General features: G+C 35.4%; 1 protein-coding gene across 1 annotated transcript; it reads left to right on the forward strand.

Moving 5' to 3' along the window:
- Nucleotides 1-6,193: 6,193 nt before the first annotated feature.
- Nucleotides 6,194-19,319, forward strand: LOC18446816 (protein CLT1, chloroplastic). The gene is made up of 10 exons (XM_006856921.4): nt 6,194-7,189; nt 9,692-9,837; nt 11,892-11,929; nt 12,085-12,200; nt 13,027-13,126; nt 13,222-13,257; nt 13,491-13,541; nt 13,673-13,796; nt 18,206-18,331; nt 18,565-19,319. Exons 1-10 carry the CDS (start codon nt 6,771-6,773, stop codon nt 18,720-18,722), a joined length of 1,314 nt encoding a protein of 437 aa, XP_006856983.2. The 5' UTR covers nt 6,194-6,770; the 3' UTR covers nt 18,723-19,319.
- Nucleotides 19,320-72,089: the final 52,770 nt, after the last annotated feature.

Consider the following 72,089-nt stretch of genomic DNA (forward strand, 5'->3'; position numbering starts at 1 on the left):
TGTCAGTCTATACTATTTTTTAAGCTTTAAACTTTATAAATAAAGATGAAAATATATTTTAAGGCTATCACAAATATTTCCAATATTGAAACCATGTTTCTCGACACAATTTGAAGGTAGGTTCTAATTTGATTGTATAGAGCCTAGGCTCCATTCAAACAGCACCCATAATAACAATAGGGACATTTAGTCGTGTTTTACTAGAAAACAATCTCCGCCTACTATGGTGCTCGGTATTTAGACAAGCATGTTTTGACCTACGGAGAAGATGTAAGTATCGTCTCTAGGGAGCATAGTATTTAGACAAGATTCCATCTTTCATTGAAGGAAAAGGTTGGTAAAAACATCATTGAAAAAGGGTGTTTTGATGTTGGAAAATTATCTTCATCTCACATCGAGATGTATAAATATAGAAGAAAGAAAAGATTTAGTCCCAAAAATAGTACATCTTTCAACATATTATCTGGCCCATGCATTTTCAAGATTGTCACATGTTTATAAATCTGCTTGATTTGAACTATTTTTGAAATTTAAAATTTTATAATTAGAGATGAAAATAGATTGTTACGCCATTTTAAGAATTTTTTCAGGTCCAAAATTACATCTTATGACAAAATTTGGATGCGTACCTTTGATTATCTAAGGTTGCAACATTATACAACTTGCTCCTCAATTGAAATACGATTAAAATGAAATTATGGGATTTTGAATATTTTTTAGTATGTTTTCACCTTAATCTGTTTATCTGGCATACGATTTTCTATGTTCATGACTTCATAAATATGTTCATGAGATTTTTCAGGATGTATAAATATAGAAGAAAGAAAAGATTTAATCCCAAAAATAGTACATCTTACAACATATTATCTGGCCCACGCATTTTCAAGATTGTCACATGTTTATAAATCTGCTTGATTTGAACTATTTTTGGAGTTTAAAATTTTATAATTAGAGATGATAATAGATTGTTACGCCATTTTAAAAATTTTATCAGGGCCAAAATTACATCTTATGACAAAATTTGGATGCGTACCTTTGATTATCTAAGGTTGCAACATTATACAACTTGCATCCTCAATTGAAATACGATTAAAATGAAATTATGATATTTTTAATATTTTTTAATATGTTTTCACCTTTATCTGTTTATTTGGCATACGATTTTCTATGTTCATGACTGTATAAAAATGTTCATGAGATTTTCCAGGATTGACAATGAGGAATTTCATCTAGAACATTTGATTTTGGACAGAGATTAGATATTGTAAAATGACATTTGATAGTTTTATCTGCAAGGCCTTTTTGGGTAAGCAAGGTTTGAAGATTATGGTCTTATATGTGGAAATAAAACCTCTTAATATTAGCATGTTATGGATAAGAGAACCTCAAGATTATCGAGATTTTCTTTAACTAAAAATGGATATCATCTGAAAAAAAAATCAGCTTCTCAATATACACGAGGTATCATCATCCATTTCTTCATCCAAGAACCTTACTTCGCTATGTAAGAAGATTGTTTCTCTCTCTAAAAGAAACCCATCTTTCCCATAAATAATCGAACTAGTGCACACATAGAGAGAGAAAATAGGGAAAAAAAGATAAAATAGGAAAAGTGTAGAGAGAGTTTTCTTGTTAATATTTATCTTATTTTGGTTTCCCTTCACTGTAAAAGGGTGGTAGATGAGTTAATAAAATTTGGTCTCGTGAAAAGATTATTTTGGGGTAGGGTGGATTCCCTTTCAGATCTTGAGAGAGGGTATATTGTCCTGAGGTGAATTTCCTTAGAGACTTTGATAGAGGGTATATTCTCTCAACTTTTTATTATTATTATTTTTCTTGTTTTATTTTCTCATTTTACATTAATTGGTATCAGAGCAAGTCATATCCTGAGAGCAAGTTAGATCTAAGCAATCAAGCTAGCAAGTTAGATCTAAGCACTCAAGTTAATCCTACTACTGCTATGGATTATCGTATGGTATAAAATTTTACTAAAGCCCTAAAGGATTTTTGAACTGAAGTACGTGAGATGAATCAGAGGTTGCTGCGGTTGGAGAATAATCTTCCTCGTAAAGAATGTACTCACAACCACATTCATCTTGCACCAGTAATTCCACGACAAATTCAATGTGTTGATTTCAAGCATATTGAAAAAGTTTACAAGTCAGATCCGCCGTGTTCTATAGAGAAGCCAGATCCGCCATGTCTTATAGAACGACCACGAATTTTTGACATTAAAATTGATCTCCCAAAATTTCATGGTCAAGCGCGTTCATCGATTGAACTTGGTGTTTTTTTGGAGTTGTACCCATTCTTGGTTAGGAATAATCAGCCCAAGCTCGTATTCAACAATTACTCACTCTTGGAACACAGTTGCAGGCATCAGTCTTGAAGAAAAGGTATCGAGGCTAAGCATCAGTCTTGAAGAAAAAGTATCGAGGCTCATGGTGGGACTTCATCACCAACTTTTGAGCTTGAGGTCGAGCTTCTCCTAACCCGGGGAGAATGACGCAAATAATATTAGGGTTATTCTAATTTTTATTATTCTTTAGTTTATCTCTTCAGGAATAGGAGAAGAGGTGCGCATAGATATTTGGGGCATTGAGTTTGTGTGTGAGTTGATATTTATGGATTTGGGTTACTTAGTTTGTAATATAAATGGATAAGGTTAAATTAGGCGAGCTAGTTTAGGAATGTAAAAGGATAAGGTTAAATAAAAAGTAGTTTTTAGGCTTTGGATAAAGGGATGGTACATGAGGTTAAGGGAAGAGAGAGAAAATAAGGAAGAAGAGATAAAATAGGAAAAGTGTAGAGAGATTTTTTTTGTTAATATTTATGTTATTTTTTAGTCTATTTAAAGGGATGTTTTCCTTCCTTGTAAAAGGGTGGTATATGAGTTAATAAAATTTGGTCTTGTGAAGCGATTATTTTAGAGTGGGGCGGATTCCCTCGCAGACCTTGAGAGAGGGTATATTCTCTCAACCTTGGGGTGAGTTCTCTTCCAGAACTTGAGAGAGGGCATATTCTCTCAACTTTTTATTTTTCTCCTTATGGTTTAAATTATAACAGAATATTAAAGTTATGATATATTCTCTCAACCTTGGGGTGAATTCCTTGGCAGATCTTGAGAGATGGTATATTCTCTCAACCTTTTATTTTTATTTTTTTCTGGTTTTATTTTTTTACATCAAAATTTAGCAAGAAAATGGAGTTCCAGTATCAGAATATTTACAATGGCTCCCCTTTTTTAATTGTTTTTTTAGTTATATAACACCCCATTTTTTTAATAATACTAAGTAATCTTGTCAAAAAAATTTTACAATGGCTTGAAATTTTATGTTCAATACTAATTATGAAATTTAAAATTGAAAAAATAATGGCAGTTCAAGCAAATCTACAAATATTTAAAAATCTTGAAAGCGGACGGGCCAAATAGCTTGTTACAAGATGTATTTTTTTTATGACTTTTTTTTTTTTTAGTATTTCTATAGAGAAGATCAATTGGAAGGTTTATCAATTTCGGGGCACTTCTGTTTATTGGATTTTTGAAGCGCACTGCACTTCAACCTTGCGTAAACTTTTTCGTATTTTGGAGCTTCTATATATTTACTAGATTGGATAAGAAGTGATAGAATTCAAAATGAATATATTTAAGAGAATTTAGGTGTGGCTCTAATAGGTGATAATATGAGAGAAATTAGATTTAGGTGGGCTCGACATGTATAGCCCAGACCCAATGCAACTCCTATTAAGATGTCCGAGTTGATTTGAGAGGCAATATCAAAAAGGAGAAATGATAGACCCAAAAAAAAAGGTTAGAGGTTGTGAAAAAAGATACGTGGGCATAAGGATATAAATTTTTATTTTAGGTGAGTCAAAGGGAAAAAGGCTTCTACTTGTGGTAGGAATTGAGCATAGGACATAGCATTGCAAATCATAAAGTGCTAACCAATTAAGCCTAGGCTCTTTTCCTTAATAGACCGTTTGGATACCCAGAAATATATTGTCTATGAAATATATTAATGACGTAATACATTATTGTGTAATACATTACCTGTTTGGGTAGTATTTAGATGCAACCTGAGGAATACATTGTTATTGTTTGGCTATCTTTCGAAGAAAAATAGGAAATGCATTAACAATAATTTACCAGCACGTGCCTATAAACTATCATTTCTTTCTTTTTTGTCACAAAATTCCACTAAAATGCAGAATTATCATTTATTTCTTTTTTATCACAAAATTTCACTAAAATGCAGAATTATAATTTCTTTTTTTTTGTCACAAAATTCTATTAAAATATGGAATTAAAATCATCATCACACCATCTAAAAAGATTTATAATAATAACATCATCGCCATTCTAATTTTTTTATCTAATAATAACTTGTATCATTTTACAATCATCATGATGTCATTTCCTACTTATTTTACATGGAATCATATGTCTTCTGACATGACATTGGTTTAAACATGATAAGTCATTGGAACAATATGATTGGAATAATATTATTTTATTATGATAAGCGTTATTTTTATTTATTTTTTATAAAAATCTTTCAAATGTCTCTCTATATAATTTCAAATAAACAATAATTTATGATACTAAATTCAAAATTTCTATGGTACGAATTAAAAAATGAGAAGAAGTTTGATCAGTAAACTAAATGGTTTGATAATTGCAGTATAAAATTTTGAGGTATTAGAAGAGACTAAAGAGGTATGTTATTTCAATTGAGATTTTAGTAATCTCTTATGAGGATTATGCTGTGTGAATTTTTTTATTAGGATTGTGTTGTGTAATTTATCGTTAATTATTAATTTTTATTTTTATTATTTTTGTTTTTATATGATAGCTGATGCCATTAGATAAAAAGGATGAGCTTAAAAAGAGAGGGTTCACCTAGTTATTATGGAGAGAGAGTAGAGAGAGGGCATACGAGAGAAGATTTTTTTAATGAGGGAGAGGTTATGAAGAGAGAGAATTTACGAGATTTTTTTTATCAAGGATAGAGTAAGCAAAAATGCAGGCTGACTGATTTTCCAAAATTACCTTTCTCATAATAGATTTTTCACCTATCACTACGCAAAATGAATTTTCTGATTTTTGGAGAAATCTGGCGTAATCTATTTCTATTTCCTTATATCCAAACAGTGAAAATGCCTTATTTCATTATAATCTATTATAACAGATTTCCATGTACCCAAATCGCACCTAAGGCTACGACCCTTGATAGACCATATTGACACATGAGGATTCGTATAAGGACCTTAATTGAGAAAAAACTCTAATGATGATTTGTGAGCACTATTGGAAAAATCGAGCAAACTCTAATGATGATTCGCTAGCATTGTTGAAAAAATCGAGCGATTAACCGCCTGGTTAGATTGGAACCAACCATTGGCTATTCTGATTTTGGACAGTCTTGGTGATCGGTCGGTATTTTAAAAAAATTCAAAAAAATGTATATAAATTTAAAAAAATAAGGAATTTGGTTTGTAAGGTACTTTTTAATATTATTTACAATATGATAAAAATTTAAAATTATTTTGGCCATTAATACTCACTTTTTTGTTTTTTCATCTTTTTCATAATATTTTAAAAATACCTTTGGACACAAATTAATTATTTAAAATCTAATTTTTTCATTAATTTTCAAATTCATTTGAAAGTGTTTTATTTTAATATTTTTATATATTTTTTATTTTCTTCAACCTTTTTTGGATCTCTCAACACTGGACCGATCAGAATGGTTGAATCAACGGAATTACGGATTATGCCGATTTTGCGAACACGGGTCGTAAGAGTACGATGGGCCACCAAAAATCTGGCCTTTTTACCGGTAAATAACGATGCGGACAAAAAAAAAAAAGAAGCGAAATGGTTGACTTGGCATTAGGGAAAATGACAAGGTTCTTCTAAGACACGTGGGAAAGGCGAACAAAAACCACAGGGGGTTGCCGCGTCTTTCTCGAATGAAATCGTTAAGAGAGAAAATAAAAAGCACAAGACACAACAAAAACAGTGGCATCGTGTATTCTATGCACGGTGGCGCCGTCCCTTACCATCAAATCTGACCTGGCGTCAACACCGGGCCCCACGTGCGTAATAATGCGTGCCCCACTATTCCTCCCTCTCTCTCTCTCTCTCTCTCTCTCACTACCTATAATTCCAATTTTGGATTCCGAATCCATTAGTCGCCGGAGGGAGATTCTGTCTCTCTGGAAGCAAAACCAGTGTTCCTCTCTCTCTAAAAGAAAGCAAAACCAGTGCTTCTCTCACTTAAGAATCTCTCTCTCCTGAGTTCTCTTTTATCTCATTGAATACCATTTCTCTGTCCTTTTACCATTCTTACTCTCCTACTCTCTTTGTACACTTTCTCTCTGTCACATAACAATTGTTGATCAATCTGTGTTCTCTGAATTCTTCCCAATTTGGGCTCTTTCTCTCTCTACACTCAATAATGGTGAATCAATCAGTCTGTGCCAGAATTTCGCTCTCTCTCTCCCTAGAATTAGGATCCTGAACCGACCTGGACCAGACCCTGTCCATCCAAAAATAGGATACTGAATAATTCCCTGCCTTCTCTCTCTACGTCCTCACTCAGAAGCAGTAGCATCCTCAATTCTCAACGCTGAAAAGATCACTGGATTCTCTCTCTGAAAGAGCTCCAAAGAATTTCCTTGTAAAGGCCTTGTATGTCTCTGTAAATCATATTGGAATGTTTCCCTAGAACCTTGTTTTCCTGATCGGCTGTCTATCTCTCTCATCAATGTCTACTTGTTACAGTCGATCGGTGGCCTCGAAGCCCTTTGATCCTGTGATCCCCCAGAGACTCCTTAATCTCCGTCCTTCCTTTTCGTTTCATCTTTCTGACCGTCACAGCCATCGGATCTCCCTGCCATTGGTTTGTTCTCCATTATCGTGGCTCAATTGCTCGGAGAAGAAGGGGATTTTAAATCCATGGTCTACATGTAGGTTTACAAATGGGAGATTTGACAGGGTTTTAGGGTTTAGCGCATTGGAAGGGAGGATTGGGGATTTGCAGAGAGAGAGGAGTAGGAAATTGGAGGTGGTGATAGGCGCTTGTGTGACTATGATGTTTGGTGTCGCGAATAGAGTTCTGTATAAGATGGCTCTTATTCCATTGAAGCAGTATCCCTTCTTTCTTGCTCAGATTGCAACTTTTGGGTAATCTCTCTTTTTTTACAATGCTCTGATTCACTTTTTTTTCTTTTCAGTTTTCCGGTGCCAGTGCTTTTCTAACTGGTTTTACTAGTTTTTATGTTTGGGTTGAAAAGTTGAAATTATAGTTTCCATTTTGTTTGACTTTGGTAATTATAATTGTTGCGGCCTAAATTTGTCATTTACATGGTAATGCTTGAAAATCTCTTTTACACACACACCTGCCTCTAGATGCTTTTGGGCATTTGATGGAAATATTATGAGAATCTTGTTAGTCTATAAGTCTCGACACTTTATACTTGGAGCTATAAAGCAAGCTCTACTTTACTCAAATGCACCCCAAAAAGTAACATTCATGGTCTTAGGCCAATTTGTTGTGCTGTGAAAATTCCATCTTGATGTGATTAAGAGTGAATTACAGATTAAGTTGTTCTACTGGAAATTTATGAAAAAAATGCTCAGAGCACGAAAGAGTATTTGATAAAGATCTGGGAGTGGGATACAACCAGTGAAGCTTTCATTTACTCGTTTCGGGCACGGAACTCCCAAAAAAGGGCTAAGAAATAGAAAAAATAAAATTTCTGTTAAATTTAAATTATAAACAACATTTAAATTCCAAAAACAAGATGGAAAAAAGTATATAGATAAAGAATTTGGAAAAAATGATTTATGGTTGGAAAGAATTTGGGAATCCAAAAAAGAGGAAAATATTAAAATATAACATATGATAAGAAAATCTCACAAAGTCATCGTCAAAACATCAAAATTATATATATAATGTTTATACATTGATTCGGTAAAAAATAATAATTTTGATATTTTTTAAATTCTTTTTATGGAACCAAGTTTGTACCTTTGAACTCGGCTCAGCAAGGTGCTGAGTCCAAATACATTGGCCGAGTCCGAATTGACTCTAGGCCTCTAGGGCATATTGGCCTTATCTTTTGCTCGATCACGAATTTTATTATATAATGAATGCTTTGTTGTGCATAGAAAATGTATGCCATTGTTGTAGCCTTCTAGGGCCCTTCTCCTGACCACAAAAAAATGAATTCAGTACTTGGCTGAATTTGGAGTACTTTTCTGCTACACTTCCTTATTTGCAGTTCCGCTCTTTATTGAGAGTTTAAAGGATAATGCTTTGTTGGCTGCTCATTTCTGAGTATTGTTGATTGTTGATTGTTGGTGGTTCATTTCTTTAGGGTGAGGTATTTTTTATTGTTGTATGAATGGCTGAAGGTTGTCCAACCTTTTATATTAATTCTTAATTAGATGTAACTTTATGGAGGGCATTTCGATGTTTGAATTTTTTAACATGCATATGAGTGAGAGTTAAACTCTCATCAAGGTTTGCATTTTTGGGTTTTATAGCATGCATGTGCTGTAGGCTATTTCCTAACCTGGCATTATTGGCAGAGAGAAACTGCTTCTAGTAAATATCACATGGTGAAGATGCAAGTGTTGGGACCTTATGAAGAGTTACAATTGATGCTTTTAATCAATTTCATTGAGCCATGACATTTCAAGGACATGGTTTCTATGAGTCCATGTAGAAATGAGTCACCTCTTAAAAATCTATTTCTAGATGGATTTTTGGATTTAATTTTGGAAAATGTTTGCATAAGATTGCAACCTTAAAATGTTGAATTACAGATGCACCACAAAAATCCATCGGAAAAGGTTGTTTTAATGTTGAAGAAACTTCTAATTGATCATCTCGACATCCAGATGTATGAATATGAAAAAACTATATTTTGAGTCCCAGAAATAGTGCATATTGCAATACATTATCTAAACCGTCTATTTTCAAGATTTTCAAATGTTTATAGATGTACTTGATTTTAACCATTTTTGAAGTTTAAAATTTTATAATTGGATATGAAAATTGATTTTGACATAATCTTAAGAATTTTTTTCACCAAAATTTGATGTTATGATAAAATTTGGAGGTGCGCCTTAATTGGATTGTTTAAGGTTGCAACCTATAGAAACCACACCCTTGAACTTTTAAGGATATGTAATCTCTAACATGGAGATCATGAATATGAAAAAATAAATATATTTTAAAAATTAGAAATAATATTTCTATTAAGAAAACATTTGGACCATTAGTTTCAATTGTTTTTCGATGAACCACCTATTTCCATCCTTCTTTAAGATGGATGCTTTATACTTTGGGACCGCATATTGTAGAAATGCAGTCCAGCCGGCATGAAAGGATTTTCCACATTTCAATTCACAATGCAATATATAAAGCTAGAACTACTTGTGATAATTTTCATTGAGCCATGACATTTCATTTTTAAATGCGATCTTTATAACTAAGACTAACATATGGAGGATGATTTTCATGGCCTCATTTTTGTTGTATAAAGCGTCCTCACATTTGAGTTTAAATTGTAGCATCCAATGTAGTTTGTTTTGTGGACTTATTTCATATATGTCCTCTTCTTCCATATTTTTTGTAGTTCTATCGTATTAATTTCCTTGGGTGTTAATTTTTTTTAGGTATGTGGCGATATATTTTACCATTTTGCATTTCCGCTATCATGCTGGAATTGTTACTGATGAGATGCTTGCACTACCAAAGTCTCGCCTGTTTGCTGTTGGTTTCCTTGAGGCTCTTGCTGCTGCTTCAGGAATGGCAGCTGGAGGTTGACTTTTTGTCTCTGCTACTATTTTCTTGAACTTGGTTTGATAGGCCTGGAAACAGTTCAGTAATATGGCTTTGGCATGAGTATTAGTTTCCTGAAGTTGAGAGGTTACTAAAGGTGCTCGACCATCATTCATAGGGAGATAAGGGAATTTCCTATAAAATTCATGTGATCAATATTTTACTAGTTGCTTGCTAATATCCACAGATTGGAGATGAAATCTACCTGATGAACTTGAAAGCAGTCAACAATCTCTAGAAAGTAAATTGTTTTGATAACACTTTTTAGGACTTATAGGTGTAAGAATTTTATTTCTCCATTATAAGTATTACATATCGCCTTCAATCAAATTAATGGGATTTTTTTAACTCCTTTTTGGTTCTTGTATGACAAACTGTTGCTTCTATCATCAAGTAACTTTACTTATTGGAATTGATAAAAAGAAAAAGAATACCATTTTTCTTGGGACATAATTCAACAACCTATGCACCACAGAACAAGTATCAAAGTCAACCGTATCGACACTGGCATCATGGGACAGGGTTTAGCAACTTGCCTTTGACCCTTATATGGCCATTTGAGTAGCAGACACTGCAAAGCTACTTTTGGAAATGTAAATTCTTGGAAGTGAAACCGGAATGAGGGAAAAAAATTTAGAGGAAAAGGAAAAAGATGAAGTAGTGTCAAACTTGAGAAGTGAACTCCTAAGTTTTTAACATGATAATTATAGATTTTGGAGAGAGATAATATATGGAGGTTAAGAAAAGGCCTCACACAATTATAGCTGCTATGGCAATTAATGTTGTAGTGGCTTTGATAAGGCCTTTTAAAACCATAATTGGCTTTTTATATGTTTTCTTACTTCCGTGTTTTTCTTATCTAAATGTGGAGTACAAATGAACACTGCACACTGCTGCTATCAAACCATATGGCATATAAACAAATTTAATTGTTTAATGTTTGTGTTCTAGATTACTTTTGAAATGCAATTCACAATTTTTTATCTTGTACTTGTTATCCCTATAGAGAATCTGACAAGTAATGTTTTGTTCTTTGAGAAAATTTATGTCAATTTACTTTAGGGTGCAATTTGTATAGAGCCGAGGCTCTAAACAATCAAAGTAAAGCACACCTTCTAATCATGTGAAGAAATGTGGTTTCAACACTTTGTGATAGCCTTAAAATATATTTTCATATTTAATTATCAAATTTAAGGCTTCAACAATAATGTAGATCGAGCAGATCTATTAAAACTTGAAAATCTTGAAAATTGAGGGTCCAAAAATGCGTTACAAGATGCACTATTTTCAAATTTTGAAATCCATTTTTTTCATGTCCATGCATCTTGATGTTGACGTGATCAATTTGAGGATATTTGGGCATCATAACAACCTCTTCTAGTGAAATTTTTGAGGTGGGGCTCTAATATGATTGTTTGGAGCCTCGGTTTTATATAAACTTTTTCCTTTACTTTAAGGAGAATTGTTTCATGTGGTGGGGACCACATTTCTACATTTGCGGTCCCTGAGGTATAAAGCATTCATCTTAAAGATGGATGCAAATAGGTGGTCCATCTAAAAACAATTGAAACTAATGGTCCAAATATTTTCCTAATAGAATTATTATTTCTAATTTTCAAAATTTATTTATTTTTTCATATTCATGATCTCCATGTTAGAAATTACACGTCCTTAAAAATGAAGTCCAAAAATCCATCTCAAAAATAGATATTTAAGAGGTGACTCATTTCTACATGGACTCATAGAAACCATGTCCTTACTTTAAAAATGTAAATTATGTGGGTGGGTGTGTGTGTGTGTGTGTGTGTACTCGCGTGCATCATAATTTGTTTTTATATTACAATGACTTTTAAGCTTAAAGAATAAACGAGTCTCCTGTTTGTATAACTGGCAGTGTTTCTATCCAATGATCTCAAATTGGTATAAGTGCTGATTTATGGATTCATCACAATTGCCCTTTATAAGTTGCTAATTTTTGTAGATATGATATATGATGCTGAATGACACGTTCCTTCTTTCTCTTCCTTGATGCAGCCATGCTTCCTGGTGCATCTATACCAATAATATCTCAGGTAACATGGTTTATCAATTTGAAATGGGAAACAGGTACTCATGCTCTAGCACATTAGATGACCACTGCATATATACACGTTCTTATATTTGTTTCGCCCCTTTGTCTATCTCATGTGATTGAACTTGGTTTTACACTTCGGTGTTTTCTTTGCAGACATTTTTGGTGTGGCAGCTTATCTTATCTACTATTTTCCTTAGAAGACGCTACAAAGTAAACCAACTATTGGGTTGCATTCTTGTGATTGTTGGTGTAATTACTACGGTTGCTAGGTAATTACTTTAACATCCTAAACTCTATTTTCAGTGACTTCACTGATCTAGAAGTGTCTTTTCAATGGAAGCTATTTGTTATGTATTTAAAATAAGAAAGGCTACTGAAGATGCACAATCCCTAAACATGACCTTGAAAAAATCCTTCTCCTTCATGTCTCCATGATTGAATCTATATTTACTGATCATATGGTCTATGAGTTAAAACTTACTAGTTATGCGAAACATCTTGTCAGCTTCTAAGAAGAATGATCAACCTGAATTTTAAAACAAGTTACGGAGTCTCCACTGGATAATCTACGTTTGAGCTATGTCCATATACACCATGCATTCCATTAAGTACACACTGGATGATTATTAATCTGCCATTGGACTTTCTTTCTCTGCCTTATAGCCTCACTGATGGCTCTTTGAAATACAAAAAGCAACTTTCAAAGCCAATTTAGAAGTGAAGTCATGGTTTCTACTGCATGCAATGAGAATTTTATTGGCAAATATGCACACTTATTACCATGTTCTTTTTGACGGTATGTACCTGACTTCAGGAAAGTATTTGCTTAAGGAAGCCATTGCCATATATTCCTTTGCCCTCATTGTATTGTCTGGTGATCTCCTTTTAGTATGCTAGTATAATATTTGGAGTAATGTAGCTGGTGCCATTGCTAGATTATTGGGGGGAATTGGGCCCTTTCAGTAAACAACTGAGTCGCACTTTTTTACGCCTAATGTTTATTTTATTTATTTTATGATAAATCATTGTTCTGTTGCCGAGTATACTGATTGTTGGAAAAGAGAATCGTTTGGTCATTTGATTTTCCTTATGCAGTGGATCTAGTGCTGGTCAGTCCATTAAAGAAACTGGAATTTTTTGGACGCTTCTGATGGTTGCATCATATCTTTTCCAAGCTGCTGACACTGTCTTGAAGGTCCATACTACTATAAATATTTCTTCTGAATTATTCAATTACTTGTCTACTATGAGTTTCTGAAACTTTGTAATCAAAACTAATATTGTTTGCAGGAAATAATTTTTTTGGATTCTGTCCACCAACTAAAGGTTTGTGATCTCGTTACTTTTCCTAATAAACTGGCAATATCTTCTCTATTTTGCCATGCAGTTTTTCTGGTTGATAGATGCTTATGTCCTGTCTAAGTGACATTACATTTGATTAAGCATTTATAGTTAATGAAGACAAGTTGTGAGAATATTTTGAAAACATAATCTCAGTATCAGATCATTATATTTTAAAGGTTCAATATGGAAAGTATCATTGTGTGTTGCCATTGCAGGGAAGATCCATCGATCTGTTTGTCGTGAACTCTTACGGATCTGCATTCCAAGTAGGTTCGCAACTGTAATACAATGTGCAAAAAATACTCAATTTTGGTTATGGAACTTGGTTTAGTAGTACTTTGCTTACATAATTGATCTTCTGAAAACTAGTATTCTGTTGTTATACATACATTTACAGGCATTGTTTCTTTGCCTTTCATTCCCATTTTTATCAAACCTGTGGGGAGTTCCATTTCATCAACTGATGAGCTACTTGAGAGATGGAGCTGCTTGCTTTATAAACATTGGATCTTCTGCAACTGGTATGTTCTTGTTCTTCTTCTAGCAATAGTTTTTACTTATAAAAATTATTAGTTAGATTTTATCATATTTTAAGCATTATTTAATCCAATATCTCTGTTTAAGGGAGTTTTCACAGTTGGGGCGATATCATTGTTCAACAATTCTTGATATTTCCTTAGTAGCTTTGGTTTTTTCCAGACAACTACAATCATTTGGAGTATTGAAACTTTACAAGCTCAATATCGAATGGTTTATATATATTGAAGGATGATTCAGGAAGTATGTCATCACTTCAAATTCTTAATTGTCATTCCTTAGGGGCCTCAAGAAAACAAAAAGTATTGCTGTACCCAGGAGAAAAGAAGTCCCTCTATACATCCATTCTTCTCATCTTCGAGTTGTTTCTTCATAAAGGTTTTTGACAGTCCTTATCTAGAAAAAACTTGCAAGTAAAGCAAAAAATGATCATCAAATCCATTATAATGTTCCTAAAGTCCTCCATTCAATTGGAGAAGCAATTTCTTGATGGTACTGTTGGCCATATATTAAGGGATTGACTACAATGAGACAGTTTCACATAGAAATCGCAATCACCCAAGCTGTCAGATGTAAAATCTGGCAGCTGAGGTATGTCATTTCTCCTCAAAATCTCACTTCAACATTTATTGGATTTTGAATGCAGTCAACAGTACACACCTTCAACCATACGATTTATACATGTCGTGTGATCTTTCTGTGTGAAAGAGAAATGGTCCCCATGTATGCTTTCCCAATTGTCAATGAGACGACAACTGTACAAGGTTTAATCTAAGCCTTGTTGTGTACAGCTGACACGATTGTTTCCAGCAAGTAAATATTCTAGTTGACATATTCATCAACCTTGCTCTGTTATTCAGCATTTAGTTATTGGACACATATTTGAAAGCTCTTTGTGAAAAAAATGTATGGAGAGGTTTGGAAATTTCTTTAAAGTCTGTAAGTTTTGAAATTTGAAGTCCTTTCCATGCCTAATGGTGATAGTGCATTTGGCCAATCTTGCTTGTATTGAAGGTTCAGGAGTTGAGATCAAATCTTTCCCTTAGTCCTTCAACTTTTTGGACCTTTATCTTCCAACTTATTTGGTAATCAACAAATCCCTGGGCAACCTCTTGGATTTCTCCCATATATCTACACATCCATATGATTGAAAATTCCCAAGTCGATAACATAGCTGAATCAGTTTAATGGTTGTGCAAGTTGATTCTAAGTCTCTAGTTGGCTAATATGGTGTCAAAGACTAATATTGGAAGCATCTAATGTGATGCTAGCTTACATGTGTGTTTTATTACTTTATTGTTAACATATGTTAATCTTCTATTATTTTATATAACTATAGTATTATATTACTCCCGTGTATATTATTTAATGAATACAGAACTGTGTTTTTATTTTTGTTTTTTAACAATTTTTATCTTTTTTTTATATTTCCTTTTTTCTCTTTTTACATAAAAGATGTGTACTTGTGAGTAAAAAATGTATTTCTTATGTCTCATTTTCGATGCTTTAGTAACGTCTTATCAAAATGGTACCGTGCCTTGCCGCACATTTCACTACCTTGATTTGCATCGCATTCTTTTGTGTTATTGACATTGATTGAGGTGAAAGATGTGTTTTCCCTATCTTGTCACATTCCATCCTTTCAGTTTTCCCATTTATCCATTGTGTGACCTCTGCATTCCCACAATGTTTATCCAAGTATTCCATATGATTTTGTGCTTCTCTTGATTTCGGTAGACTTTTTCATGCATGTTCTTATGTGCTTCTCCCTTGGTTTTCTGAATGCAAGTGCAGTGGATTATGTCGTGATATGAAAATAATTCTTTTCTGGTTTCGAGAAATTATTTCCCTCGATGTTCTTACCTTTATAATCACACACAATTTCTTGTCAAAGTAAGAGCAAGATAGTAAACTCTATTCTATTGGGAGAAACAGAATTTTATCTTGTGCAATGGATCTGCCAATTCCTATGGAGGTCTGGGATCTATCCCCACTGTCAATCTAACTTTTAGCAGATGGCTGTGGAGGCTGGAACTGATTTATTTGGGGTTGCAGAGAAAGGTTAGAGAAGTAACATAAGGCAAGCAGGGCTATCTTAAGACACGATTTCAACTGCAGATATCTGTGGTGCCTAATTGGCCTTTGGTTTGAAATTTCATCGATTTGGCCCATGGATTTCTTTCTTTTCTGTTTTGGGGAAGTGAATGAAGGGAACCTTTATGTAGTTCCTTCCATTAGAGGTAAGAAGTTCCCAATTGAGATAGAATGGAATAAGAGGTTCATATCAGTTTTGATGAAGTGAAAGATTTTGAAGGGAACTTATGTGAGGTGAGATGTCCTCCATTGGGTTACAATTGAATGAGAGTTTCTTTGAAAAGGGTCTTTTTGTTGTTTTTGGTAGTCACTTCAGGAGAATAGAGGATATGAAATATTGAGTAAGCTTCATTTTTTAGGTGTCATTACCAAGATACTTTTGATGGCTGCTTTGGTATGAGCTTGTTCCATTCATTGCTTTTGGTGAAGGTAGAAGACGTATAGTTATTTCAAAGTGGAACTATCAAATTCCAGCTTATTAGACTCCTTTGCATACCCTTGTCTAAGAAAATCTTGATACTTGGGTTGGTCCTAGATCCATGGACATCCAGTTTTTTCATTTTGCTTTTGGTGAAGATCGAAGACTTTTTCTGTTTCACAGTGGAACTACCAAATTCCAGCTTATTAGGCACCTTTGCTCTCCTGTGTCCTAGAGCCATGGAATCTGGTTCTTCATTTGATCGTGATGTATAAATTGAAAAGGGATTGGGCATCTTTCCATTGCTAATGGTTTGACCTCTCTGTAGTCATGTTGTGTTTAATGGGTGTTCTCTCTGTTCGTGAGGTAGCTGTTGGTTCATTGCCAACTGGGGCTTTGAATGCAATGGTTCAGTGCATTTGTCATATGCACCTGCCTACTTTGTGACACCAATAAAAGGAGAGCAATATCTAGTTTTTGAGGGGATCTGGGAGTTTGTGGTGTGTCTCCAGCAAATTCATTTTTCTGTAGGCTCTGATTGGTAATTGAGAAAACTGTTTTCCTAGAGAATATCTGATAAACTGGAAGCCTCAGAAAAAGGTAGGAGTAGAAAATTTGTCGTTGGAAGCTGAGAACCCTCGTTTGCTAACCTGTTTGTGAAAACTGGAGAAATCTCGGGCGAGAGCTTGGGCAAAGAGAGCTTGAGAGGGGAGAGAGATCATGAGGTTATAGAAAGATTAAAAGGGGGACAATGGGGGTCTCGCGTTTCCCCCCTTTTATTGAGAAATTGGCATCGTTGCGGTTTTCCCTAAAATTGCGGAAAAGTTTGGAAACATGGAGAAATTCGGGGCTCCTTGTTTCCATACTCTTTCCCATTCCTAAATAGGGGAAAGCGTGGTAACTAAGAAAGCAGGTCGATTTCTCTTGTTTTCTTAGTTAAAAGAGCCTAAGAGATTTTTATGATTTTATCGTAAAGGTTTTCGGGGATTGCTTAATTGCTTGATGCTGGGAGTTAAAGCTGGGGTCTTTTTAGAAGGGATTGGTTTTGTTTCAATAAGGCATCTGGTCTTTGCCTTCATTTTAAATTGGCACTGTTATTTATTTCCGTTCTGCAGATTTTGGATTCTTTTTTGTCCCAGCATATAGGCCTTGCACTCTGGTGAGGATAAACGTTTTTTTAGATGTGCACCTTGAAAGGTAACCGAACCTTTATTTATTTATTTTAATTTTTGTTTTACCCAACCAATGTAGAACTTACCATATTTATGAGTTAGGTGACTAAAGCAAAGTTATTGCAGAAATCTTCAGAATTTCATTAATCTTATACTGTGTGTGTGTTGTTTTTTATTTTTTGAATGTTCGTTCATCTTATCATCTTATGCAGTCCAGACTCTCGTTCAGTTTCTTTTAGCTCATAATATTTTAGCTTATGATGTCATTACGTCTTATTGCTAATGAGGTCCATGCAGATGGGATCAGACATACTCTTAATTCTTTTTTGGATTGGTAAATGATTATGTTTGGAACTCTTGATGTTACATTGAGGTTCACTGCCCTGATTACCAAGCCAAGTGCCCCAAACTGCATTTAAATTCCATCATTTGTCATGAGAATGACGGTTTATGCCCCACCTATCTATGATTGACCTTTCACTGGATGTCTTTGGTGTAGTTTCCATTTCCGTATACTCTTTCAGAGTAAGTAGATGTTGCTTGGGATGGATGGCCCATATATTCTGATGGTCATTACTAAAATCACTGGGTTGATAAAGTTAGCACCACAGCTCCCTGTTGGACTTTTAATTGTGACCAACTGAATTGTTTTCTCCCATGTTAGTGGTAATTGGTTGCTGACTTTTCTTTGGGAAATGAATCTTTGTAGGATGTGAAGGTGCACCTCTACTACCGGTGCTGTTCGTGATCACGAACATGGGCTTCAACATTTCAATGTTGCATCTCCTAAAGCTCTCTTCTGCAGTGGTCTCGTGTCTTGCTGCCACTTTTGCAGGTATTTATGATACATTCTCCTTGTCTGCCAGTTTTAGGAAAGTTTACTTGAATCCTGTGGACTATGGAAAACAATAGTCTTTAGGAGTTCTCATGGTCATCTGATAAAAATATGAATGTTAACCCAAATTGGGACCCATGATAAGAAGATATGTATCCTGTACTTTCTTCTGTCTTGGATGGCCATGACTCCCATGTTCATTGCTCACTGATCTCTGATCTGTCTCTCTCTAGTGCCACTTTCCATTTATGCGTTTACGCTCCCCCTGCCGTACATTGGTGCTCCAAGCACGTTACCGCCTGGCTTCATATTAGGCGCCACCGTCCTTGTAGCAGGCCTGCTTGTGTACTGCTTGCCACCATCCCTGGGTGCCACGTCCAAGCAATCGTGAAGTAGGAACCATCGGATTCGAAAGCATTTGCTCAGTTGCCATACAGTGCTCAGGCAAAAAGCCACATGGTGTTGTGAAATGAAGGTGGTGGTATCACATGGCATAAATATAAGGCAATAAGGGCCTTGAAATGGATGGCCCAAGGGAAAAGGCTTGGAATCGGTGGTCCAGAATGTGTTCTTTTAATCTGGACCATCTGATCCAAATAATGCTTTCTTGTAAACTATCAATCCAAATAAGGTATTGGGTTATCCTAACTGTGGTTTTGGCTCGTGCCTCAATAGGAAGAACGGTGATTTAAAAATCGTCGGCCCAGATTGGAATTGCCAATCTAGCCCAGGAATCATCAGGGACTGTCTTGGTCCCCTGAGGGTACTGGATGGTTCCTCTAAAACCAACTGGTTCTTTGACAGAATTAACAGCTACTATCAGGATTTTATTTTTTTATTTTTTTTTAAATATTTTTGTATTGGCCGATTCTCTCGGCAAGATGGCTTATCAGGACGAGTTTCCCTGATGGCCAGTACACCTGACCTATCCAGGTTTTTAAACATTGCCTTAAAACCATTAAAGTTTAGCCGGAATTGCTAGACCACAGATATTGGCCTTCTCATGGTTTCTACAGCTGGGGTCTTTATGCAACCCACTACAAAATTTATCCCATTGCTTACGTCAAAGGCTGCAAACCTGGTCCCCGATGTGCATGATCCAAATTTTCTAGTAATCTGGCTTAAGGACGTCATCCAGGTAAATAACAACAAAAATCCATTGGAAAGTAGTAGGGACGAGATTTTTGCTGCGTCGTTTCTTTAAGCAACTCATTATGTATGATGTTGCACAGTTTTCACCCAAGGGTTGAGATGTGTTACCTGAATATAGTTCAGTTTATGGAGATGATTAGGATAGGTGGTCTTGTGGGAAGGCCATCCTTGCGATCATAAGAATAAGAGCCATCTAAATAATGGAAGTAGAAGTATACCTCTTGTTGAATGCCACATAATTTAGGTAGCCTTAGGAAGAAGAGCAGGGGGCTGTTTTTTTTTGGGGACAATACTCCAAACTTTTATTAATAATGAAAGATCTACAACAATGATATAGACTCCTCAGAGACTAACAGCAAAGAAGTATCAGCACCCCTCTTAGCTAAAATATCAGCTTAACACGTTAGATTAGCTAAAATATCAGCTTAACACATTCTATAAATATGTTGAAAGGAAATCCTCAAATACAAATATATAATACGTTGCTGATAGGGTGCACGTATTATTCCTTATTACACCATTTAAGCATTTAAGGAGTCACCCTCCACTATACAAAAATGTCCTACAAGCTTCACACCCTATAAAAGGAAGGCTAATTCAATAATGATTGGCCGTAGTAATCCTATACGGTCCAGCATAACAAAAAAATAACACTTCCATTCTAATCACTCACCACCGCCCCTATGTCAGCTGGACTTGAATTTCTGAAAGAACTATCATCAAAATTAAGCTTATAACAACCTTTTATAAGAGGTTCTTATCTAGCCTTGGGTCGAAATTTCATCATCCCCATTTTGACCGGACTACATAGATTCAAGATAACATCAATCTTTGACAAGGCCCGTCTTTCCTTGGTAATCGACATATGTTTAAATGTCATTCAAAAACGTGTCCAAAGGCAAATATTTGCTTTTAAAAGTTTGACGGTTTCTCTCCTTCAACAATTCCTATAAAATTCCCCCTAAGGATTTTCCATATAACCTGGCTTACCTTAGGCAGACCTGGCAAAGAAAAATGAGTGGGGATGTTCATCACATTATAGGGTGTCAGTAATACAATTCTCGACTACCAGAAGCTTCAAGTTTAAATCTCAAAAACAAAGGAACAATGCAAGAAAATATGCGACCCAAATTCTCCATCTTTCTAACCCATAATACAAATATTGGGCAAAGCCTTACTTCTCTTAATTGAATTATCAATCGTGAGGATTTTATCTTGCATGACTAGTCAGATAAATGCTTGAACTTTATGAAAGATATGCCATTTCTAGATTTGAGGAAGTTGAGGTTGAGATCATCACCAACGATCACGAAAATATAATCTAGATGCTGATTTTACTGTAAATTGCCCATCGTTCTCCACCTTGCAAATAACATCATCACTCGTAGTATTAGAAAGTACATAGGCTCCAACCATTGCACGAGATTAACATACTGGTTGTAGACTCCATCATGTATTCTGTTGTAAATAAAATTTACATTCCAAACCACTCGGTTACTCAAACTCTCGACCAACTTTGTAATTTTGGCTTGCAGATGAAACATTTTATCAAATAGATCAGGAAATGATATTTTAAATGGTCTATCCCCCAATTACTTGTTATGCCAAAAGGAAACACGATCATCCATACCTACTATCCATCGGATATACCTGTCAACCAGAGGTTTACGCTAGAAAATAACGTTCTACATATTTAAAAGGCTTAGGTTTCCTCTACCTCTTCCAATCGACTGACCCTGCCTATCCATCCCATACTTAGGCACTAAAAACCTTTGCCATAATTGATCCTGAAAATGAATACTTATCCACAACCATTTACAAAGCAAAGCTTTATTAACCAGAAAAACTTACCTAATGCCCAGACCATCCTCACTTTTAAATGTACAAACTTTATTCCACCTTAGCAAGTGATATCTCCTATCCTCCCAAAAAGAAAATATGAATCATCCACTCAATCCTGTTAGCAACCACACTAGGCATCTGTAAAATTAACATTTGATAAATAAGAACATTTGCCAAACAAGATTTTATTAGCGTGATCTTACCCCCAAGGATAGATACTTTGGTTTCCATAGATCCAACTTAAACTAGACCCATTGTACTACTTGTCCCAAGCAGAGTATGATAACCTTGAATTAGAAATAAGTAGACCATGGTAGGTGATGGGGAAGAAGACAACCCTACAATCAAAACTCTAAGCCAACGTTTCCACCACAACTTCATTTCATCCTACCCCAATCAAATAGGTCTTTCCAAAATTCACCTTCAAATCCATATACATTTCACTGCATGTGATAAATCTACAAATACTAGTTACTTGAAATAGATTAGCCATGTAGAAAATAAGAGTTTCATCTACATATTACAAATGCGATACATTAGGTCCACCCTGAGCAACCTTGAAAATTACCCATTTCTTCTACATTATATAACATAAGGCTAAAACAAAATCATACAAAGTAAACAAAAATGGTGAAAGAGGATCCCCTTATTTCAATCTGCTAGATGTCTTGAAGAAACCTTTTGAGTTGCCATTGACCAAGATAGAAAAATGAGCAGATGATAGGATGCATGAATCTATTGTGTTCATTTCGAACCAAATCCTAATCGAAGCATAATTTCTTAGCGAACAATCCATTCAACCATGTCATAAGCCTTTGCTATATATAGGTTAATAACCACCTCAAGTTCTCTACTCAAGAGTCTAGTTTGAATGACACTATCAGTGATAAGTCTGTCTTATATATATGTTGATTATGGTCTTGAAAAAAAACTAGAAGAACCATCTTGAGCTACTTAGCTAGTAATTTCACAACAATTTTATAAAGATTGGTGAGTAAGCTTATGGGTCTAATATCACTTATACATACTATGACGGTCTTCTTAGGGATCAACGAGATATAGGTGGAATTGATCCCTTTAAAAAGCTCCCCCCATGGCATGAAATCCTTAACCATTTCCAATAGCTCCTCAATAACCATACTCTAAAGCCTTTGAAAGAAGAAAAGAGGAAAGCTATTAAGTCTAGGAGCATTATCTTCAGGAAGAGAAAAAACTATTGTTTTCAACTAGGATAATGTGACATCAGCTTCAAGTTGTCCAACTATTTGTATAGTAAAATCCTAAATGGTACCCCCCTCATTCTCGACACATAAAGAAGATCAAAAGTGAGTGCTTTAAGAAAATGATTAACAATATTGTTTTCCCAACCAACACTATCATTTTCATTGACACTAGGAACAGAAAGGCCACAAATATCATTATGTCATCTTCTAACACTAGCAATAGTATAAACAAATTTAGTATTCAAATCCCCCTCAAGCGACTGTACCCTAAATCTTTGTTTCTAGTAGACCTCTCCTGAAGTATTACTAACATAGTATTCCTCTCCACACTTTGAGAACCCAGACTCTTGAATGCTATGGTCTTGTAACTGAATATTCAATAATGTGCTATCAATTTTAGACTTTGATGATATCTATTCTACACTTTCTAGGTTATCAATTTATGCTTAATATTAAGGAATCTTTTGTGAAGTTGAAAATCCATATTTCCCAAAGATAGTATTGGCCCAAGTGTTTTTTGTTACTCGAACCACATATTTTCCTCTAACCAGCCAACTCCATTTTGGAAGGTCTAAACCCCCTAAAACATTGCTAGTACTTAATAGAATTTGCACATGATATGATAACAATCTAGGTAAAGCATTAATAGCTGCAAGCGGAAAGGCCTCCACCAAATTATTCGTAACCAGGAAACAATAAAGTTTGAACATGATCAAATTAGTCAAACTAGTATTTGACTGTGTGAAATTAATACCTGTGAATGGCAAATCCAACATATTATGTTTCCAATAAAGCCATTAAACACATGCATCAGGGAACTAATGACAAATACATAAGAGGTTTCATCTGGTCACTGAGTGCGATTAAAATCACCCCCAATACAAAAAGGCAAATTATAACTTCTTAAAATATCAGAAATATCATTAAAAAAACCTCTTTCTGAGCAAGAATGTTTTGGCCATAAACATTAATCAAACCCCAAGAGAAACTAGACAAAGGACTCCAAAAGAACACCGATGATATCCTAATAATCCTAACCACTTCAAAGCTTTGCAAAAGAGGAGTCCCACAAAACCCATAAATCCCTTGAAGCACTTATAGGGTCAATACCCATAAAACTGATAGCCTCAAAACCTTAAACCTCCCTAAGGAAAGAAACATAAGGACTAGGAACTTAGTTTTTTTGCAAAACAAGTATATCTGATATGAATTTCTTAACAATAAACAAATCATCTTTCTTTTGGCGTACATCTCCCAGACCCCTTACATTCCAACTAATTATAATTATGAAAGATAATAAATAGAATCTAGACCTTCAAGGCAAGGCCCATCTCTTGCTCCTCCGAGGAAGAAGACTCCATTGACGAGCTCGAGGAGCTACTGCCATCATTGTCTATGGTTATCATTTTGTCTCCACCTATGACTACTCCGCCTTTGATCACTCCTCTAGTCACCCTCCTAGCCACAAGCCTTGCCATAGAATTGGTCGGTGGATGAAGGAATTTTCCTTTCCCTTTCTATTTACCATTAGAGGTGGGCTTCATTAGAGTTACTGCCACATCAAAATTGATTTTTACTTCCAACATAGTCTTAGAAAGCTTAGCTGCCTTCATTTTTATCTTTGATGGCATGATAAATAGTAGTTATAGGGACTTAAAATGAGAGATCCATATCATCAAGCATATCAGCATATGTCTGCTCTTCATCATCCACAAATGCATATCCCTCATCTCTCAAATCCTCCTTACCCAAACCAGGCAACAATAGAATTGGTTGCACATCATCAACGATCGAATTTAGGGGCATCACAAACTGAGCTTCTGCAAAGGAGAACTCACCTCCCTCCTGTGAAGAAACCAAAGCATGTCCATCAACATCAATCTCTCCACTAATGCCTTGATGATTGTCCTCCAACCCTTCTCCAATTTCATCATCATAATCCAGAACAATCAAGGCTTGCAGATCAATCTGAACTCTCTATTTTCTAATTTTCTTCTTCTTGGTTGATAGATAGAAAGGTAGTTCTGATTTTCTTCTTCTTTGTTGATAGATGGAAAGGCAACACTTTAGTCATCATGTTACGAGCAAAGAAATTCAATAAATTGAAGGAACTTCTTCTATCAAAGGTTAGTAGGAGCTTTGCCAAAACTAGAGAAAAATGAGGTCAAGGAACAGAGGATTTTCCTCCCTCTTCCTTCTGAAGCAGTTTTTGTTATCTCTCTTAGAGATCTCCTCGAGACTTATCTTGATAGAGCCTCCCTGTTAGAAAGCTCACCATTACAAGTTTTTGCAAATCCCTCATGGAGATCCTTCAAAGAATTTGCCAAAGTGAACTTCTTGTGCGCCCTCTAGACTATTATCACTAAAGACCGATGGACCATCCCCGCTGTCAGGAGATTAACCATCATTACACCCTTTCAATATGAAAACCGAATTTCTCAAATCCGAATTGAAAACTCATTATTATGATTAGAAACCAAAAATGAATTGTCAAATAAATTAGAAACAAAAATTAGTGGTCTAACGAAACGACCCATCAGGATCCAAATATTTTTCAATTTTAAATTTGAATTTGCATTAGGGAAATAGTAATTAAAAGCCACTATAACAGCGCCACATAGCCCATGAGGCCTTGAAACTCGGTTGACTCGGCCTGAGTTCTTGGCAGACGAACTAGAGACCCGTGACTCATGAACACATCAAAGAAATTCCTCATCTTCACCCCTATCCAAAGATTTAGAGGGAACGTTCAATCCATGAAAACAACTCACGCTCACCCCCCTACTTCCCTCTAACGTTACATCTATTCAAAAAATTTATGATCCCATCTGCAACCTAATTTTCTTGGGAAGAGCAATGGCTACAAATCTCTATAACTTAGCTCTGACTGAACTCAAATCATTTTCCCTACATGATTCATAATCAATATCACAATATTCTCCACATGAGTTGGCTAACTTTTGAGAAGTGGACAGGTTCTCGACCTGGAAAGGTACCTCCCAAAATCCAACCCAACAACAAACTTTATGTATAAAAGAAATATGTGAAGAAAGCTTCCATTGTTCAAAAGTCAGAAGCTTATCTCGGAAACACCAAAATCTATTGCAGAGAACTTCTATCACCTCTTTTTTATATCTGAGCATGAAGACAACTCTATTACCACCAAATCATTTAACATCTGGGGATAAGACAAATCCCACCGCTCCTTGCGCAATCGCTAAGACCAAAAGACGGAGGCAAGAAGGATCCCACAATTATATTCGAAGCTGAACTCCTAGTCTTTGCAAAATCCTTATAATCTATAAAGATAATAGGAACAAACATATATTCTCCATTGTCATCGTCCCCTTAGCCTCCATCAACATTCCTGATAGTTTTTATTACTTTTTTTTTTTATAAATGATATTAAAACATGACTAAGTCATCATCACCATTATTAAAACATGACTAATTGGTATGCTTTAATTGAAGATTCAATCTCTTAGGCTTTGACTTAATATTAGACATATCAGTTTGGTAAGGGAAGATCAGGTGTTTGAACTTTCGAAGTTTGTTTTGAAAGCAAAGTACTGCAATCTTTTTATTTTTATTTTTTTTCCAAAATTTTTTTTATTCAGTTATTCCAACGATCTACTTTAATAGTTTTGGGTCTTTAATTAAGAATAGTGAAGATCTTACTTTACCCTATAATTGATTAATAAAGAGGTCATTTGGATTGATCCTTCTATTCACCAGCGATTAGGGCAAGTTTAAGTTGTTTGAAACTCAAATTTTGTATCTAAAAATTACTAGGAATAATTAGAAATACCAAAACACCCTTAGCAACACTTTGTTGGGATTATGCCAAAGGCATACCACAATTTGCATAGGTTGTTATAAATTGTGGCTACTCAGCACCTTTTTGGTGACAGAATGTTAAAAGCTAAGTATTTTCAATTTTTTGTAAATGTAATACGTGTTATCCTTCCAAAAGCACTCCCATCTACTCCAATAGCTATGATAGATGAACAATGCATTTGATCCTTATAGAAAAATTATTTTCGATTAAAAAATTAGTTAAAATTTTGATCAATGAGAATGAAGGTGTTGACTTTTGTGGGGCTGGATATGTCAGATGATTCGATGCATTTGGGTAATGCCAGAGTATACATCGATTTTTCATGCAAATCCCATATATGCCTTTCAAAATTAGGGTTGATCCTCATGAAGATCATGGTGGGAGCGGTGATTTTTCACAACGTGAAAGAAAAGAATGCTAGAATATTTGAAAACAAATTCAAAGACAAAGCATTGTTAATATCAGGTACTCTCATAAATATAGTCTTTTGGGCAAAATTACAAAATCCTATTTGAAAACAAATTCAAAGACAAAGCATTGTTAATGTCAGGTACTCTCATATATATAGTCCTTTGGGCAAAATTACAAAATCCTATTAAAAACGTCCCTAAAGAACAATTTGAAGTCAAATTTCCACTAGCTCTTATGTTATAAAAGAAACATGATTAGGAAAGCAGCAGCATGGGTACCTCCTCCCTCTTTTCAGGTCAAGTTCAATTTTAACAAGAGTGTTAAAGCAATGGACAAACTGCTATTTCCAGAAAGGGAAGGGGGGGGGGGGGGGGGGGGGGGGGGGGGGGGGTGTTTCTTACCATGTTAGGTGATTAAGGTAGAGCTCCTGAGCCTTAAATATAATATCGCCGACCATGCTAATTCCTTGACATATTGAAGGAGACTCCTTGAATATGATAAAGTGGTGCAAGAACCCCTCATTCCTCCTTCTAAAGCTACTTCTTGGAAACCTAATTATTCTTAACTAGGAATTAATCAACTCATGACCTTCAAAAGAGAGAATCTCTAAAAGATCGAAAAATCTTAAGAAATTCTCTGCAAGGGACACATTTTATTTTCCCAAAATTTAGCTCCCTGGTTAGAATTTTGAGTTAATAAAAAATCCCAACTAAAAAAAATCTTAAAACTTCCATTTCCATCAAAGGGACCACAGGTGGATAAATTGCAAGACCCGTTCCCTTTTCTAAAGTAGTCTTGAAAAAGTATCATGCACTACTCTGTATTTTTCAAAATGATTTTGCAAAGGGATCAATGCTATGTGGTCGCATGAGTCTAAACTATGTGACCGCCTCATTTTCAATTTTTTTTGATTTTCATTTTCATTTCCAAAATTCTCAATTTTCATTTAAAACTCTCTCAGTCTTTCATTGCTCCACGATGAAAAAATCAATATCATTTCTCAAAATCTCATTCTCATGCCACCTCACCCTCTTCATTCTTGTCAAAATTTCTGTAAATGCTCCGCGGTCACTTGAGCCACTCTATTTCCAAAATTTTCACCCCTCTTTCAAAAATTTCATTTTAGTGTTTTGTGGTTGTATGTGCCTAAACTGCGTGACCACCTCATTTTCAATATTTCTTCATTTTTACTGCCCCATGATGGAAAAATCAACGTCATCCCAAATCAATCCAAAAGCTAAAAAAAAAAGTCTCTTATCATCTCGCCCTACTAAAAAAAAAATTCACTCCTCCTCGGAGGCATGAATCCAAATCACATTTTCAAAACCATTTTTCAATTACTTCAAGCAAGAATCCAAACTGGCACCTTCAACCAAATGCTTTTTACTCTGGCATGAATCCAAAATACTATTTCATTTTCTAAATCATTTTTGGTCAGCTCCATGCATAAGGATAAACTAGTACTTTTGAACTTTGTTAAAAAAATACAATCCGTACGGCATAAAAGATCTAGAGAATTTAGTCACTCTCTGGTCAAATGATCTAAGCATGACATTAAACTGTTGTTGATGCCCACTGCATGATGTTAAATTGCTTAATCGGCTCCATGATTGCACGAGCTAAAATTGCTAACTGAATCGTCTTCAAAATTCTCCATCTTTTCAAATTTTCTTAATTTCTAGTCTCCAAATTTCATTTTCTGAGTTTCAGTTCCTTAATTTTCAAACTCCAAATATGGGGGCAACCTTGGTTTGGATGATTTCAAAACTCTATGTTTATCATTTTCAAAAACTTTAATTTCTTTGGTTTAAATCGTAACACAATATTGATACATGTTTCTAAAACCTCTCCCTGTTTTCAAAATCTTTCTAGGAAAATGTTTTTGAAAACGAAGGAGTCAGAGCCATGCCCAATGATGATGATAGAACACGCCAAAAACACTATCTAGTTTTGAAAGGGATGCTGCAGGATGAAAGGTATCGTAAATTGGAAACCCTAAGATTCACTCGAAGCAACTTAAGCCTCCAAACCCACAACCCTAGGAAATGCCCAACAACATGAGGGGCAATGTCAAACAAATGGTGGCTTAAATCACAAGCCAGCAAATCGAGCCTCCAAAAGCCATTGCAATGACTAGTAGTGTCAGCTCTGCAGGTAGCAATGTTAGAGTTAGGGGTGCCCATGTAAGCACAAAATAAGGCGTTGGGATTAGTGACACCAACAACATGAGGAGCAACATCAGAAAAATAGTGGCTCAAGTTACAAGCCTGCAAACTGGATGCCAGACCTCGAAATATGGTCGCAAAAGTTCAAGATTACACAAACGATGGGGGTAGCAATGTTAGGTATTAGAACCAACAATGTTGGGCACTAGGATCAGCAACGTTGGTCTCTCATTGGCCCGGACAATCGACAGACGTCATATCTCGGAATGCTTAAATTGCGGTAGAACGTAGCCATCCTTGTTTTGACAATGGGGGTGCCAACGTTGGCATCACAATCGGTCATACCCATTCCAAATTTGAATGGGAGCAGCCAATGGCAACGCCCAATGCTGCCACTGGTGTTGTCGACTATATGACACTCCATTGCTGAAAATCATATTGCCTGTAATGAAGGGGGCAGCGTGTTACACTATCGATAATCATTTCGCCCTAGCATCAAAAGTAGCAGCATCAGCGTGGCCACATTGGCATTGGCAGTATACGACCTAGATTCAATTGTGAATTAATGACATTGTTTAAGGAGGTCTTATGTATAAATAGGAGATGATCCCCCCCTTCCCCCCAACTTATTTCTAGGGTCCTAGAAGTTTTGAATTTGAACCGAACCTTGCTGGATTGAATACCAAACATGAACCCTCTATCCCAGTACACCAAAACTTTAATAATAGTATATCTGAACCTTAATCTCAATTACCCCGAGACAGTTTGTCTTAATCCAATCGCTTTGCTTGGCGGCCCTCGAAGAACTGGAGGAGTTAGTGCATCTAATTCAATCCTGAACTGGTACTGACTCTAGGTGTCAGTCCTAGGGGCCCCGCTTGAGGTTAGTCCCCCTTTCTTTCTTCTTTATTGCATTTATTTTGTCTATTTTTAAGACCTTTTCTCAGTCCCCCCATATTTTTTCGGAAATTTCAAAACTTTCTCTCTAGTTTTCAATTCTGTTGCTTCATGAGCAGGCACTGCCAGTAATCTGTACGGGGGTGGTTTTGTGGCCAGTCTCCCACCGATCGTACAATTCGACAGGACCCCTTATCAACCACAATTTCGATTAGTTTAGACCTAAAATCGAGGTGGAGGTTAGAGTTTATTTGCTGAAATTTTCACACGTAAATACTAGTATTTGGAAATGGGCCTTCCACAAGATCAGGTTTTCCATAGTATTACCAAGAGGGAAAAGGGACGTCGTTGAGCACTTGAACTTTCCTGGACTACCAATAGGAAGAACGATATAGAAAGCATTTTGTGCAACTGTGTTAAGGGAGATTTGGAAGGAAATGAATGAAATAACTTTTGATGGCATTCTCTTGGAAGGGGATAGGTTAAAGGTAAGATTTTACGTATACTGTAGAGTTGACTTTCTATTTTCAAGAAAGGATGGGGTGTCTCTAAAGTGGATGTACGATGAATTAGATAAACTTAGTAAATAAGTGTCTTCCAAAGATTAGATTTAAAGGTAGATGAGTTCCTCCTTTGTTGGGATATGTTAAGTTAAATTTTAACGGGAGCTAACTAGGGAATTCGAAACCTGCAAGAATCAGAAGAGTGCTTAGGGATTCGGGTGGGAATGTGAATTTCTATTGTTATGGATTGTGCGGACGTATAACCGCAAATTAGGAAAAGCTTACTTCTCTTCTACAGAAGGAATTTGGTAGTGGAGGGGGACATACTCAATGTCATCAACCGGTGCAAAAAGGAGGAAAGATTACCTTGGAACTTAAGGTCCATTTGGTTGGAAATCATGGATATTAGTGGTTCATTGGAGATCTCTTTAGAGAAGCTAATTATGTGGCAGACGAGCTACTTAAGCAAATTGTTTCTTTACCGAATTTGTCTGTTGTTGAAGAATTGATTACTCTTGAGTCATTGTAATTGGTTTGCAATTGTTTTTGGATTACTAAAATTGGTAATATTATCCAATAAAAAAAAGAAGAAGTTATTTTTTGGCACGGCTGCTATAGTGGAGACTGCAAATCTTTACTCAAACACGGGGGTAAATGGGAAATATATGGGAAAATTTGTAAAAGAAAAAGAAATCATGGAATATTTAGAAAAGGTTGTCTATAAAGAAACCATTTATGTTTTGTGCATAGAGGTCACAATCATTCTTGCCCCTTAAATTTCAAAATTAGTGGTTGTTAGAGTGCCATTGAATAGACACAAAGTTCCAAAAACCAATTTATTGGACTTGACAACTCACCCCAAGCCATCCAATCTTACATCTAATGCGCATGAATGATTGTGACCTCCATATATATATAAGATAAAGGGTGCGGTTTGTATAGGCTCTAAACAATCAAATTAAAGCCCACCTTTGAATAGTTCAGAGCAATATGGTTTCAATGGTGGAAATCTTTGTGTTAGTTTTAAAATATATTTTCATCTTTAATTATAAAATTTAAAGCTTAAAAAATAATGTAGATTGAGTAGATCTATGAAAACTTTAAAAACTTTAAAATTGACAGTCCAAAAATGTGTTGCAAGATGCACTTTTTCCAAAACTTGAAATCCATTTTTTTCCCAAGTCCATGCATCTTAATGTCGAGATCATCAATTTGAAGATATTTTAGCATCAAAACAACCCCTTCTATTGAAATTTTTAAAGTGGGCTCTAATTTGATTGTTTAGAGCCTCGGCTCTATATAAACTTTTTCTAGATAATCTTTGTAGACAATCCCCATTTAAAAAGATTACATTTATTTTAATACGAGGAATTACCCTACCAAATTCGTGGGTATTATTTCCGACATAAAAAAATACAGGCCACTATTTTCATCACATTCAATTTCAGTTCAGGTATTAAACAATCTGAGAACTGATAACACATGTATGAACCGTTCTGTGATGCAAATTCTATGCAACATAACGCCTATTTTCTCACTGGTAAGGCCATTTTTAGTCATTGATCCCTTTATAGTTTATATATTGCAACAGATTGGGGCCGTATTAATGCCGTTATTTAACATAATTACCCTTTTTATTTTCGGAAGGGGAATGTGAACAGAGATGCCGTCCTTTGATCCATGGAAATAGTATATGCAAGGTTGCAACTTTAGAATGTAGAACTATAGATGCACCTTAAAAATCCATCAGAAAAGGATGTTTAAATGTCGAAAAACCTTCTAATTGATCATCTCGATATCAAAATATATGACTGAAAAAAAAAAAGGATTTTTGAGTACCAGTGCATCTTACAACACACTATGTAGACCGTCCATTTTCAAAATTTTCATATAGATCTTGATTTTAACTATTTTTTTAGTCTAAAATTTTATAAATAAAATTTGAGATAGTTCTACAAATATTTTACATCAAAATTATATGTTATGATAAAATTTGAAGGTGCGCTTTAATTGGGTTGTTTAAGGTTCCAACCTTATGGAAACCACACCCTTGATCCGTAATAAAAACCAAACATCTACTTTCTTCAAGGGTCTCAAAGAAAGAGAGCAGTTCAACTTGATTGTTGCATTGGATTAATGTTTTCAACGATTCAAAGCCTTGGGCTTCCTTCACCCAAACTGCGATGTCTAAGACCATGCCGTAGCCTCAAACTCAAAGACTCAGGCGTCCCTAATTGAAGTAGAAAAATGCTAGCTAGATGAGGTAGATGAAAGGTCCACGGCTAACATGAACTGGACCTGGGTCCATTTTTTGACATAGCAGGAGGGGTCTGGGTCCAGTTCCAAATGGACAAGGATCAGCCAGGCCCGACCCGACCCGACCCCTCTATAAAGACAGAAAATATATTAAACACATATAGGAAGAAGTCTATATAGAGTTGTGAACCTCTAAACAATCAATTAGAGCCCACCTCAAAAATTGTTTTAATACCCAAATATCTTCAAATTGATCATCTCGATATCAAGAAGCATGAACATGAAAAAAAAATAGATTTCAAGTTTTGAAAATACTGTATATTGTAATACATTTTAAGACAGTCAATTTTCAAAATTTTCAAGTTTTCATAGATATGTTCAATCTACACTATTTTTTAAACTTTAAATTTTATATATTTTAAAGCTATCACAAATATTTCAAGTATTAAAACCACATTTCTTGACACCATTTGAAGTGTGATTTCCTTTGATTGTTTAAAGCCTCAGCTCTATACAAACCGCGCCCAACATCATAATAGAATAAATTTTTGGTTTCCTTAATTTCTAGACCTAGGGCCCCATCCATGCGCAAGTTAGTCGGCCCGGACTGGGACCGGACCCGTTGCTACCCCTACACGGAATGCGGTCGTTATTCATTTGACACCTACTGTATATGTGAAGCCACAAAGTTTGGTGATCAACTCGTGAGAATCCCATAAATACAGAAAAACCGAAACCAATTACTCGTGGAGTATAAAAGGGGAGTATAATGGCCTCTTATTTTGCTTTATTTAAGAATTGAGAGATAGAGAAACGGAAACAACGGAAAAGGGGGTGGGTCAAGTTCAGTGCATCGATCAAGTGGGCGTCCACTCCATACACACACATACGTTGGCACATATGCAACATGGACTATACGTGTGGATATGATCAATCAACACCTGCATCGTGTAGTGCAAGGCAAATTTGTGTGCATGATTACCTTCCATGTGGGATAAGAGAGATGCATGTCGGTGTGGTCAGGTTAGCAGTGAGACAGAGTGTGGTCTAGAGAGTCTAGAGAGAGAAAGACAGAGATGTACGTATGCATGTGATAAGGATAGCTAAAATTGGAGAGAGAGACCATGATTCGGATACCTAAAACTAGATAAGAAAGAGAAATTGGGTTGGTCTGGTGTTTCAGAGCTCGCATGTTTCTTGTAGCATGCAAATGTCATTCTCCAGTGCCCAAAAAAAAACAAAAAGAGAGAGAGAGAGAGAGATGGGGGAGCTTGTGTATGTACATTCATATAAGAAAAAAGAAAGAAAAAGAGCTTGCGTATGTATATCATCTGTATTTGTGATTGCACTAATAAACGTTGAATTAGGTTTAAAAGTGACTGTTTTTTTGTTCCATTTTCCTTAAATACACATCTAGCTATATCTAACCCCTCAACGGAAGAAGGCATGTTGAAAACACTAAACATATTAACCAAGCGGATATGAAATAATCAGAAACAACAAAACCAGCAATTTATCAGGTCGGAGTTATTTTCACCTATATTTCGAATGGATTTTGAACTCGAATGAGTATATACAGGTTGAGAATGGGGTTGGGTGGCCCCACTAATGTCTAGGCTTCTATTCTCACATTAAAAAACCACTAAAGATTTCAAAAAACCGGTAGAGGCTCATATCCCCACTGAATTACCCCCCAAAAAAAAAAAAAAAAAAAAAATAAAATAAAATTAAAAAAAATAAAAGAGTATATTGGGAACAAGAATTGAGAGGAAATGGGTTATAAAGGTCATTGTACAATGCACAAAACCTCCAGATTTTTTGAAAAGGAAAGTGAATTAGTATCACGAATTACTATAGAGCGCAGCTATTATAAAGTGTTTGATAACAATTAAGACCCAATAAACATTTTTTTGTAGAAAATGAGAACTGGTCCTGTGAGAAATTTCTCCACGAAATAAGCACAACGTAAAGAGAGAAAGAGGGGAAACGTTCTAAAGTGAAGAGCTAGTTTTCCAGGCAACAAGCAGAGTTAGAGAGAGAGAAAAGATGTATTCAGAGTCACAGAGGGAAGAGAGAGAGGAACCTCAATCGGCTTATGCACCTTCACCACCACCTCATAGTGCCGCAAACACAACGTGCATCCTATCACAGCCCTCCACGTGGCATGCTCACTCTATCCCCTCCCACCCCAAACGTTTCCTCAAAAGACAACGTGCCCTCCCCTTTCTTCGCACGTGTCGCCGAGCTTATTCACTCGCTGTCGCCGAGTCCACACCCACGAGTTACGAGTCCGAACGAAGACCGGTTTATTCTCACTTGTGGATCGATAACATCTGGTATCTTCGCACGCGCGACTGGTTCAAACAGAGGAGACGATGATATTGGTAATGTCCGATGAAGATAGCGCAAAGAAGAGGAGAACCATTAATATTCCGACGGGCAAGAGGAGGAGCATGAATGGAGGCGGAGGAAGAGGGGGCAAGACCAGAGGCAAAACCACAAGAGAGGCCGTCAAACCAAGAAGGACCACCATGGATCCTAAGCTGAAGTACCGCACCATTCGACCCTTGCTCGAGCTCAAAACCCCAACCCTAGCTCGTCTTTCAACCAGGACTTGGTCCTTAGAATCCCTATCCCGCGCTTCACCTCCCATCATTCCCAATGTCCAGGCTTCATTGGCCGGAATCGATTCAATCGTAGCTGGAATATCCCTCATCCCATAGTGCTTTTCGCCGTGATACTGGATTGATAGCCACGATTTCGCCAGAAAATCCAGATCTGAAATCAGCACGATAGCGATCTTCTCTGAGCTCCACTCGTCATTTTGAGATTATGAATCGAGGCAAGATTTCTGCGACTACAGGGGAACAGTTTCTTCAAGATTACTGTATACAAATTTTCGTGTATGATCGATTTGCAGCTCTGAGTTGAACTCTCAAGTCGCTGGAAGACAGTTTTAGAGAGAGTAAAAGAGCTACGCGATATTTACGAGGGCATAGAGGCAAATGGAAATCGAGCGGAGACACGAAGAGAGAGGAAAAGAAGTGCGATCGCCGCAGTAAATGGGAATGCCTTGATGAGAGAGAGAAGTTTTAGTGAGAGAATTTATTTTTGTTCCGCCATGGAAACGTTTTGATGAGAGAGAAAGAGAGCGCTATTTTGTAGTACCGTTCTTTGCCCTGACAACTGTGTATATATACTCTTGGTCATGAAATACTTAACTCATCCCTTAGTTAAAACCCAACCGCGGTTAATCCAGCGGGCTGAGACCTGACAGAAAACGTAAGAATTCAGATAGAATCGATGATCTCTAAAACCCACCGTTCATTCTTTCGATGCTACCCCTATCCTTTTTTCTGAAATACCCCAAATGGCCTTTACTTTTCAAAAATATGACCGTTGTGCGCGTTCCGAATATGTTTACTTCTCGTAAAGCATTAAAATGGATTACCAGAGGTTAAGAAGGAGACAAATGGAGGATCAAAATGTCCTTTTAAAGAAGCTGGGGGTGATGAAAATGTTTATCTCTCTAGACAATTCAGACTGGCGAAATTGTTCAAAATGAGCGGACTGCTGGGATCTTTCGAGGCGAGCCGAAATTCCTGATTTAGAAAGGTGCAGAGCCGAGAAAATTACAAAGAAAGTGTTATAGAGAAAGAGAGAGAGACAGAGGAGAGAGAAAGTCGAAGAGTGGGTCAACTATGACGAGTAATAAATCCTGGATTAAAAGTACTTTATCCAAGAAAAACATGTCGATATATATCATTGTTGGTGGCTATTCGGAAAATCTGGCTCGGTTTAAGAGTCCGGATCTGTGAGGAAATCTGGCAGCGATTTCCGCCCAAAATGCATGCCCACAGCTGTGCTGACAATGCCTATTTCGCTAAACAAACACCAACCTAATCTATTTCCTTATTTTTCTTCTGATGCCATTAGGCCCGGGCTTAGACCTTAGGCTTTAGGGTCGGGCAGGGCTACAAACAAATGAAAAAAAATAAAAAAAAAAGGGTACCACGCCAAACGAAACCAGGGGTATCGTATCTTAGTCCTTGGGCTACATTTCGTGGCAGGCCCACGTTTTAAGGGTTGAGACGGGCTGCTCGGTCCATTGCCAGAGAGGTGCTCAGAAGTGGAGCGAGGGAGACGCTCAGAGACTTTATCGATACCGTTTCAAAGGGCCACGTCCCATTCTAGAGAGACTTTATATATACGGTTTCAAAGAGCGAGAAACGGATTGCAGTAGAGAAATCCCATGAGAACGCTTTTGGAATTATCCACGGATTTTGTTTCGGGTCGTTAGTTCTTTTTAGGACCACATATGTATACCTAAAGCCTCGAAATTTCTTGGAGATAATGCAAAGTTGAAACAGGTCAATTATTATTTTCATATGGAGGGATACTTTCGTTGTTATTGCACCTTGATGTTCTCACGTAAAAAAGTTATGAAATTCGATTGGTTTGGTGTTCCCTCATTAAAATAACTCTCAAATTTGATAATACAAGACGTTTTCTTTAGTACAATTTTGTGTGAGAGCTTTCAGCTGTGAACTTTTGTTTTTGAACGTTAAAAGTATGACCAAAAAAACCATTGGGTCTTCTGTTATTTTTTACTCCTCTTGATATATGGACAGAGAAGATAAAACAGAAAAATCTTTCTCTCAAAATTAACGCAAAAAAGAGCCAAAAGATTTTATGCTGCTTTTAGAACATATTGTCCATTTTCTCCATAGAAAAATTACTTGGTATAGTATTTTTAAGATCACAAATTTTTGGGATTGCATTATCTTCAACTCCGGGACCAACTTTACAAAAAATCAACAAAAAAATAAAAAAAAAAAATTAATTTGTGAATAGGGTGGGACACTGGTATGTTAACGTATAAATATGGATATGTATCATATTGATGCATATCAATATCCATACGTTAACATAGTGGTCAGGTGCATATGCCTTAGCATACCTTCTTACCCTCCATTACTACCGTTAACATATCTTAAAAGAAGAAAGGGAAAAGGAAAATTCAAACACAGTCTTTGTGTGTTTGAAAAATATAACATATCCTCTTCAACCTAACAACCAACTTTCAATAAAGAAAAAGGAAAAAAAAAATCAAAAGGCACTCTATGCAGACCTTTAAAATGTAGCCTCCTAAGATTAAAGGCTGTCAGTTTTTTAGAATCGAGATAAGTATCAAAGAACTTAAAATCAATTTTTTTTTTAGACACCAAATAAGTATCAAAAAACTCAAAATCATTTTAATTGTCATCCATGTCAAGAGAGGTTTTAACCTAGAAGCTAACCGTCTGTCAAAGCCACTACCGCTTCGGGTCCCGCTCCGTGCTTGGCAGTGTTCTTTTCTTTCTTTGTTCTCTTTTAATTTTTCGGTCTTTGTAACTTGTAATGTAATTTTATCATCTTAATGAATTAGCTAGTGCATATTAAAAAATAAAAATAATAAAAAAACTCAAAATTATTTTTTCTTGAAATAATCCACACGAGATTTCAAGTCTCATAAATTTGCAATAAAAAATAATTCCACCTAAATAGAAAGCATGCGGCCGCGGCAGCACATATACTAACGAAAAAACACAGGAGTTCGAGTGATAGAGAAGGGAAAGATCTTTTGTCCAAACCATGGTTTAATGTTCCTTTTGCGTTTTTCATGCGGGTTAGGTGGGCGGAGAAGTATGGTGAGGCGGCGTGCAAAACAAGGGGCTGCCTTCGATTATTATGGCGTGGGGGCAAATAAATCCGTCAAAAGTGACGTCTCTCATTTGTTGAATCATGAGGAAAAAGATGGGAAGAGGGAGAGAGGTACAATGAATCTACGCATCCACGTCACAACGCCAAGGGAATGCTTCTGCCCACGTTACGTCCACCTCACTCTATTAAACAAACAGCAAAAATCATTTATATCACCCCCCCTACCCTCTTCTTCTCCTTGTACATCCATTCACAAATAACTACTTCTAAAAATCAGTAGAACCTCAAAAGTAAAATTATCCCACTACTTTTATTTATGCTGTAGATTATTTCATTTCGGCTTCTTAAAATCCTGATGTGTATTATTTTATTGTGGCTTTTAAATATGCCACTTGGTTGGGATATCCTTGCATGGCCCCGGTGCGCTTGAGTTTGTCATGTACCTATCTTTGTGGCATTTTACAAGGTGTAAGTTTTTTATGTTTTTTTTATCGTATAAAATTTATATATTTCTCTTTATCCAATCATCCATTCTAAATAAACAATTGAATTCACTCAGTTGAATTGGTCTCAATCGCAATGTTACATCACTATACTATTTTATTTTTAATATTTTTATACAAAAAATTTTGACACCAAATTTTGAGTCTCCACTCTTTTTTTAAACTCACTTGTAAAAAGATATAAAAAAAATATTTCCAGTAAATTAAATAACCAAAATACCCCTTAATGTTTCAAGGGGTATTTTGATCATTATATTTTATAGAAAATTTATTTTTAATATTGTTTTTGGTGCGCCCCATTCAGAAGATAACATGAACTCAATTTCATATTCATATAATTTGTAGAAAAAAACAAAAAATAGAATACCCTTAGGCATCAAATCTAGATCAAACGATCAATGGTGTTGGAAATTTGGTAGGTGAAATGGGCGCCGAAGATTATATGATTTCAAAAATTAGAAGCTCAAAATCTTCATGTTTACGAGCACGCTGGATGGCTATCTCAAGATGATATTTGCCCCCTTTTGATAATTGCAAATTGTGCCGTCACGTACCTTTGCGCTCACGCCCTCGCACATGCACACGCACATGCACGTGCTCCGCACATGCACCATCTCTCTCACCTTTGTACCAAGAATATAATGCATGAGAATACGTGCTTTTAAATATAACTCACTAAACTCTCTTCAATATAATGCATGAGAATACATGCTTTTAAATGTAACTCACTAAACTCTCTCCTCTTCAATATGGGACTCAAATTCAGATCTTTCTCTCTCTAAAAAGTAATTTAGGAAATAACCACAAAACCATATTGTTGTTTTGAGAAACACACAAGTATTTTTCAAACAAAAAATATTAATATTTTTCTCCACTATTTCAAAATGATAAGAAAAAAAAAAAAAAAAAATATATTATTTGCATATCATGAAAGTATATTTCGATTTCAACTTTAATTTGAGTGTACACTACAAAGTCCATCAAGTATCGTGGTCGGGTATAGCTTTGGACCATAATGCTTATCAAACAGACCGATAGTATAACTCACAAACAATATAAACTTTGGTGTCTTTATATCTGCCAACATATTTTGGGCCTTGTGCTTATATCCTGTTCTCATAAGTTCTCACGAGACAAATCACATATCATAGGAAGCCGCCTCACTTCCACACTTACATAGGTGTGTCTATCAAGAGGGTCCATGTATTTTAAACACTCCGACTTATGTATATTCCATAGACAACATTAAGGGCATAGCTCATCGTACTAACATATAGATCATCACTAGACTTATCCACTGTATGGATCCTTAGAATAAGTGCTAATTATATTTTATCGTCTAGAGACTAAACTAATCATATCTACAATTTGTTTTGACCACATTGAACCAGGAATTTTGAAGGTACATACGTTGGGTTCTCACCGTAGATGACTACTCAATGTACTCTAGCCCCATTTATTTTGACATCTGACTAATGTCATCTCTTGCAAGGCTTTTTTGTCAAATGATCAATGAAGTTTTCCTTTGATGTAACATATTCTATACTAATCACTCCATCTCCAATTAACATTTTAATGGAGTTATGTCTTCTCGCAATATATGTATATTTTTTATTATATACATCATTATAAGCTCTCACAATAATAGCTTGATTACAACAATATATTGTGATCGCAAGTATTGATTTTAACCATATGGAAGTATCATATAACAAGTTATTTAGATATTCTACCTCTTTACCGATAGAGTCTAAAGCAAAAATTTTCAGACTCCATTGTAGAGCTTGAAATGCACGTAAATTGGCCACCACATAACCGAAGACTTTCTTGAGGGGGACAACTTCGGCCCATTTGGAGAAGTAATCTGTCGCAGCAAGTATATATATATATACCCCAATAATGATGGTGGATCGATGGGACCCACAATGTCCATACCCCATTGGGCAAAGGGCCAGGATGCCACAGTTTGGTGGAGAGCTTCTGGGAGCTGGTGAATAAGACTCGAGTGAATTTGGCACATAGGGTAGCTTTTTTCGAACACTATGGAGTCCGCATTCATGGTAGGGCAGTAGTAACCTACCCGCGCGATCTTGTTGTAGAGTTTGGGTCCTGATTGGTGCATTCCGCAGACCCTAGCATAAACCTCTTTGAGTACCTTCTTTGCCTCTTCTTGGTCGATGCATCTGAGGAGTAGGTCGTTGTAGGAGACCCAAAACAAGGTGTTGTCTCGACATATGTACCGTGTGGCTAATCTTCGGATCCTATTTCATTCGATCGGATCCTCAAGGAGTTGATTATGCTGCAAATACATTTTGATAGGGGTTCATCAATCAGTCGTCTATTCCACTTTCATGGACAGGCACTCGGACAGTACCATTTCTTCTTCATGTTCTCTTTCTTCATCAATCGCAGGAGAATTCGTGGAGACGAATGTACCAGGAGAGTTTGTTTCTTCTTGCTCTGAAGGTTCTTGTCATTATTCTTTTTTCGGCTCTCTGACGAGTTTGACGGACCTCCATTCCACAACCCATATTGGCGTGGAATTTATCTGTATCATTGCCCCTAATTTGGCGAGCACGTCAGCTTGTGTATTACACCTCCGGGGGATATGCTCCGGGGTGACTTCTATGAATTGGGTGACCAACGATTTTGCCAAGTCGAAGTAGGGTTTGAGGTTTTCCTTTCTCATATCGTACATTCCCCTGAGTTGTTTGATTATTAGCTCCGAGTCACCGTAGATGCTCAAATATTCCAAGTCCATGTTGGAGGCCATTTCCAGACTTATGATGAGTGTCTGATATTTTGCCTCATTATGGAACTCTACCTCTGGGAGAGAGAAGAACATGGGGATATGACTGTAATGGGAGGTGGTGAATACAATCCCTGCACCTCCTTTTTTGGCTTGGAACACTCCATCAGAGTGTATTTTCCACCCTGGTGAGACTTCGACGTGGAAGACCTCTTCGTTGGGAGATCGTCAATGAGTCGGGAACCCAGTGGTAAAAGATGGGCTGCTAGGAAGTCTGCCAAGACTTGTCCCTTTATAGCTTTTTGCGACTCATACGTGATGTCAAACTCCATAAGGAGTAATGACCATTTTGCGAGTTGTCCCGTTAGGCATGGTTGTGACAGAAGGTATTATATTGGATTTTCCCAAGAGATGAGTTGACTCTGATGTGGAAGGAGGTAATGGTGCAGTTTTTGAACCGCGAAGACCAGGGCTAAATACATCTTCTCCATCGACGAGTAATTTTCCTCTGCCCCTTGCATCCTTCAGCTTAAATCCCATGATATCGTACCACCTGCTAGTAAAAATATCTATTCGGATGTTAATAGTGAATGTTGGATTTCTTTGTTCCAATCAACATCACTATACCCTTCCAACACTCTAGGACAACCCACATATTTAATATCATAATTGATAGTTTCTTTAAAGTATTTTGACACTCGAGATATAGCATCCCAATGCTCTTTACTTGGGCAACTTGTATATCTACTAAGTTCGCCCACCACATATGCAATGTCAGGCATCGTGTTGGTTATTGCATACATTAATTTACTAATTACCCTAGCATATTCAAGTTGAGATATACATCTTTCATTATGTTTCTTTAACTTAATATGAGGATCTATAGGAGCACGGACTTGCTTACTATCAATACGCTCAAATTTATTAGGTATTTTTTTCAATATAGTTAGATTGAGTCAAAATTAATTTATTTTCCTTTCTAACTATTTATTCTAAGTATCACATCAACCTCTCCTAAATCCTTCATATCAAAGTTAGATGTGAAGAATCTTTTAGTTTCCTCCCCAATTTCTAGATTAGAGCCAAAGATAAGCATGTCATCTGCATAGAGACAAATTATGACACATAAAGAATTTATTTTCTTATTACATATACATTTATCATCTTCATTTCTTTCAAAACTATTTGACATGAACACATTGTCAAATTTCATATACCATTATTTAGGTGCTTGTTTAAGTTGATGAAGAGATTTAACTTATTTACAAACTTTGTTATCATGTCCTAGAATCATAAACCCTTTGGGTTGTTCCATATATTTTTATTCATCTAAGTCACCATTTAAGAAATAAACTTTTACATCTATTTGATGTATGACTAGATGGTAGAGGCTATTGTTAAGAGCAATCTAATAGTAGCAATTCTTGCCACATGTGCATGTGTGTCAAAATAATCAATATCTTTTTTTTGTTAAAAACGTTTAGCAACTAATCCTGCTTTATATTTATTAATACAACCATAAAAGTCTTTTTTTTTTTTTTAATATCCATTGGCAACCAATTGATTTAGAACTAGGTGGAAGATCTACTAATTTCCAAGTTTTATTAGCCATTATGGAATCCATTTCACTATTTATAGCTTCTCTTAAAAAAATTGCATCTTGAGATGCCAAAGCTTTACTTAGTGATGTAGGATCTTCCTTCACATTTGAGACAATGGGTAATGCATTGAAAATCATATTTTGATTAGCCTCAACTACATAAATGTAAAAATCAGATCCAAAGTTGTAAGATGGATCACCTCTAATTCTTTTACTTCTAAGTTCTCTTATCTTATCATCATTCTTTTTTACATGTTGTTCATCAATATTTTCATCATTTTCATGATTATTTTCATTTTACATGCTACTTGATTCATTTAATTCACTTTTACAAATGAGAATTTCAAAAAATTCAGCATCTTTAAATTCCATTATTGTAGTAGAATTTAGATCCATGTTTATTGAATGGACCTAATTTATTTATTTTAGGATCTGGAAGTCTAACATATGCAAGACAACCTCATATTTTAAAAAAATTAAAAAAAGGTTTTCTAGTAAACCAAATCTCATAAGAGGCGCTATCACACTTTTTATATGTAATTCTATTCAAAATAAAACATGCAGATAATAAAGCTTCACCCCATAAATTTAAGGGCAAAAAGGAAGAAACAAGCATAGCATTCACAATTTCTACTAATGTTCTATTTTTCTTTTCCGCTAGTCTATTTTGTTGAGGGGTACAAGGAGCAATCACTTGATGAATAATTCCATTATTTTCATAAACTTCATTAAATCCATTATCATTTCTAGTAATTTTGATTTTCTTATTAAGTTGATTTTCAACTTCTGCTTTGAAAATTTTAAATTTTTTAAATACCTCTTTATGATTAAGAAAATAAAGATAACCAAATCTCGAAAAACCATAAATAAATGGAATAAAATATATTTTACCACCTCTTGTTGGAACAATATTTAAATAACATACAATATTATGTATAAGTCTTAGCAATTCACTATTTCTTTAAATTGAAGGAAATGATTTTTTTAGTTATTTTAGCTTGTACACATACTTCACATTTTTATTTAGATAAATCATCACAATTAGAAATCAATTGTGATGCATGTGCACATACTTCACATCAAGGGCCCTTGCGCCTATGCCTTCGCTCTTGCCCATGCATTTGTACGTGTGCATGTGATTCGTACGTTTCGCTTGCTGTGCACATGCATCATCTCTCTCACATTGGTACTAATAGTATAGGGCATGGGAATGCATGCTCTTAAATACAACTCAATAAACTCTTTCCTCTTCAATATGGGACTCAAACCCGTATATTTCTCTCTACAAAATAGGTTAGGAAAGAACCACAAAACCATGTTGTTATTTTGAAATACACATAAGTAATTTTCAAACAAAAAACTACTAACAAATAGCTCACTTGACCTATATTGAATGGCGGGATGGAGGGGGAAGTATATTTCTCCTATATTGTAGGGGATTTCCCTGTTACAAAAAGAAACCTTTTTATGTTATGCCCCTTACTACAAGAAAAATATTTCTCATAGATAAAAATATCTTTACAAGTTATGCGGTATTTTGATTATTTTATTTTATAAAAAATATTTTGTTAGATTTTGGATTCTCCAAAATGCCCTTAATTGTCAAATCAAATTAGATACTTAGGGGTTAACTTGTGATATTATGATTTAAATTATAACAACTTTCCATTCAGATCAGACAATAGAGAGAGGAATGTCATATATTTTCTTATGCGTAGTATACTAGAGTATCTTGTTACATGGGTGTACTTTACGGATAGAGAAATTGAAGGCAAAGCCTTCTATCACCTATCACGAATAGGTGGGTGGCTACGAAATTGAATGGAAATTGCAGAAGCTATCTCATTAAGGAAGCAACATTCGGTTTTATGAAGGCCCAGTTTTGATGAGCAAGGGACACAATAATTGCATTTCATACCCCCACATCCACATCATCCATTTACAAGGCTGGTGTAAATTGCACCTAAATAATTAAGATTTAGATGTGATCTACACTATCTATTATAATGGATGGTGCATATACCAGGGAATATAGACCAACAGTTGTACCCATGATGCCTCTAACACTTTCCTTTTATGAATGGTGAGGTTCGCATACCTCATATTGGAATTTGATCTCCCTCAAATTTCCATCCTAGATAAAGATTTTGAATTAAAATTTTAAAATTTCTTGGGTTAATGATCTCAATCATCATAATTGTAAATCTACAAGAAATACATCTTAAAAAAACTATTTCTAACTTTTTTGGATTGTTAATTATGTGAAAGAAATATATATATTGTCTACCAGGTTAATATGGAAGGTTTATATTGTAATCAATATATATGGAAGGGTCGGTATAATATCTTGTATTTTATGGTAAGTTTCGGTATAATATAGGTGTATGTGATTTATTTATATTCTTGTTATCTATATTTGTTTATTAAAGGCAAGTTTGTATATTCATATTGATTAATGGACACAATGAGTCTCTTCAGAGAAACTTGAGACTCTTCACATGGTATGAGAGTAAGATTCATCTTCGAGGTATCTACATGTACGATCGAGTATATTACTTGATTCTATTCTTTTCTGTATGATTGAGTCTATTTTCTTGTTACTCAATCATATTTGTCTGGCGACGAGCTAATGAATCGGTCTAGGATTTGCACCGAGTTTTGTTGGCTCTTCCAAGTGTCATCCTGTTTTTTTTTGCTATCTCGGCTATTTTTCTCTCTCAAGTAAATATCTTATGTTTTTGTATATTTATCAAGCTTGCTTTATTTCAGCCTTCTGCTTCTGAGGCTTATTGATCTGTTATTTCTTGAGTGTTTTGTTGTTCCTCTATGCATGTTGATCAAGGAATCTGAGCTTGACAATCACTGCTTCTACTGGTCACACTATACACTTGAAGATCCAACATTTTTTTTCTCAACTTAGTGTTCAAACTCCAGCTGCTCTCTCTCATAGTATCTTGAGAAAGTATATTATGTCTACTAGGTTAATATAGAAGGTATAGATTGTGATCAATATATATGGAAGGGTAGGTACAATATCTTATATTTTATGGTAAGTCTAAATATAGTATATGTGTCAGTGATTTATTTCTATTCTTGTCCTCCGTAGTTGTTTATATGAGGCAAGTTTGTATATTTATATTGATTAATGGACACATGGAGTCTCTTCAAAGAAACCATAGTTTTGTACATCAACTGATTTGCACTACCTTTTGAGATACAAAACTAAATACTTAAAGTATAAATGCATCTAAAGTGATTTACAATGTGTTTCAGATCCTCAATGTAGTTCTATGATTTTTTTTTTTGTTGTTGCAGGGTTTAGATATCGTTCCCTATTGGAATCGAAATCGATCAATTTGGATTAGAACAGGTAGATTGGTGATCTAGATTAGCTCTTTAGATCCATATAATCACTTGATTCCCATGGGTCTTATTTATTTCTTATCCTCAATGTATTTCTATGATTTTTTTTTTTTTTCCAGGGTTTAGATATCATTCAAAATTGGAACCAGAATCTATCAATTTGGATTAGAACTGGTCAATTGATAATCTAGATTAACTCTTTAGATCCATAGAATCACTTGATCCCCATGGGTCTTATTTCTTTCTGTTTTCAACTTTCTTTATTAATTGTCCTCGTTGCATAAGCCAGTTTGTATTGTAATCATGGATCAAGTTGAAAATTCTTTTTGGAACACATTTTCTCAAGGGAATGTTTTTGATTAAGGACACACCAAACCATTTTCCCTTTTATGACTAAAAATCGCTTCTTTTTATCATTTATGAAGTATGACAATGATAAACGAAATTAAAATTGATTGAAATGCACACACTATGATTCAACAACAACCAGATTTCCAAATTCTCTTCCCCTAATTCAGTTTCATCATCATCTACTTAATAAGAAATGTAGATAAATAATTTAAATTTTACTTTGAAAGATAATACTAAATATATTAAGAAGCTTGAGATTCACCAAAGCTTGTGTGATAGGGGCGTTGGGACAAAGGTCAGTGTTTGAAACGTCTGCCTAAAAAGCCAATATGGTTAGTGTAAATGCCACTGCGAAATTAACTAATTTCCTTAATTCCTAAACACCCTAATTACCCAAAATCTGTAAAGCTAAACCATAGGGTCCATACTAGCTTAGTACATCCTAACCAATATTCCATAATCCTAGGAAAACTACTAAATTTAGGTAAATCTATCCAAATCGAAGAAACCAATTTGAATATGTTTGAATATACTCTGATTGATTTTGACTTATCCAGAACAATATAGAGGCACGGAATCCCTTGGATATTCAAGAATCAGATCGAACCACTATCGAAGACATTAGAAGAGGGTCCAATAGATCCCAACCAAATTTGGGCTAGGTTTATGCTAGCGACATAGTGCACGTTGCTAACTTAGACTAGGCTTAAATTTTACAGGATGATCCATATAGACCTTATATACATTTTTAGCTTTGGTCCAACTTTTGATTCCACTTGTAAAAGGTGTCTTTCGGAAGCTTTCTAGAACCCTAGAACTTATAAAAGTCTAATCTCTTTGGCCAGTCAACTAGTCAAACCCAATTGTCAATCCTAAAGATGGAACTAGGAATCCTAACCTAACTGAACTAAGACCCAACCAAAGGACTATATAAAGCTCCCACTAGCATCTCATAATACACAATCAAAATCCTAGAAAAATTCCTTAGAAATTAAGTAACCTAAAATCTATAGAAAATTTTAGAAAAATAATAAAAAATTCATAGAGCCGAGAGAAGCCCTAGAAAACCTTAGGTGACTTAACCCCTAGCTAGTTCTCTAAAACCGTAATTCTCTACAATTTTCAAAACCCTAATTCATAAGTGTTGATGCCACTCACAATATTTGCTTTTATCCGTCATTTTATGTGGGAGTGGTGAAGAAGGTGGAAGAATCAAATCTCCTTCCTTCAAAAGTCAATTTCTATCTGTCGTAATTATTTTCCGTTAGATCAAGGGACTACAAGTGCATTATGATCATCATTATCGGAGCCGTTTCGACTCTTTTGTTTTTTAGAATCATTTTTTAAAGAATGAATGTTTTGAATTTGGGGGAGGAAGGTTTTTAGAACAAATGCTAACGCGGGTTACGATATGAACCAAAAGAATAGGTCTTAGGAAGGAAATTCCCTAAGCAAAACCCTAGGAAGAACATGCCATAGGTATAAATTCTTCAAGAAAGTGAAGGAGAACGTAGTAAATTAGTTTGCAGTATGATATAAGTCCCACTATTTGGATTTCGTGTATTTCAAACCAACTAGCCCTAGTTCAGGTAGTTTCATCTATTTTTAGCTTAATTTTTAGGTTTTTTTTTGTTCTTATTTTCATAATTATTTTAATAGATTTTGGGTGGTTTCAAGTTGGCTTTGTCGACTATGCATGAGGAGAAGATATGTTCCTACATAACATCTTATTATAGTTTGTGTTTACAACCAAAATCTCAATGGATATTTAGTTCCTATTTTTTTAGTTGTTTTTTTAACAGAATTTGTGTGATTTCAAGCTAGCTTTGACGATGATGTATGAGGAGAAGATATATCCATCTTATCATACATTGTGTTTAATATCATAGAATCTCTGAAGAAAACCTTTATGATTCATGCTTTTAACTTGAACAATTAAATTTAGTAGAGAACCCGGAGTTTGTCGAATTATGATTCAAAGAGAGGCCCTGATATCGAAAAATCAACCCTCTTTGAAAACTGCTAATAGGCTAACATGAAATTGCGTAAAATCTAAGAAAGAAACAAAAAAAACACAAAAAAAAAAAAACTAAAAAAATGAAGAAAAAGAAAAGAAGACTTAACTTTTGGCCAGGCCCCATGGGCCTAACACCAGAATTGGGGACTCGATCAGGCCGTATTTATGTGTACACCATCTCCTTGCCGAAAGAATTGCTAATATTACCTAGGGAGTATCTTTCATAGAGAATTTGTTTGGGGCTTCCTAAAACTTTGAATTTAGGGTTTTTAATGATTGTAGAAAATTGGCTTAAGGTTAGATCACCTAGGATTTGAATAACATAATATTAAGAGTTGGCCTAGGGTTAGGGTTTCAAAAATCTAGGGATTTCTCTAACCAAAGGAAAGATTTAAGGTTTATTCCAGCCTAAGGGAGTTTTTTTTCTAATTTCTCATTATTTTTTTAGTATTTTAGCTTATTAAATTATAGGAGGCTAGGCAGCAGGGAGGGGGGAGGGGGGCAGGGTATGGTTGGGTTTGTATAGGTTTCAAACGAGGTATTGATCCTATTATGATTAGATTTCCTATTTTTATCACTAGAATCCTAAAACCCTTAGGAGTAGGATATATTATGTCAGAGATCTGGTCAAAATTGATCAAGAACCAGTTGACATTCCCCAAGACAGCCCTTGGAATATCTAGAATATTTTGGAGTTTTTTGGAAGATTTTGGAAGCCAATGAAGGTTAGTTATAAGGTTGGCGATGTGCCCAACATCATTGAACAAGCTCACCCCCAGGTTTGGGCAAGAAATCCCACTTAATCTAGTGGTGATAGTTGGATATAGCTTTGACACATTTTTAAGGTTTGTAATTACTAATTTCATGATGTTTTGATGTAGTCCATGCTAATCTAGATCAATTTGAGCATATTTTGATCATGTTTGGTGCACTAAGCTAGTATGGTAACTAAGGCCACAGAGCTATAAGTTTATGGAAATTCCCATAGCCAAAAAATTCCAAGGGGGGTGTCTCCACATCGTATTTGTCGGTCCCACTTTTTATAGTGAAAATTTAATTATTTAATTTAGGAGAATGATCCTATGCTACTGTATCAATGTAATAGAATTGAATCACAGTTCAAAAAAAAATATGTTTGTGGTATTTGTATGACTCCAAAATTGCAAATACCTTCTCTTCATCCCCATATTCAATTCTCAAAAAATAAAACTCAACTTGCACCTTAGATATGGTCAAAATGAGTACCCTCCAATAATGAATTGAAACAATCCAGTTGGTGAATTTCATGACCTACGCTTTTCCAAGGGGGGTGTCTCCACATCGTATTTGACGGTCCCACTTTTTATAGCGAAAATTTAATTATTTAGTTTAGGGGAATGATCCTATGCTACTGTATCATTGTAATAGAATTGAATCACAGTTCAAAAAAAAGTATGTTTGTGGCATTTGTATGACCCCAAAATTGCAAATACCTTCTCTTCATCCCCATATTCAATTCTCAAAAAATAAAACTCAATTTGCACCTTAGAGATGGTCAAAATGAGTACCCTCCAATAATGAATTGAAACCATCAAATTGGTGAATTTCAAGACCTACGCTTTTACAAATACAAAATCATTGTTTTTCTTTGTTAATATTATTCATCTAATGATAGTAAAGCCAGCTAAAATTTGTGAAAGATAAAAAAAAAAATCCTTCTAATTCCTAGATCTACGTATCTTACCAAGTGAATGACTTATGTTAACTGGAAGGGTGTGGTTTGGATGAGGTTGCAACATTAAACAATCAAATTAAGGCGCATTTCCAAATTTTATTGTAAAATGTAATTTTTGTGTAAAAGATTTTTAGGATGGCACAAGAATCTATTTTCATCTCTAATCATATAGTTTTAAACTCAAAAAATGATTCAAATCAAGTAGATGTACAAACAAATAAAAATATTGAAAATGGACGGTCCACATATTATATTATTTCCTATTGTAAAATTATACCTCTCAATTTCATTACACTGCACATATGGGTGGAGAGAGGTAAGCTGAACTAAAGAAAATCAATAAGAGTTGAGATCGAGCTCGTCCATGCTTCTAACTTATTTTTAAATATTGGCATATATACTCAATGTCAACACATTTCGCCATATAGACATGTGTTGGCATGTAACACTAGGCCAAAGGACATATTCAAGGTAATAGTGACAAAAGTACCATAGTTTATTTGACATGAGGCCAAAGGCCATATGGCAAGGTAATAGGTGATTTACCCCTCCAAAAGTGATTAACAAGGTAATCGATTAAACAAAGGTGATTTACCCCTCCATTGGTTGAGGTGTGAATGTAATTAACAAGGTATTCGAGGAGCCTTGGAATTTTTTCCTCATAAATAATAAATGTTTTTATTTAAGGCTAATAAACTAAATAGGGTGGGGGTGTTTGTCCATTTCTTGATTAATATATGCTTATCCACACAACATACTCTAGAAACTGCCCTACAACAGGCGAGAGCCTATTGCGTAGAGAATGATGAGCCTCTAAAGAGAAAAGTGAGCTTCTAGTGAAAGAAACATGCATATGTGCTTTGTGTGAAAAGAGATGCTTATTTCCTGCAAATAAGCGGTTCACATTGAAGTTTTGAGTGGTAACCCCTTTTGTACAGAGAAAGTTGGTTTCATAGAGCTCCCGCATATCGATATGGTGTATTTCGTAATAATTGCTAGAAATAAAGAGAAGGAAAACAACATATGATGTTGGTCAAGAAAGTGGTTTTCACTGTTTCTTAATTAGGTATTGCTGATAGTTAGTGAGACCTTTTGGATCCCAAAATCTGTGGTGTAACTTTCATCAATATAATAGATTTTTATTGATCATGTTCATGGATGTCGCTCTTTGGAGTAAACCATATAAATCTTTGTGTTTTTCTTGGGGGTGTGTTCTCATGTTTTATTTCTTACAGTCCTGTTATGGATTAAGCTATCGCTGATATTATTTATAACAAATTAAGTAAATGATCCTAGCAAAATTCAACTTTCAAGGTTCTTGTTTCTGCAATAAGATGTTCCCTTAAAGGTGGCAATGGGCTGGGTGGCCTAGCCCGACCTAAAAAATTAGGGTCTGGGCAGCAAAATGTGGCCTGAGGGCCTGGTGTAGGCTTGAGCCAATATAGGGCTGGCCCTCGCTCGACCAGCAAGGTCCTTATTTTCCTGTGTTGTTTTCTTTCTTTTTTTTTTAGATTTTTATTAGCCTAGCCTGGCACGGCGGCATCCTGGCCTAGGCATGATCCTGCCCGAGCTGGGCTTGGGATAGGGCGGACCTTGACCCCGACCGTTGCCAGCCCTAGGTTCCTTGAATCCGAACGGATAGACTATCCAAATTGCATGTTAAAATGTCATCCAACATGAAATACTTTTAGGGCTCCAACATTTTGTTTTCTCCTCATTTTTTTTTTTTTTAGATCCATGGCCTTTTTTTTTTTTTTTTTTGACGTTTTTTTTTTTCAAGATCCATGATGCAGGTAGGCAAGCAAATGAATCTACAAAATTTCCTAAGAAAATAATTAAGAAATAGGAACAATTTATTTAGTATGTTAATGGACATGCATATTGCCATGCCTTTTCAATCGCGCTTAGCTTGAGCCTAGTAATTTCATCAAAGAACGGAATTTATGTGGGTTGAAACCATAGATAATGAGAAATTAATTGTAATGCCTCTTAAATTTTATTTACATTGAACGTGGATTATCACCGTCCAATCATATGGGTCGGAGAGATCTAGAGGAATGAAAAGATGGTTTGGGTATATGTGTAATGAGACAATGTGACATCTTTTGTCGGCCTCACTCTGTTCATCATTGTCCAACCCCTTGATGGGATGGTGATGACCTCAATGGCATGTCGTTATCATGACAATAAGGATCATGTTAAATTGGATGTCTATGTTTCCAAATTCTATGCTTCTCTCCATTTTTCTTTGCACATGCTCACGCTGCTGAGTCACCCGACTCACTTACTACCGTACGGTCCCTTGTCTTTCAAACTTCCATCTTGAAGATCTTGTCTGTCAAACTTCTATCTATAAGATGGATTTCTAAAATGTTACAACCGTGAAAGTCAAAATGGACAGTGGAAGAAAGAATTCTAAAAATAATATTCATATTTTTCAAAAACAATTCAAATTTAGATCATTGCAAAGTTTGAGATTATCAAATCCAAAAATTTTGGATAGAAAATGCATCTTTGAGATGTATTTTAGAGGGAGAACGCATGATAATATATGAGCAAGCGTATTCACCAAATACTTTTCCTTTTTCATTTTAGAAAAATACTGTTTTTTTTTCATTTTAAAAGAAATTGGTGAGGCAATAACGTCAGCCAAGAAATTGTGCCTCTCATTTCTCCATATTTTGAATCAAGCACCATCCCCCTGACCCCTACATATTCCACTCAAATGGGATTTTCAAAACAATCTCAAATGCCATTTCAAAATTCGATCTAGACCGTCCATTTCATTTTTCTATGATCTCAAGAATCATCAACACAAGAAGCCACATGCATGCTGGCTCTTATTATCATATTTCGCTTATTTTGCCACCACAATGCTAAAGCTGAACCCACTTAAGTCACGTGTAAGGAATTAATCTAATGGGTTAGACTAATTTGTTGCTACAAAGTCACGTGTGGGGATTTAATCAAATGAGTTGGACTAATTAGGATGGGAAAAAGATGGGATTAGCCCACTAACTCGTATCAACATATGAGTCCAACAGTTCAGATTGAATCAGGGCCGATCTGATGATCATGGATATCCGGTAGTGTTTGAATTTTATTTATTTTTTTACAAATATAAATCACTTGAAATTTTAGATGTGTGTTCTTCTCATCAAGGCGCACCTAATAAAAATATAAAAAAATTTATTCGTGAAGAAAAAATGACCAAAATACCTCCCAAAATTCTTCAACGGTATTTTGATCAATTTATTTCATGCAAAATATTTTTTTTGATATTTTTTGAAAATTCACTTATTTTTTATGAACACACACCTAAAATTTCAAGTGATTTAGATTTGTAGAAAAAAAAAAATTAACCACTACCAGACATCTGTATCGTCAGATTGGCCCAGATTCAATCTAGAACATTGGGCTCATATGTTCATATGAGCTAGTGGGCTAATCCCATCTTTTTCCATTAGGATATGGACAACCAGGCTCACCGTCATTGGACAACCAGGCTCATCGTCATTGTAAGGCCACTCTCCAGTGACTTCCTAGAATTGTTATGTAAAATTATTACGTGTCCATATTCTCCATGTTTGGTTCCCATAAAATGTGTCTGGGGAGATGTCTCTCTTGGAATTGGTATATCCCAGAATTGGCATCTCATGAAATGTGACTATTTGCTGTTTGGATAACATCTGATAATAGACCTAAAAAATGTATATCCACCATTTGGATTGTAGATGGATACTTGTCTCCACGATTTGGCAACAAAACATGGAGATCTATATTTCTTATATTTTTGTGAAATATAGATTTTCATGTTTGGCATTAAAACATGGATACAGACATCTACTTGGAGCTTGAAATTCAATCTCCAAACCGCATCCAAACTGCGGAAATGCATGTAATCTATAGCAATAAGTCTCCCTAATAGAATAGTAGATGTTGAAGTTCATGCGTCAGCTGAAAAAGAATGGTTCCCCTTCATTTCTCCAAATTGTGGATGATTGAAGACCGGATAGCATGCAAATCCATCGTTTTGACTTCTAATATCAAGTCCAAAAAAAGAAAATAGCTTTCAAGTCCTAAAAATGCTTCATCTTGATTTTCATATATATTATGTACCATCTATTTCAATAAATCCTAGATCAGCGAGATTGCAGTATTTTTTAAGCTTACAATCAAATTTTTTTTTTGGTAGAAATGGATTTAGAGTATTGGAATGGGTTGGGGTAGCAATCGACCCGGACTCGACCTGGGACCCGCCGGTTATACCCGACATGGGCTGGGTATGGGTCTAGAAATTGACTTGGCGGGTCGGGTCTGAGTTCAAAACTTGGACCCAAACACTATTTGAATCCGGATCCTGGTCCAGCTAGAGCCTACCTGTACCCGTAAACTATTAGAAATAAAATACTTTACTTTAAGCTTTATTCATTTAGGTGTATTAAAGATCGTATATAATTAGAACTAGTAGTCATTTTTAGCTATTAAACAATAAATCACACAGCTTGAAATCTAGTAACGAGTGATTGGGACATTGTTGCCAATAATTCGAGTATATGATGGTAAAAAAAGGGCAAAAGAAAGAAAAAGAAAAGAAAAGAAGCTCATTGGGAAGGTGACAATGAACCCAAGACCCGACTGAGTAGACCAGAGACCCGACGGGTATGGATATGAGTCCAATTTTTGAACCCTATGGGTCAGATCGGGGTCCAATTGGACTCGACCTGTACCAGGCCCGTTGCTACCCTTATGTTTGGGTCCTCAAATTTCACTAGACCCCAGTTAATGAAATCGTCAAAGGCAGCGGTTAATCCTCAACTCCATAGGTTTTGGTTGCATATAACTACCTAATCATTAACAATTAACCACTTGCACACACAATGCATCATTTTACACACTAAACACCTTTAATCAACAATTAATTCACCATAGTATAACGAGAGGCACGTGATCCAGCTTTCGAATGTCTACATCCATCGTTATCTTATTTGTGATTAGGAGTATCTCGTTTGTTGTATTATCCCAACTTGTGCACTCAATCCATTATTCTACATTCCCTTTATCCCACTTTGTCATACAACATTAAAATAGATCGAGAGGCGCAAACAAAATTAGAGAAAGATAAGGAGAATCTTTGAAGCATTCCAATAGCCACGGTTGGCTTTATAATATAAATACTAACTAATTCCAAATCATGTGATTCGTAGGTTTGACATGAGAAGAATATATGCATATTTGATTATTCATCTGCAAGTTTAGAGAGAGAGAGAAGGGGTTGGGGTTTGGATTTGTGTAGCTTCTTCAGAGGGGGAAAGAGCTGGAATTATGAAGGGATGCCAAGTGGTCGCGTACGGCTGAACTCGGACCCGGACCCAAACCCAAACCCAAACCCAAATAGTATTCGGATATTGGTTTTAGATCCGGACCGATCTGTCAGGTCCAAAAATTAGAGGGGTTATAGCTATGAACTTTTTTTTTCTGCCAATTTTTTTACTATTATATACTCATATTATTGGCAACCCGGTCATAATCACCAGCCATTAGATTTCAAGCCATTTGATTTGTCGTTTAATAGCTAAAGATGACTATGAGTTGTTATTGTATATGATCTTTTATACACCCAAATGAATAGGGCTTAAAATAAAGTATTTTATCTTAAAGGTTTACGGATACAGGTCGGGTCCGGCTGGATCTAAACCCAGACCTAGACCCAAATAGTGTTTGGATCCAAGCTTTAAACCCGGACTCAACCTGTCGGGTCCCGGGTCTGATCTGGTCTATTGTCACCCCTAAAATTGTGCGTGGCTTCCAAGAGAGAGGGAGAACATTTTGGAACATGTACAGCTGCTTGTAACTAAAGTTGTGAGAAGTTTAACAGGTAACAAGCATATAGAGAGAGAGGGTTGTGTGGCTGTTGATGATGAGGCACGCAAGCTAGCTCACATGGTACGTGGTCCACACATGGTCTCAACATGGTGTGTCTCAACAAAATTAGACTTCCTCAATCAATCTGGCCATTAATTCCATCTAAGTATATGTTGTGTTTGGAAATCCATTCCAAATTGGCCTATGCAAGAATCGGGCTTGGGCTTGAGTGGTTAGTAATTGACCTCAAGCAATGCTACATCTCAAGTTCGCTTCTAAACCTGTTTAAAAAAAAAAAAAAAAAAAAAAAAGCCTTATATAATGTAATGCCTTATTTTGCTGTCGTTGGTGTTATGTCTCCTTGAGTCTAATACTGGGTTCGAAAATCCGGATTGGCCTAATGTATTGGCTCCGGCTGGAGCAATTTGGATAGGCGATTTCAATCCGACTCAACTGGATTTGGCAATCAGGCTAAAATTGGGTACAAAGGAAAAAAGGAAGTGTGAACATTTTGCAAAAAAATCATACCAATGACATTTTTGTGTTTCAATGAAGAAATCTATGATTGTATTGCTTGCCTTGATGATTTGTCAAAAATTTATGACCAGTGAGAAAAAGGTTAAGTTGAACGAACTTCTAAAAAAAAAAAATGGATCCTGGTGATAAGCAAAACCGGTGGATAGGGGTCAAAAGTAGTGATAAACCCAAAATTTGTGAATGAAATTGCATCAGGAAATTTTTGACAAAGATATGATAAGAGTGTTGAAAGCAAACAAAATGCGCCCAATTTCACGCAAAATGGATGAAAATTGAGAGAGGATTTGAACAATGACAAATCGAGCAATAGGTAATGTGAAAAACGAGATCTTGAAATTCATAGCTCAGATTTCTTCAATTTGGATTGTTATTTGAAAATATTCTATATAGAACTAATAGAGGATTCAACGAAGAACAAAATGCCTTAATAGTACAAAAAGTTAATATGGGGAAAATTACCCGAGACTTGTACATCTAATTCTGTTGATTTGGAGATTAATCTACAAGTCTTTTGTACTAATTCTATTGATTTGAAGATTAATCTACAAGTCTTTTGTACTAGGTAAGAGAGTATTCCAAAACGAAGTGAACCCCTCAAAGGAAGAAACTTTGATCTACTGCTACTTTCTACGTGAAAAGGTGTTCACTTGGGTAGTAATCACCTAGCACTGAATTGGGCAATTCTTTATGAATCGTATTGGTACCCTTGGGTGTTGGGCGCGGAGATAACAAAATCACCGTACCCGTATTTTCTTTTTAAGGGTCCAATAATAAAGATGAAATTGACTTTTCTAAGAAGCAAGAAAGTGATTTCTATAGAAAGGAGTCAAGGAAGATATAATACTCATCCTTTTTTGGGTCACCCATTTGAAGGTTATAGGAAGGGATCTCTAAGAGAGAGAGACACTATCTTTGATAGTGAAGTGGCGTTCCTATGGGTTTGGGTTGGTAAGGTTTTCACTTCTAGAGAGAGAGTCATTTGATTGCTCTTAAGGTTATCTTTCTGATAATAGTATTGATTTGGAAAGAAAATATTGATCGATGGTGTTGCTCGATCGAGAGAGCGGGTTTAGAAAGGAAGATGGGTGATAGTTTTGATTAATGTTTAGAGATGGATCTATTTCTTATAACCTAAAAACTATAATCTTCATTGGCTAGCGAATTTCTACTTGCCGAGGCCGTGGATATAGCCCTACGGGGTGAACCCCATAAATAGTGTGTCGCTGTGGTGTGATTTTATTTCTACTTTATTTCTTGCGCTCGATTTGTGGTTGTATTCATCTATTTCACATAGAGTCAATTGTGTACATGATCTTAGATGGGACCTTAGTATTTGGGATTTCTAATTCCACAAGTGAGGGTTACCGAGGCTTGTATAATTGGTATCAGAGCATAATATGTGTATGGGGATAAGGTTTATAATAAGAAAAAGATGAATTGTGAAGTTAGTGTTGGAAATGTGGCCTATCCAGCACTTTTTCTCTCGAAAATTCATTTTTTTTATTAATGGTATAAAAACCATATTGAAGTATATGTGAAATCTCTTGTGGTTAATATGAGGCAATGCCATATACATTGATCCATTTTTTAACTTTAATAGGATGTATCACTAGAGAGAAAAACCCAGTATCACTGGAAGGAAAACCTAGTGATGTGTTTGGATTCTTTGTAAATTGTGGAAATGCTTGGATGACATCCTATTATATGAGTCATTGGTGGACTAATGACATGTTTAGCTCATTACATAGAATTAACAGTTTGGTGACAACTTGCTAATCCTAATTAGCTTAAGGGAATTAAGGCAGGAGTTACACTTGGATCTCAACTCCTATAGACCATGAATATGAGAGATAGTAAATAAATGTGTTCTTTATAAAAGGAGGTTAAACCCTCTAGAAATAATAGAGAATGATAGAAAAGAGGTGAAGGAGATTCACCAAGAGGACTCTCAAGGTAACTTGTCATCGGATGACTTGGTTTATAGGATTTGGTATGGAACCTTAGATCTCTCGTGTGATTTGACAGATCCGAATAAGTTGTTTATCAATTTCAATTTTATTTATTTATTATTATTTTCATTGAGACTAACAGTTAGATGGGTACATGGTTTGATGTGAAGAAATATGAAGGCAAAGCGTTTGTGCAAATTCCACAATAGAGGTAAGTAAAGAGAAATCAATTCAATGAAGGTTGGCAAAGCATTTATGGTGATTTTGCTATTAGACTAGAAATTGTTAAGTTCGATGATAGCCAAATTATCATATCTATATTTTTTTTCTAAAGATTAAGGGTATTATGGTAAAAAGAAAGGGATTGTCTATAAAGAGACAATTATCTTTTGTACATGGAAGTCACCATCATTCTTGTCCCTTAGATTTTACAATGAGTGATTGTATGAGTGTGATTGATTAGACATAAAGTTAAAAAAAAAAAATCTCAGACTTCATGACTCACTCCAAGCCATCAAATTTGACATCTAATGAGTGAGAATACTTGTGACCTCCTTGCACAAAAGGTAATTGGTCCCTTTGTAAACATTCTTAGAAAAAAAAAAAGGGTTATCTTGGGCAACAAGAAAATGATCTCTATATAAATGAGTAAAAGAAATAACACTAATCTTTTTAAGGGTCACACTTTGGCGGTTATGGGAAGGGATCTCCAAGATGGAGATGGTCTCCAAGAGGAAAAGAGATAGAGACATGGCGTCCAAGAGATAAGCGGTACTCCTATGGGTTTTGGGTTGGTAAGATTCTAACTTCTAGATAGAGAAAATATCTTAGTTACTCTAGTTGTTATTTTTCGATAGCAGTATTTGCAGTTGTAAAGAAATTATTGATTGATGATGTTGCTCTGTTGGGAGAGTGGGTTTAGAAGGTTAAATCATCGGGGGTTTTTATCGACGTTTAGAGAGATGTATATATCTTATAACCCAAAACTGCAATCTTCATTGTGATAGTGGAATTTTATTTGCCGAGGCTATAGATGTATCTATATGGGGTAAACTATGTATATCATGTGTCATTGTGATGTAATTTTATTTTCACTTAATTTCTTACGCTCAATTTATGACTGTATCCAGTTATTTTGCATTTAGCCAATTGTATACATGATCTTTGGGTAGATCCTAGTATTTGGGATTTCTGGTTCTAAAAGCTAGAGGTTCTTGAGGACCCTATATCGAGAGAACCAAGTCAGTCACCTCTCCAATCTAATGGGATCAGCAATTTCTGTTCCAGGTTTATCTTTTTAAATATTGGGCTCAAATAACGTTTCCATTCAATATTGTACATGTTGTAAACTGTTGGAAACAATGTTTTTTCATTATGTTTAAAGATAGGCTGAGACTTTGACCCTTATTTCTGATTAAATTGTATGAAAATAAGAAAATAGCATCTAGGTACATGGGATGGATATAAAACTTAAAAGGCATCACTTGGGTTGAACATAATTATCAGGACAAGTTAGTTTCATTCAGTTTGGATGAACATAAATATCTAGAGTTTGGATACGATCTTAGTATTGCGTTTGTATAGTTTGATGATGCTTCCACAACCGTTAGTCCGATGTAAACAATGAACGGTTGGGATGTGTCACCCTTTACCTCAATATCTACGAAATTTCTCTATTGAGTGGAAGTGAAACTATTGTGCGCAAAAGCTCTAAAATCTGACGGGTTGTTCTTTTGTAAATAAAGTGTGAGAAAAATAGAATCAATAACAAGAAAGCAACAAACTCAATAATAAAATAAGAAATAAATAAAAGAAAGATATATGTTACGAGGTTCGTCACAAATGTGACTACATCTACGAGTATAGGAAATTGAAATCCGCTATACTGATGAGAGTTACATCACATATTTGAGATACAAAAGTAATCATAACAGCTAACAAAATTCAGTCGAACAACCCTTTAAATCACTCTCTTGATCGACACATATGTCATTTTTCATTCTCTTTATTTCTGACAACTATTACCAACAATACCAGATAGAGATTTGAGAGCAACGACAAACCAATTTTCTCTTTATAAAAGAGATACCACCCATAATCTAGATGAGAAGTGCTTCTCTACAAGAAACAAACCTTTCTCTTCAAGTGAGGCGTGGGCAAACCACTTGTCTTACTAGGAGGTCACTTCTCTCTCTAGAGGCTCCTCCTTACTGTAGGAGTTCATTACCTCACTCTAGAGGGAAGTCCAACTTTTCCATGAGGCGACCCACATGGGGCACACATTTTGTCTTTATATAATAACCCATTTATAAAAAAAAGCACAAGCCCGTAAAGTTGTACATGAGAGTTACCTCCCATTTTTTCCCAATTTTATGGAAAACTTCAACTTATCTTTCCTTGATCCTCAACTTTATGCTAAACTTTATGGAGCTTGCACAAAAAATAATTTTTTGCATAATTATAATTATCCAATTAAATAGAAAACCCAATAAATATAGAGACATATCAATATTAATATAAATCCTACTAATATAGAATTTCCTTAACAAGGTAGTTTTGGATATCACGAATTCCAACAATCTCCACCGTAATATAAAAAATCGTTTGCCAACCTTCATCGGATAACCTTATGAAATCTTCCCCTTTTTTCAAACAAGTTACTTTGTAATTCTTGCTAAAAAAAAATTGCTTGGCATCAAAGTTCTCCACCGCGAACTTTGTATTCGAAACCTTTATTGTCATATCGACACCCAAACTAAGCTTTAATCCCACTTGTGCACAAAAGCTCTAAGACCCGACGAATTGATTTTTGGCAAATAAAGTACGACAAAAATAGAATAGGTAATAAACAAGCATCAATCATGAAAAGTAAAGCAGAAAATAAATAGCAGAAAGAGAAAACCGGAATTTACGTGATTTATAACAGATGTGACTATATCAACAAGTATGGCAAACTGAAATCCACTATACCGATGAGTGTTACATCACATATTTTAGGATACATAAGATATCATAATAACCATCGACAAAACTCAATGAACAACCCTTTAAACCACTCTCCTGACGGACACCACATATCGTTATTCTTTTTTTTACGTCTGGCAACTATTACTGACAATACGAGATAGAGTCACAAGAGCAATGAGAAACTGACTCTCTCTATTAAGGAGATACCATCAAAAAATTTATGGGAACTACTTCTCTATAAGAAACAAACTTCTCTCTCCACGTGAGGCATGGCAAACCATTTCTCTCACTAGAAACTCACTTCTCTCTCTATAATCTCCTTCAAAGACTCCTCTTTCTCTGTGCATGAACCCATTAACTCTCTCTAGGGGGAAGTCCAACTTTCTCATACGATGACCTAAATAGGGCATACAATTTTTCTTTCTACAATTACCCACTTATAAAGAAAAGCACAAGCCCATAAAGTGGTTCATGAGAGGCTCCTCCCATTTTTTTTTTCAACTTTATGGAAATTTTATCTTTTCTTGGTCTTCAAGTCTATCCTAAACCATATAGAACTTATCCAAACAACAACTTCCTCATAATTAGAATTATCTACTTAAATAAAAATACATCAATATTAATATCAATCCAAAATAATATGAGATTTCCTCGAGGATTTGATTAGGATATCACAAAATCCAACGAACATGGAGAGATTTTAGCAAAGTGTATAGAGCCCAATTCCTAGCATATGGCATTCGTATTCATCTAATGCTGGTTTGGAAAAGTGCATTTCGAATTTTGAAATGTTTAAGAGTGGTGCCCAATCATGCAGTTTTTTATATGTAAATGTAATTTGAGACAAAAATCTGGTGTACCCATACTCCCAAGTGGAGTTGCTAAAAGAATTGAAGGTATGCTACGTGATTTGTTACGGGGGTTTTATGAAGAGGAAAAAAAGATATCTCTTTAAGTGGGATAGAGTATGCACTTCCTAAAAAGAAAGTGGTCTCATCACTAAGAGAATTTCTCCAGTGAATAAAGCTCTTCTATGCAAGTGGTTGTGGCACAATCTCCATCTCAAGGATCAGTTATAGTATCAAGTCCTCTCAACAAAATACATAGTTGATAGGTTTGTTATGTGGGTTGGAGGGAGGTCGAAGGGATCTATTTTCTGGAAGTCAATCTTTTTGTGCAAACCTTTTGATCTATTTTCTAGAAGTCAATCTTCTTGTAGAAACCTTTTCTGGAACGTAATATTTGATGGTATGTGGGGATAGGTAATAAGGTGTCTTTTTGATATCACAAATGGCTTGAGGATGCTCCACTAATACTATCTTTTATGGAACTATTCCGTAAGATGGCCCATCCAAATATGACAATGTTTGATGTCTACAAAATTCCAAGGAATCAAGTTTCTTGGAATTTAAGCTTCCTATAAATAGATTAAATGAGGGCCTTTTATCACAACTTGCTTATTTATTGGGGGTGTTAGATAAGGTGTACATTGCGTGAGGGGTGGACGATGAGCTCATTTGGGATATTGATAGTGATGGACAGTTCTATGTGAAATTGGTTTCTTTAGTACTTTTTCATGATTGTTGGTGGTGGTCTTTGCGACAAGTTACTCAAATTTAGAAATGACCAATCTCTCATAAAATACAAGTTTTTATTTGGTTAGCAGTGCAAGATAAGATTCTTATCATTGAAAATTTAATTAAGAGGGGTCCAAACATATGCTTAATGTGTAAGGAGGGTGGTGAATCAAAAGTACATCTTTTTATGCATTGTTCTAAGATTTGGAGTTGCTACGTTATGCAATTGGGAGTGAGAATGGCCATGCCTGAGGGTGTGCTCGGTGTTGTAAATTGGCATTTCTTACCTTACCAAAAGTTGGCTCTATACTCTAGAAATTAGTGAGAGGGGCAGTATTGTGGGAGGTGTGGAAAGCGCAATAAGAGAACTTTTAGTGGAGACATCTTATCTTTTGATCGAGTTCTTAATAACATTAATCACTCCCTTTGGAGTTAGTTGGCTGTCATTAAGGAGGGCTGGGGTATTTCAGAAGTGGATGTGTTGCTTAACTTGTTCAATAACTTTCTGTTGTAAGTGGTAAGAAGTAGGCCGATGGGCTGATGGACTCCTCCATTGCATGGCTCCTTTAAGCTAAATTTCGATGGGAGTTGTTTTGGTAATTCGGTATAGGGGTTGTTGTTAGATAATGGAATGGAGAAGTGATTTTTTCGTATGCTAGCCGTATTAGCCTGGCTACTGCTAAGTATGCTTAATTTGCAGCTCTTCTTCAAGGTTTAAAGCTGCTCAAATCTTATAATTTGGGGATCTTCTATGCAGTGAAAGGTGATTTGCTAAATGTGATTAAATGGTGCAACATGGAGTTGAGAGTTCCTTGGGAACTTAGATGTATATGGTGTCAAGTTCTTGACACCATATCTATAGGGAGGCTAACTCTATAGCTGATTATCTGGCAAAGAGCAGTGGTAATCCCATTTATCACAATAAAGTTGATAACCTTTGTCAAAAAATAAAATAAAAAGAGTCTGGTATCCCCTTATTTTTTAGTTTAATTGGAAGCTCCACTGTTTAAGGAAATTAGGCATCAATATTAAAGTTACGAACTTGTAGTAGAAATATAAATCTTGCTAGGGTTGATGACGATTTAGATGAGAGAAGCTCAATCTAAGCTTTGATCCATTTAATGTCGAATATGTGTGAAAAGCAAAGTATAGGAGATGTTTTGTAAGAGATGGAAGCCTCAATTTTGAACTACAGAAACAGGATATGCACTAAGCCGATGGAAATCTCAATTTAGAGATTTAAATCGGATTATGCCTAATGCCACAAGGAAAATTTAAAAATTGAGCGTATTAAATTTGTTTTAGGGAAATTTATAGAAAAACTTATTTTATTATCGAAATTACAGTAGCTCGTTATATTTCATATTTTACACTTAAGTTCGTATATCATTATATTTCATATTCTATACTTAAGTTCCACTTTTGAGGATGCATAAAATATTTCAATTTATTGTATTCGAATACGTCACACTAAACTCAAGTTCGGGAGTCCATGCTTCTAAGTTCTAACCACCAAGCAAAAAATTTAATTTTAAAGAAATAAAACGACCAAATATCCCTAAAAATTTTAGCAGTATTTTGATCATTTTTATTTTATTTACTTCGTTATATTTCTTCCAAGTGCATGATGGTGAAAATACACCCAACTTTTGAGCTTAATCTATTGTATATAAAAATATGAAATAAAAAATTTCGTAAATTTCTCTACATTTTATATGAGTCTCTCTTGTTTTTTTTTTTCATCGCTAATATACCTTAATTTTAAGAAAATAGTAAAAAACACCCCAAACTTCCCAAAACCTCACCCACACCCTTTTTTCAAATTTTCGGCATTTCTAGATGAAAATACCCTTTACGGTAGTCTTTCAGCCGTATGCATTGCGACCATTAAGGTAATTAAAATACCATTGTCAATAGAGATAGAATTATAGTACTTCTAGTATCGTAATAACTTAAACATATATTACGGTACTTTAATTAGTGTAATAACATAGAGTATTACGGTAATTAAAATACCGTAATACTTTAAAGTAGTATTATGGTGATTTAAGGACCGTAATATTGCCAAACTCAACACGAAAGATTTTTACTCTCTCAAGCCTACTATTTATTTACTCCCTCAACAAAAATCCACGTTAGCTGTAATTTTTTAAATCTCAAATTTTTAGGATATAATCTCTACTTAATTTTTATATGGTTCTCAAAATTTTAGAACGAAAACACGCTTAATTAGGTGTTTTTGAGCGAGGGAGTAGATCTACATCGCGCTCCCATGGGAACATCGATTTTTTGAATAGGATAGCCTTGATATTAGCTTTGGTTTGAAGCTTTTAAAGTATTACGGTAATATTGCGCAACTCAATATGAAAGATTTTTTACTCTCTCGAGCCTACTATTTATTTACTCCCTCGACAAAAATTCAAGCTAGCTGTAATTTTTTAAATTTCAAATTTTTAGGATATAATCTCTACTTAATTTTTATATGGTTATCAAAATTTTAGAATGAAAACACGCTTAATTAGGTGTTTTTAAGCGAGGGAGTAGATCCACATCGTGCTCCAATAGGAACATAGATTTTTTAAATAGGGTAGCCTTGATATTAGCTTTGGTTTGAAGCTTTCAAAGTATTACGTACTTTTTTTAAAGTATTACGGTACTTCTAGTACCGCAATACTTTAAACGCTTCAAACCAAAGCTAATATCAGGGCTACCCTATTTAAAAAATCTATGTTCTCATGGGAGCACTATGTGGAGCTACTCCCTGGCACAAAAACACATAATTAAACGTGTTTTCGTTCTAAAATTTTGAGAATCATTTAAAAATTAAGTAAAAATTATATCCTAAAAATTTGAGATTTGAAAAATTACAACTAGCGTGGATTTTTGTCGAGGGAGTAAATAAATAGTAGGTTTGAGAGAGTAAAAAATCTTTCGTCTTGAGTTTGATAATATTATAGCACTTAAATCACCGTAATACTACTTTAAAGTATTAACATATTTTAATTACCGTAATACTCTATGTTATTACGGTAATTAAAGTACCGTAATAGATGTTTATGTTATTACTATACTAGAAGTACCGTAATTCTATCTCTATTTACAATGGTATTTAATTACGGTAATGGTCGCAATATATTGCGGTAGAAAGACTACCGTAAAAGGTATTTTTGTCCAAAAAATGCCAAAAATAGAAAAAAAGGGTGTAAGCTAGGTTTTGAGAAGTTGAGATTTTCTTTTTACGATTTTCTTAAACTTAAGGTATATTAACGATAATTTCCTTTTTCGTTTTTTCGATTGCTCAGGAAAAGGATCCACCTTTCTTTACCACCCTATTTCACTATCTTTCCTACGCTTCTTTCAAGGGCGCCACCCTGACTCAAGTTCCACCCCACCCCAAATCTAATTATATAATAAAGCTATCTCAATATCTGATTTGCCATCTACTGAGTTTAATCTCAACGTGGCATACTTATTATAGGAAAAAAACAACCACAATGTGCAAGATAATTGCCTTTATTTCTGTTTGATAAAAAAACATTACTTGCTCATAACAGGAAGTCTGCTGTATCATTAAGAAGTAGACGTTTAATAATAATTGCCAATGTTTTGCATAGAATATCTAGATCATGTTAAATACATTAAGAGTAAAGATCAAATAATCTTTATAAAAAAAGTTAAAGTCGATGAAAGATAGATAATTTATTTTAAAGAATTATTAAATAATAACCACATGGTAGAATGGTATTAGGAGAAACTCTCCATATAAATGATGTTGGAGGTCATAAATATGTTTGTGGATTAAGCTGTAAATGATGTTGGAGGTCATAAATATGTTTGTGGATTAAGCTGTTTGAAGTGAATGAAGCTTTAAGAAAGATAAAAATAGAAAATGTTTTAGAACAAGATGGTATCTAAATTGAGATATTGGGAAGTACAGGAGAGTAGATTGCTCAACAAGTAACAAAAAAGAAGAAGAAATCAGATGAATGGAGAAAATGTATTGTGATACATATTTATAAGAACAAAGGGAACACACAGGATCATAGGAACTATCACTCTAAAGGTGATGGCTAAGTAAAAATTTTATGCCCACAAATGATAAGGCCACAACTTTTCTAAAAAAAAATTTAGAGCAAAGTGCGATAATCGTTTTGAGAAAAATTTGAATTAAACCGTGGTCGTTTTAGCGAGATATATAATCATTTTAAGTTTTAGTTTTTCACTGATCTGGTATCGAAGCAAACCAAATTTTTTAAGTTAAGCCTTTTGACATGAGATCTTTCATACATAGGAATTTGATGATGTTTTCGTACGCAACTCCAGTGGTTCCGTTGTTACTTTGACCGTTCTGAGGCTCATGTCAATGTTGCAAAAGGGATGGTCGAGCTTCACTAGGTAATTTGGTCATCGGATGTCGGATCGACCTGCATTTTGGAAGGTGGCTTTGTGGAATCTTAGATCAAAGTTAGGACCCTCTGACTGTAATTTCAAACAAGTTTAACCGGTATTTCATCGTGCCTTACTCTGGACCTTTCGATCACTGATTTGGGTATGATGGGCTCAAACCTTTCTCATTTTTGACATATAGCTTCTGCATGTCATATTAAGGGATTTTTCATATTTTATTTATTGTGAGACTGTTTTTCTTGACTATAGCCATTTCTAGGCATTCCTTTGGTACTTCAGCAGTTATCGTGGTGCTAGGAATTAATTTGGTTAAGCGTCTTTGGGAGTTTCGCCTAGCAGGCCATTATTTCAGCCAATTTCTTTATTTCTCCGGTTAGGATGACAAAAAGGGTCATTAGGTAGAAATCTGGTGTTTTACCTCCTCGGTATGTAGTTCATTACTATGCTAATGACTACCCATTGGAGATTTAATTTGCAAATGACATTATCAACATGTGTATATAATACAACCAGATGTAACTTGTAAAGCAAGATAAGTTACAATAAGTAACTTTCTATATATGATATATATAAAATAGTGGGAAAGCTTTCTATGGTTCATTTACATTATAGAAGTTCTATTTTCCTCCACATTTTTACCCATTGATTTAAAATGGAGGGCTGATATTAGTTCACTCAAGTTGACACAAAATGGGGGGTACGGGCTCAACCGGTAATAGTGTGCTGGAGAGAGAGAAAGAGAGAGAGAATAACCCATTTTTAGGGAGAGAGAGAGAAAGTGCGGGAGAAGACGGGGAAGCCGAGACAGACAGAGAGAGAGCGTGGGAGAAGAAGGGAAGCCATTGATCAAGAAGCCATTAAGCAGCAGTAGCAGCATCATCCCGCCAAAGGTTCTTCTACAATTTTTGATTTCTCCCATATTAACCAACACCACCTACCTCGTCTCTTTCTTTTTGTCCCTTTCCCTCTCTTTCTCTCTCCCTCTCTGGTAGATAAGCTAAGGTTGGGTGGGCAGTGATAAGATAAAATCGGGTTTTCAATGCACGAAAAATATATTTTTGAGAATGTATTGATTTCCCTTAAAATAAGTTTTTGGATTGGGGTTCTGAATAGCCTAAAAGATAAACTAAAAGAGATTATGTGATTTGCAGTCCAGTTTGGCCCTAAAATAGAAACTAAAGCCATAGAAAAGAAAGGATTGGTTTTTGAGAATTGATAGCACCACTTGTACTTTTTTCCATTTATTTTGAGTTGGTTTTGGCCTCGAAAACTTGCTTTCATACCATGATTTGTCCATTTTCTAATACAAGTAGATCTATTGCTATGGTATTATGAATCCTTGATACGTGTTTTGCTTATGGAGTTTAGAGAGAGAGAGCTAGTTCTTCCTCGAAGAATGATGGACATTCTTTTTTTGGAATTAGAGGAAGCGTAATCCAATAAAAATTCTTTTATAGCATCCATAAAGAAAGTCTTTATTTTTTTTTAGTGATTTTCTTCTATTTTTTATGGATTGTATCTTAAGAAACTTAATTTCGAGTGCTCCCTCTCTACCTTTACCTCTCTTATTGTGATTTGTAGTAGTGAATTTTAAATTTTGTAGTTGTTTTGCTATTTATAAGTCAATTTCTAGTTAGTATTTTTCATTTATTGTTATGCTAGTTATGAACTTACTTTTGAAAGTCCTGCTCATACTTAAATTTTGTGTCTATGTGATATAGAAATGAATTTGTGTTAATTACTTATATTTAGGTATTAATGATTAAAACTTATGGACATCACTGGAGAAGGGGGACTCAAGTAGTGACATTGTTGCTAATATGGAGCCTCAATAGGTTTACATATCCATTGAGGTACTCATACCTAATTCATCATATTAGATGGACCAGGAAGAGTTCTATAAAGACAATTTTATGGATGCGAGTTATGATAATGTCATAGCAACTGGGGATGGTGAGGACAATAAGGTCCCATTGTTTTGTGATCAACATGACAATAGAGGGCATCAAAAGGACTTATTTGTAGGAATGAACTTTGAATATGAGGATATTGCGTATCTATTTTACAATGCATATGCCCAACGAAAAGGCTTTAGCATTCGTTCTGAGAGGCTAAAGAATGACAAGGACAACAATTTCAAGATGCGAGATTATGTTTGCTCAAAATAAGGCAAACGTGATCCAAAGTATGTAGAAAAAATTCATCCTCGACCAATAACAAGGGAATGATACAAAGCAATGTTAAGGGTATGTAGGATGAAAGAGAGAAAGTGGGTTGTAATGAAATTTGTTGAGGAGCACTCCCACAAGTTTACATTGCCATCAAAGGTACATCATTTGAGATCACATCGGCACATCCCAACAGTTACTATGAACTTGATTAAAGCGATATCTTCAGCAAGGTTTGGTGTGTATAAAATTATACAAATTTTAACAGAACATGTGAATGAGACAAATTCTATGGGTTTCACTCACGTAGATGTCGAAAACTTTATCCATAGCACCCGCAGGAAGGTGAGTGTTAAAGGGAGGGATGGGGAGGGTCTTTTAGCCTACTTTCATGAGCGTGTTGAAGCAAACCCTTGGTTTTTTTTATAAAATACAGCTTGATGAAGTAGGTCAAATATGTAATGTGCTATGGATTGACTTGCGATCAAGGATATCAGATAAGCACTTTGGCGATATAGTTATTTTTTATACAACATATAAGACAAATGCATACTACATGTCTCTTGCCCCCATTATTGGAGGAAACCACCACAGAAACAATATAGTCTTTGGTTGTGTACTAATTAGGCATGAGACAACAGAGTATTTTAGTTGGTTGTTTGGGCATTGGCTAGAAGCTATACAGGGTTGAGAACCGGGTTGCATCATTACTGATTCCCACAAGGAATTAGTGTGTATTTAGGGTCCTGTCTTAAATAGAATTCACTAGGAAAAGATATTGTCTCAACTACCAATTCACTAGGATAAAGACAAAATGTAAGAAATAAAATTTATTGGCTTAAATAGATGTTACACATATATAGAGTTTGAGGGCAAGGCACTCCATCAAAATGTATATGCAAAATCAAAATATGCGTAAAAGAAACTGTTTCAACTCCCAATTCACCAGGAAAAAAACAAAACGTAAGAAATAGAATTCATTTGAGAAAGGTTACTGTCTCAAATAGATGTTTACACAAATATAAACTTTGAGGGTAAGGCACCACATCAAAATATGCCTAAAAAATTGAGTTCATACATATAGAACTACAAGATTTTAAATTATAAATATGTAAGAGGCCCCTATCTAAGTACATCCTTCCCCTTCACCCTTGGTCGAAGTTCCCATCTGGGTTCCTCAAGCATAGCAGGACTGTGATACTGATCTTTTCTGTACTTTGTTTCTCTTGTCATTATACTCCTCACCGTCATCTTCGCTTGCACTATCCTCCTCACCGTCCTCCTTACCTTCCTCTTCGCTTTAACTATCCTCACCATCCTCTTCACTTTCACTCTGCTGTCCTGTATCGAGTGTGTTCTTAACTAACAAATCATGGGTCGCAACTACATAATGCCTGAAATCCTCTTCGTTTTCAAGTGCAGCTTTTAACATCCCTATACAGGTAGGTTGCTGCAATTATAACAATATTTATATAATTGCAAGACAAATAAGATTGGATAAAATTGATTGAATATATAACAAAACTTAAATATGTAATGAAATACACAACTGAATAATTTACCCACGATCTTAGGTGGGGTATTGATAGCTTGAATAACATTGCGTTGACGTTCGCACCAATCGTTATTCTCCATGCTCAACTCATGCTCGCAATTTGTGGGGTGCACACCAACCTTCTCCCTCCTGTCCCACTTCAAAGGTCTCAACAGGATTCCCTTGGACCTTCCCAAGTTGCCGAAGCATGCAATTGGGCATGTAATACTCTACTATACTAAAATTTATTAGGAATGACCAGTACAATGCGGCTTCCTTGCTGATTTGGTCTAATACTCTATAGTCCTCTCCTAGAGGCTCCTCATATGGTTCCCAATTCACCTTAAGAAAACAAATATGTCATAGTAAGAGCTACATAAATAAAACGACACCACTTAACAGTGCAAGTGTGGTTCTTTAAACATTCTGTCTAGGTCTTTCTGGCATTGTTGTTTAACCCACGTGCA

Source organism: Amborella trichopoda, chromosome 1 (genome assembly GCF_054954075.1).
Source record: "Amborella trichopoda isolate Santa Cruz 75 chromosome 1, AtrichopodaSantaCruz75HAP2 v2.0, whole genome shotgun sequence".
NCBI classification, from domain to species: domain Eukaryota; kingdom Viridiplantae; phylum Streptophyta; class Magnoliopsida; order Amborellales; family Amborellaceae; genus Amborella; species Amborella trichopoda.

Bases quoted from the DNA above. Each gene is read 5' to 3' on its own strand.
- LOC18446816 (XM_006856921.4), top strand. From the start codon at position 6,771: ATGTCTACTTGTTACAGTCGATCGGTGGCCTCGAAGCCCTTTGATCCT. The intron at 9,838-11,891 runs GTTGACTTTTTG...TCCTTGATGCAG, and splicing joins TTCAGGAATGGCAGCTGGAG to CCATGCTTCCTGGTGCATCT. The intron at 13,127-13,221 runs GTCCATACTACT...TATTGTTTGCAG, and splicing joins CTGCTGACACTGTCTTGAAG to GAAATAATTTTTTTGGATTC.